This window comes from Ambystoma mexicanum, chromosome 2p (genome assembly GCF_040938575.1).
Source record: "Ambystoma mexicanum isolate Mex_15411 chromosome 2p, UKY_AmexF1_1, whole genome shotgun sequence".
In the NCBI taxonomy this organism is placed as follows: Eukaryota; Metazoa; Chordata; class Amphibia; order Caudata; family Ambystomatidae; genus Ambystoma; species Ambystoma mexicanum.
Genome location: NC_090923.1, coordinates 461,718,087 through 461,790,175, shown reverse-complemented (window position 1 = coordinate 461,790,175; position 72,089 = coordinate 461,718,087).

The window sequence follows — 72,089 nt, the reverse complement described above, 5'->3', positions numbered from 1 at the left end:
AACATATCAGTCTTTGTCCTGCCCAGGGGCAGTCCAGCACCGAAATGCTAGGCAATTCTCCTCTGAACAAGAGTACCAACAGAAACCCCAGACACATCTTTCGGTCTGGTTGGACCTCATCAGTAGGGTGGATCTGTGCCTCTCTAAGAATAGTGAGAAAGGGGTCCACGTCTGGATTCCCCTAGTAACTTAGGGTGAGACCCAAAGTTACTTAAATATGCTAATTAAAAAGAGGGGTCCGGGGAGTCCCTCTGCCAGACATTAGTCCTGGTTACAAGAGACTTACCCAGAGTCTTTAGCTCACTATCTTTCACAGAGAAGAAATATCCCAAACATATCAGTCTTTGTGCTGCCCAGGGGCAGTCCAACACTGAAATGACAGGCAATTCTCCTCTGAACAAGAGTACCAACAGAAACCCCAGACACGTGTTTCGGTCTGGTTGGACCTCATCAGTAGGGTGGATCTGTGCCTCTCTAAGAATAGTGAGCAAGGGGTCCACGTCTGGATTCCCCTAGTAACTTAGGGTGAGACCCAAAGTTACTTAAATATGCTAATTAAAAAGGGGGGTACTGGGAGTCCCTCTGCCAGACATTAGTCCTGGTTACAAGAGACTTACCCAGAGTCTTTAGCTCACTATCTTTCACAGAGAAGAAATATCCCAAACATATGAGTCTTTGTCCTGCCCAGGGGCAGCCCAACACCGAAATGCTAGGCAATTCTCCTCTGAACAAGAGTACCAACAGAAACCCCAGACACGTGTTTCGGTCTGGTTGGACCTCATCAGTAGGGTGGATCTGTGCCTCTCTAACAATAGTGAGCAAGGGGTCCACGTCTGGATTCCCCTAGTAACTTAGGGTGAGACCCAAAGTTACTTAAATATGCTAATTAAAAAGGGGGTCCTTGGAGTCCCTTTGCCAGACATTAGTCCTGGTTACAAGAGACTTACCCAGAGTCTTTAGCTCACTATCTTTCACAGAGAAGAAATATCCCAAACATATCAGTCTTTGTCCTGCCCAGGGGCAGTCCAGCACCGAAATGCTAGGCAATTCTCCTCTGAACAAGAGTACCAACAGAAACCCCAGACACGTCTTTCGGTCTGGTTGGACCTCATCAGTAGGGTGGATCTGTGCCTCTCTAAGAATAGTGAGCAAGGGGTCCACGTCTGGATTCCCCTAGTAACTTAGGGTGAGACCCAAAGTTACTTAAATATGCTAATTAAAAAGGGGGGTCCGGGAGTCCCTCTGCCAGACATTAGTCCTGGTTACAAGAGACTTACCCAGAGTCTTTAGCTCACTATCTTTCACAGAGAAGAAATATCCCAAACATATCAGTCTTTGTCCTGCCCAGGGGCAGTCCAGCACCGAAATGCTAGGCAATTCTCCTCTGAACAAGAGTACCAACAGAAACCCCAGACACGTGTTTCGGTCTGGTTGGACCTCATCAGTAGGGTGGATCTGTGCCTCTCTAAGAATAGTGAGAAAGGGGTCCACGTCTGCATTCCCCTAGTAACTTAGGGTGAGACCCAAAGTTACTTAAATATGCTAATTAAAAAGGGGGGTCCGGGGAGTCCCTCTGCCAGACATTAGTCCTGGTTACAAGAGACTTACCCAGAGTCTTTAGCTCACTATCTTTCACAGAGAAGAAATATCCCAAACATATTAGTCTTTGTCCTGCCCAGGGGCAGTCCAACACTGAAATGCTAGGCAATTCTCCTCTGAACAAGAGTACCAACAGAAACCCCAGACACGTTTTTCGGTCTGGTTGGACCTCATCAGTAGGGTGGATCTGTGCCTCTCTAAGAATAGTGAGCAAGGGGTCCACGTCTGGATTCCCCATGTAACTTAGGGTGAGACCGAAAATTACTTAAATATGCTAATTAAAAAGGGGGGTCCTTGGAGTCCCTCTGCCAGACATTAGTTCTGGTTACAAGAGACTTACCCAGAGTCTTTAGCTCACTATCTTTCACAGAGAAGAAATATCCCAAACATATCAGTCTTTGTCCTGCCCAGGGGCAGTCCAACACCGAAATGCTAGGCAATTCTCCTCTGAACAAGAGTACCAACAGAAACCCCAGACACGTGTTTCGGTCTGGTTGGACCGCATCAGTAGGGTGGATCTGTGCCTCTCTAAGAATAGTGAGCAAGGGGTCCACGTCTGGATTCCCCTAGTAACTTAGGATGAGACCCAAAGTTACTTAATTATGCTAATTAAAAAGGGGGGTCCTGGGAGTCCCTTTGCCAGACATTAGTCCTGGTTACAAGAGACTTACCCAGAGTCTTTAGCTCACTATCTTTCACAGAGAAGAAATATCCCAAACATATCAGTCTTTGTCCTGCCCAGGGGCAGTCCAGCACCGAAATGCTAGGCAATTCTCCTCTGAACAAGAGTACCAACAGAAACCCCAGACACGTCTTTCGGTCTGGTTGGACCTCATCAGTAGGGTGGATCTGTGCCTCTCTAAGAATAGTGAGCAAGGGGTCCACTTCCGGACTCCCCGAGTAACTTAGGGTGAGACCCAAAGTTACTTAAATATGCTAATTAAAAAGGGGGGACCTGGGAGTCCCTCTGCCTGACATTAGTCCTGGTTACAAGAGACTTACCCAGAGTCTTTAGCTCACTATCTTTCACAGAGAAGAAATATCCCAAACATATCAGTCTTTGTCCTGCCCAGGGGCAGTCCAGCACTGAAATGCTAGGCAATTCTCCTCTGAGCAAGAGTACCAACAGAAACCCCAGACACGTGTTTCGGTCTGGTTGGACCTCATCAGTAGGGTGGATCTGTGCCTCTCTAAGAATAGTGAGAAAGGGGTCCACGTCTGGATTCCCCTAGTAACTTAGGGTGAGACCCAAAGTTACTTAAATATGCTAATTAAAAAGAGGGGTCCGGGGAGTCCCTCTGCCAGACATTAGTCCTGGTTACAAGAGACTTACCCAGAGTCTTTAGCTCACTATCTTTCACAGAGAAGAAATATCCCAAACATATCAGTCTTTGTGCTGCCCAGGGGCAGTCCAACACTGAAATGCGAGGCAATTCTCCTCTGAACAAGAGTACCAACAGAAACCCCAGACACGTGTTTCGGTCTGGTTGGACCTCATCAGTAGGGTGGATCTGTGCCTCTCTAAGAATAGTGAGCAAGGGGTCCACGTCTGGATTCCCCTAGTAACTTAGGGTGAGACCCAAAGTTACTTAAATATGCTAATTAAAAAGGGGGGTACTGGGAGTCCCTCTGCCAGACATTAGTCCTGGTTACAAGAGACTTACCCAGAGTCACAACATAAACCCCAGACACGTGTTTCGGTCTGGTTGGACCTCATCAGTAGGGTGGATCTGTGCCTCTCTAAGAATAGTGAGCAAGGGGTCCACGTCTGGATTCCCCTAGTAACTTAGGGTGAGACCCAAAGTTACTTAAATATGCTAATTAAAAAGGGGGGTCCTGAGAGTCCCTTTGCCAGACATTAGTCCTGGTTACAAGAGACTTACCCAGAGTCTTTAGCTCACTATCTTTCACAGAGAAGACATATCCCAAACATATCAGTCTTTGTCCTGCCCAGGGGCAGTCCAGCACCGAAATGCTAGGCAATTCTCCTCTGAACAAGAGTACCAACAGAAACCCCAGACACGTGTTTTGGTCTGGTTGGACCTCATCAGTAGGGTGGATCTGTGCCTCTCTAAGAATAGTGAGCAAGGGGTCCACTTCTGGATTCCCCGAGTAACTTAGGGTGAGACCCAAAGTTACTTAAATATGCTAATTAAAAAGGGCGGTCGTTGGAGTCCCTCTGCCAGACATTAGTCCTGGTTACAAGAGACTTACCCAGAGTCTTTAGCTCACTATCTTTCACAGAGAAGAAATATCCCAAACATATCAGTCTTTGTCCTGCCCAGGGGCAGTCCAGCACCGAAATGCTAGGCAATTCTCCTCTGAACAAGAGTACCAACAGAAACCCCAGACACGTGTTTCGATCTGGTTGGACCTCATCAGTAGGGTGGATCTGTGCCTCTCTAAGAATAGTGAGCAAGGGGTCCACGTCTGGATTCCCCTAGTAACTTAGGATGAGACCCAAAGTTACTTAAATATGCTAATTAAAAAGGGGGGTACTGGGAGTCCCTCTGCCAGACATTAGTCCTGGTTACAAGAGACTTACCCAGAGTCACAACATAAACCCCAGACACGTGTTTCGGTCTGGTTGGACCTCATCAGTAGGGTGGATCTGTGCCTCTCTAAGAATAGTGAGCAAGGGGTCCACGTCTGGATTCCCCTAGTAACTTAGGGTGAGACCCAAAGTTACTTAAATATGCTAATTAAAAAGGGGGGTCCTGAGAGTCCCTTTGCCAGACATTAGTCCTGGTTACAAGAGACTTACCCAGAGTCTTTAGCTCACTATCTTTCACAGAGAAGAAATATCCCAAACATATCAGTCTTTGTCCTGCCCAGGGGCAGTCCAGCACCGAAATGCTAGGCAATTCTCCTCTGAACAAGAGTACCAACAGAAACCCCAGACACGTGTTTTGGTCTGGTTGGACCTCATCAGTAGGGTGGATCTGTGCCTCTCTAAGAATAGTGAGCAAGGGGTCCACTTCTGGATTCCCCGAGTAACTTAGGGTGAGACCCAAAGTTACTTAAATATGCTAATTAAAAAGGGGGGTCGTTGGAGTCCCTCTGCCAGACATTAGTCCTGGTTACAAGAGACTTACCCAGAGTCTTTAGCTCACTATCTTTCACAGAGAAGAAATATCCCAAACATATCAGTCTTTGTCCTGCCCAGGGGCAGTCCAGCACCGAAATGCTAGGCAATTCTCCTCTGAACAAGAGTACCAACAGAAACCCCAGACACGTGTTTCGGTCTGGTTGGACCTCATCAGTAGGGTGGATCTGTGCCTCTCTAAGAATAGTGAGCAAGGGGTCCACTTCTGGATTCCCCTAGTAACTTAGGGTAAGACCCAAAGTTACTTAAATATGCTAATTAAAAATGGGGGTCATGGGAGTCCCTCTGCCAGACATTAGTCCTGGTTACAAGAGACTTACCCAGAGTCTTTAGCTCACTATCTTTCACAGAGAAGAAATATCCCAAACATATCAGTCTTTGTCCTGCCCAGGGGCAGTCCAGCACCGAAATGCTAGGCAATTCTCCTCTGAACAAGAGTACCAACAGAAACCCCAGACATGTGTTTCAGTCTGGTTGGACCTCATCAGAAGGGTGGATCTGTGCCTCTCTAAGAATAGTGAGCAAGGGGTCCACATCGGGATTCCCCTAGTAACTTAGGATGAGACCCAAAGTTACTTAAATATGCTAATTAAAAAGGGGGGTACTGGGAGTCCCTCTGCCAGACATTAGTCCTGGTTACAAGAGACTTACCCAGAGTCTTTAGCTCACTATCTTTCACAGAGAAGAAATATCCCAAACATATCAGTCTTTGTCCTGCCCAGGGGCAGTCCAGCACCGAAATGCTAGGCAATTCTCCTCTGAACAAGAGTACCAACAGAAACCCCAGACACGTGTTTCGGTCTGGTTGGACCTCATCAGTAGGGTGGATCTGTGCCTCTCTAAGAATAGTGAGCAAGGGGTCCACGTCTGGATTCCCCTTGTAACTTAGGGTGAGACCCAAAGTTACTTAAATATGCTAATTAAAAAGGGGGGTCCGGGGTGTCCCTCTGCCAGACATTAGTCCCGGTTACAAGAGACTTACCCAGAGTCTTTAGCTCACTATCTTTCACAGAGAAGAAATATCCCAAACATATCAGTCTTTGTCCTGCCCAGGGGCAGTCCAACACTGAAATGCTAGGCAATTCTCCTCTGAACAAGAGTACCAACAGAAACCCCAGACACGTGTTTCGGTCTGGTTGGACCTCATCAGTAGGGTGGATCTGTGCCTCTCTAAGAATAGTGAGCAAGGGGTCCACGTCTGGATTCCCCTAGTAACTTAGGATGAGACCCAAAGTTACTTAAATATGCTAATTAAAAAGGGGGGTCCTGGGAGTCCCTTTGCCAGACATTAGTCCTGGTTACAAGAGACTTACCCAGAGTCTTTAGCTCACTATCTTTCACAGAGAAGAAATATCCCAAACATATCAGTCTTTGTCCTGCCCAGGGGCAGTCCAGCACCGAAATGCTAGGCAATTCTCCTCTGAACAAGAGTACCAACAGAAACCCCAGACACGTGTTTCGGTCTGGTTGGACCCCATCAGTAGGGTGGATCTGTGCCTCTCTAAGAATAGTGAGCAAGGGGTCTACTTCTGGATTCCCCTAGTAACTTAGGGTGAGACCCAAAGTTACTTAAATATGCTAATTAAAAAGGGGGGTCGTTGGAGTCCCTCTGCCAGACATTAGTCCTGGTTACAAGAGACTTACCCAGAGTCTTTAGCTCACTATCTTTCACAGAGAAGAAATATCCCAAACATAACAGTCTTTGTCCTGCCCAGGGGCAGTCCAGCACCGAAATGCTAGGCAATTCTCCTCTGAACAAGAGTACCAACAGAAACCCCAGACACGTGTTTCGGTCTGGTTGGACCTCATCAGTAGAGTGGTTCTGTGCCTCTCTAAGAATAGTGAGCAAGGGGTCCACGTCTGGATTCCCCTAGTAACTTAGGGTGAGACCCAAAGTTACTTAAATATGCTAATTAAAAAGGGGGGTCCTGGGAGTCCCTCTGCCGGACATTAGTCCTGGTTACAAGAGACTTACCCAGAGACTTTAGCTCACTAGCTTTCACAGAGAAGAAATATCCCAAACATATCAGTCTTTGTCCTGCCCAGGGGCAGTCCAACACCGAAATGCTAGGCAATTCTCCTCTGAACAAGAGTACCAACAGAAACCCCAGACACGTGTTTCGGTCTGGTTGGACCTCATCAGTAGGGTGGATCTGTGCCTCTCTAAGAATAGTGAGCAAGGGGTCCATATCTGGATTCCCCTAGTAACTTAGGGTGAGACCCAAAGTTACTTAAATATGCTAAATAAAAAGGGGGGTCCTTGGAGTCATTCTGCCAGACATTAGTCCTGGTTACAAGAGACGTATCCAGAGTCTTTAGCTCACTATCTTTCACAGAGAAGAAATATCCCAAACATATCAGTCTTTGTCCTGCCCAGGGGCAGTCCAGCACCGAAATGCTAGGCAATTCTCCTCTGAACAAGAGTACCAACAGAAACCCCAGACACGTGTTTCGGTCTGGTTGGACCTCATCAATAGGGTGGATCTGTGCCTCTCTAAGAATAGTGAGCAAGGGGTCCACGTCTGGATTCCCCTAGTAACTTAGGGTGAGACCCAAAGTTACTTAAATATGCTAATTAAAAAGGGGGGTCCTTGGAGTCCCTCTGCCAGACATTAGTCCTGGTTACAAGAGACTTACCCAGAGTCTTTAGCTCACTATCTTTCACAGAGAAGAAATATCCCAAACATATCAGTCTTTGTCCTGCCAAAGGCAGTCCAGCACCGAAATGCTAGGTAATTCTCCTCTGAACAAGAGTACTAACAGAAACCCCAGACACGTGTTTCGGTCTGGTTGAACCTCATCAGTAGGGTGGATCTGTACCTCTCTAAGAATAGTGAGAAAGGGGTCCACGTCTGGATTCCCCTAGTAACTTAGGGTGAGACCGAAAGTTACTTAAATATGCTAATTAAAAAGGGGGGTCCGGGGAGTCCCTCTGCCAGACATTAGTCCTGGTTACAAGAGACTTACCCAGAGTCTTTAGCTCACTATCTTTCACAGAGAAGAAATATCCCAAACATATCAGTCTTTGTCCTGCCCAGGGGCAGTCCAACACTGAAATGCTAGGTAATTCTCCTCTGAACAAGAGTACCAACATAAACCCCAGACACGTGTTTCGGTCTGGTTGGACCTCATCAGTAGGGTGGATCTGTGCCTCTCTAAGAATAGTGAGCAAGGGGTCCACGTCTGGATTCCCCTAGTAACTTAGGGTGAGACCGAAAGTTACTTAAATATGCTAATTAGAAAGGGGGGTCCTGAGAGTCCCTTTGCCAGACATTAGTCCTGGTTACAAGAGACTTACCCAGAGTCTTTAGCTCACTATCTTTCACAGAGAAGAAATATCCCAAACATATCAGTCTTTGTCTTGCCCAGGGGCAGCCCAACACCGAAATGCTAGGCAATTCTCCTCTGAACAAGAGTACCAACAGAAACCCTAGACACGTGTTTCGGTCTGGTTGGACCTCATCAGTAGGGTGGATCTGTGCCTCTCTAACAATAGTGAGCAAGGGGTCCAGGTCTGGATTCCCCTAGTAACTTAGGGTGAGACCCAAAGTTACTTAAATATGCTAATTAAAAAGGGGGGTCATTGGAGTCCCTCTGCCAGACATTAGTCGTGGTTACAAGAGACTTACCCAGAGTCTTTAGCTCACTATCTTTCACAGAGAAGAAATATCCCAAACATATCAGTCTTTGTCCTGCCCAGGGGCAGTCCAGCACCGAAATGCTAGGCAATTCTCCTCTGAACAAGAGTACCAACAGAAACCCCAGACACATGTTTCGGTCTGGTTGGACCTCATCAGTAGGGTGGATCTGTGCCTCTCTAAGAATAGTGAGCAAGGGGTCCACTTCTGGATTCTCCTAGTAACTTAGGGTAAGACCCAAAGTTACTTAAATATGCTAATTAAAAATGGGGGTCCTTGGAGTCCCTCTGCCAGACATTAGTCCTGGTTACAAGAGACTTACCCAGAGTCTTTAGCTCACTATCTTTCACAGAGAAGAAATATCCCAAACATATCAGTCTTTGTCCTGCCCAGGGGCAGTCCAGCACCGAAATGCTAGGCAATTCTCCTCTGAACAAGAGTACCAACAGAAACCCCAGACATGTGTTTCGGTCTGGTTGGACCTCATCAGTATGGTGGATCTGTGACTCTCTAAGAATAGTGAGCAAGGGGTCCACATCTGGATTCCCCTAGTAACTTAGGATGAGACCCAAAGTTACTTAAATATGCTAATTAAAAAGGGGGTACTGGGAGTCCCTCTGCCAGACATTAGTCCTGGTTACAAGAGACTTACCCAGAGTCTTTAGCTCACTATCTTTCACAGAGAAGAAATATCCCAAACATATCAGTCTTTGTCCTGCCCAGGGGCAGCCCAACACCGAAATGCTAGGCAATTCTCCTCTGAACAAGAGTACCAACAGAAACCCCAGACACGTGTTTCGGTCTGGTTGGACCTCATCAGTAGGGTGGATCTGTGCCTCTCTAACAATAGTGAGCAAGGGGTCCACGTCTGGATTCCCCTAGTAACTTAGGGTGAGACCCAAAGTTACTTAAATATGCTAATTAAAAAGGGGGTCCTTGGAGTCCCTTTGCCAGACATTAGTCCTGGTTACAAGAGACTTACCCAGAGTCTTTAGCTCACTATCTTTCACAGAGAAGAAATATCCCAAACATATCAGTCTTTGTCCTGCCCAGGGGCAGTCCAGCACCGAAATGCTAGGCAATTCTCCTCTGAACAAGAGTACCAACAGAAACCCCAGACACGTGATTCGGTCTGGTTGGACCTCATCAGTAGGGTGGATCTGTGCCTCTCTAAGAATAGTGAGCAAGGGGTCCATGTCTGGATTCCCCTAGTAACTTAGGGTGAGACCCAAAGTTACTTAAATATGCTAATTAAAAAGGGGGTCCTGAGAGTCCCTTTGCCAGACATTAGTCCTGGTTACAAGAGACTTACCCAGAGTCTTTAGCTCACTATCCCAAACATATCAGTCTTTGTCCTGCCCAGGGGCAGTCCAGCACCGAAATGCTAGGCAATTCTCCTCTGAACAAGAGTACCAACAGAAACCCCAGACACGTGTTTTGGTCTGGTTGGACCTCATCAGTAGGGTGGATCTGTGCCTCTCTAAGAATAGTGAGCAAGGGGTCCACTTCTGGATTCCCCGAGTAACTTAGGGTAAGACCCAAAGTTACTTAAATATGCTAATTAAAAAGGGGGTTTGTTGGAGTCCCTCTGCCAGACATTAGTCCTGGTTACAAGAGACTTACCCAGAGTATTTAGCTCACTATCTTTCACAGAGAAGAAATATCCCAAACATATCAGTCTTTGTCCTGCCCAGGGGCAGTCCAGCACCGAAATGCTAGGCAATTCTCCTCTGAACAAGAATACCAACAGAAACCCCAGACATGTGTTTCGGTCTGGTTGGACCTCATCAGTAGGGTGGATCTGTGCCTCTCTAAGAATAGTGAGCAAGGGGTCCACGTCTGGATTCCCCTAGTAACTTAGGGTGAGACCCAAAGTTACTTAAATATGCTAATTAAAAAGGGGGGTACTGGGAGTCCCTCTGCCAGACATTAGTCCTGGTTACAAGAGACTTACCCAGAGTCTTTAGCTCACTATCTTTCACAGAGAAGAAATATCCCAAACATATCAGTCTTTGTCCTGCCCAGGGGCAGTCCAACACCGAAATGCTAGGCAATTCTCCTCTGAACAAGAGTACCAACAGAAACCCCAGACACGTGTTTCGGTCTGGTTGGACCTCATCAGTAGGGTGGATCTGTGCCTCTCTAAGAATAGTGAGCAAGGGGTCCACGTCTGGATTCCCCTAGTAACTTAGGGTGAGACCGAAAGTTACTTAAATATGCTAATTAAAAAGGGGGGTCCTTGGAATCCCTCTGCCAGACATTAGTTCTGGTTACAAGAGACTTACCCAGAGTCTTTAGCTCACTATCTTTCACAGAGAAGAAATATACCAAACATATCAGTCTTTGTCCTGCCCAGGGGCAGTCCAACACTGAAATGCTAGGCAATTCTCCTCTGAACAAGAGTACCAACAGAAACCCCAGACACGTGTTTCGGTCTGGTTGGACCTCATCAGTAGGGTGGATCTGTGCCTCTCTAAGAATAGTGAGCAAGGGGTCCACGTCTGGATTCCCCTTGTAATTTAGGGTGAGACCCAAAGTTACTTAAATATGCTAATTAAAAAGGGGGTCCTTGGAGTCCCTTTGCAAGACATTAGTCCTGGTTACAAGAGACTTACCCAGAGTCTTTAGCTCACTATCTTTCACAGAGAAGAAATATCCCAAACATATCAGTCTTTGTCCTGCCCAGGGTCAGTCCAGCACCGAAATGCTAGGCAATTCTCCTCTGAACAAGAGTACCAACAGAAACCCCAGACACGTGTTTCGGTCTGGTTGGACCTCATCAGTAGGGTGGATCTGTGCCTCTCTAAGAATAGTGAGCAAGGGGTCCACGTCTGGATTCCCCTAGTAACTTAGGGTGAGACCCAAAGTTACTTAAATATGCTAATTAAAAAGGGGGGTCCGGGGAGTCCCTCTGCCAGACATTAGTCCTGGTTACAAGAGACTTACCCAGAGTCTTTAGCTCACTATCTTTCACAGAGAAGAAATATCCCAAACATATCAGTCTTTGTCCTGCCCAGGGGCAGTCCAGCACCGAAATGCTAGGCAATTCTCCTCTGAACAAGAGTACCAACAGAAACCCCAGACACGTGTTTCGGTCTGGTTGGACCTCATCAGTAGGGTGGTTCTGTGCCTCTCTAAGAATAGTGAGAAAGGGCTCCACGTCTGGATTCCCCTAGTAACTTAGGGTGAGACCCAAAGTTACTTAAATATGCTAATTAAAAAGGGGGGTCCGGGGAGTCCCTCTGCCAGACATTAGTCCTGGTTACAAGAGACTTACCCAGAGTCTTTAGCTCACTATCTTTCACAGAGAAGAAATATCCCAAACATATCAGTCTTTGTCCTGCCCAGGGCCAGTCCAACACTGAAATGCTAGGCAATTCTCCTCTGAGCAAGAGTACCAACATAAACCCCAGACACGTGTTTCGGTCTGGTTGGACCTCATCAGTAGGGTGGATCTGTGCATCTCTAAGAATAGTGAGCAAGGGGTCCACGTCTGGATTCCCCTAGTAACTTAGGGTGAGACCCAAAGTTACTTAAATATGCTAATTAAAAAGGGGGTCCTGAGAGTCCCTTTGCCAGACATTAGTCCTGGTTACAAGAGACTTACCCAGAGTCTTTAGCTCACTATCTTTCACAGAGAAGAAATATCCCAAACATATCAGTCTTTGTTCTGCCCAGGGGCAGTCCAGCACCGAAATGCTAGGCAATTCTCCTCTGAACAAGAGTACCAACAGAAACCCCAGACACGTGTTTTGGTCTGGTTGGACCTCATCAGTAGGGTGGATCTGTGCCTCTCTAAGAATAGTGAGCAAGGGGTCCACTTCTGGATTCCCCGAGTAACTTAGGGTAAGACCCAAAGTTACTTAAATATGCTAATTAAAAAGGGGGGTTGTTGGAGTCCCTCTGCCAGACATTAGTCCTGGTTACAGGAGACTTACCCAGAGTCTTTAGCTCACTATCTTTCACAGAGAAGAAATATCCCAAACATATCAGTCTTTGTCCTGCCCAGGGGCAGTCCAGCACCGAAATGCTAGGCAATTCTCCTCTTAACAAGAATACCAACAGAAACCCCAGACATGTGTTTCGGTCTGGTTGGACCTCATCAGTAGGGTGGATCTGTGCCTCTGTAAGAATAGTGAGCAAGGGGTCCACGTCTGGATTCCCCTAGTAACTTAGGGTGAGACCCAAAGTTACTTAAATATGCTAATTAAAAAGGGGGGTACTGGGAGTCCCTCTGCCAGACATTAGTCCTGGTTACAAGAGACTTACCCAGAGTCTTTAGCTCACTATCTTTCACAGAGAAGAAATATCCCAAACATATCAGTCTTTGTCCTGCCCAGGGGCAGTCCAACACCGAAATGCTAGGCAATTCTCCTCTGAACAAGAGTACCAACAGAAACCCCAGACACGTGTTTCGGTCTGGTTGGACCTCATCAGTAGGATGGATCTGTGCCTCTCTAAGAATAATGAGCAAGGGGTCCACGTCTGGATTACCCTAGTAACTTAGGGTGAGACCGAAAGTTACTTAAATATGCTAATTAAAAAGGGGGGTCCTTGGAATCCCTCTGCCAGACATTAGTTCTGGTTACAAGAGACTTACCCAGAGTCTTTAGCTCACTATCTTTCACAGAGAAGAAATATCCCAAACATATCAGTCTTTGTCCTGCCCAGGGGCAGTCCAACACTGAAATGCTAGGCAATTCTCCTCTGAACAAGAGTACCAACAGAAACCCCAGACACGTGTTTCGGTCTGGTTGGACCTCATCAGTAGGGTGGATCTGTGCCTCTCTAAGAATAGTGAGCAAGGGGTCCACGTCTGGATTCCCCTTGTAACTTAGGGTGAGACCCAAAGTTACTTAAATATGCTAATTAAAAAGGGGGGTCCTTGGAGTCCATCTGCCAGACATTAGTTCTGGTTACAAGAGACTTACCCAGAGTCTTTAGCTCACTATCTTTCACAGAGAAGAAATATCCCAAACATATCAGACTTTGTCCTGCCCAGGGGCAGTCCAGCACCGAAATGCTAGGCAATTCTCCTCTGAACAAGAGTACCGACAGAAACCCCAGACACGTGTTTCGGTCTGGTTGGACCTCATCAGTAGGGTGGATCTGTGCCTCTCTAAGAATAGTGAGCAGGGGGTCCACGTCTGGATTCCCCTTGTAACTTAGGGTGAGACCCAAAGTTACTTAAATATGCTAATTAAAAAGGGGGGTCCTTGGAGTCCCACTGCCAGACATTAGTTCTGGTTACAAGAGACTTACCCAGAGTCTTTAGCTCACTATCTTTCACAGAGAAGAAATATCCCAAACATATCAGTCTTTGTCCTGCCCAGGGGCAGTCCAGCACCGAAATGCTAGGTAATTCTCCACTGAACAAGAGTACCAACAAACACCCCAGACACATGTTTGGTCTGGTTGGACCTCATCAGTAGGGTGGATCTGTGCCTCTCTAAGAATAGTGAGCAAGGGTCCACTTCTGGATTCCCCTAGTAACTTAGGGTGAGACCCAAAGTTACTTAAATATGCTAATTAAAAAGGGGGGTCCTGAGAGTCCCTCTGCCAGACATTAGTCCTGGTTACAAGAGACTTACCCAGAGTCTTTAGCTCACTATCTTTCACAGAGAAGAAATATCCCAAACATATCAGTCTTTGTCCTGCCCAGGTGCAGTCCAGCACCGAAATGCTAGGCAATTCTCCTCTGAACAAGAGTACCAACAGAAACCTCAGACATGTGTTTCGGTCTGGTTGGCCCTCATCAGTAGGGTGGATCTGTGCCTCTCTAAGAATAGTGAGCAAGGGGTCCACGTCTGGATTCCCCTAGTAACTTAGGGTGAGACCCAAAGTTACTTAAATATGCTAATTAAAAAGGGGGGTACTGAGAGTCCCTCTGCCAGACATTAGTCCTGGTTAAAAGAGACTTACCCAGAGTCTTTAGCTCACTATCTTTCACAAAGAAGAAATATCCCAAACATATCAGTCTTTGTCCTGCCCAGGGGTAGTCCAACACCGAAATGCTAGGCAATTCTCCTCTGAACAAGAGTACCAACAGAAACCCCAGACACGTGTTTCGGTCTGGTTGGACCTCATCAGTAGGGTGGATCTGTGCCTCTCTAAGAATAGTGAGCAAGGGGTCCACGTCTGGATTTCCCTAGTAACTTAGGGTGAGACCGAAAGTTACTTAAATATGCTAATTAAAAAGGGGGGTCCTTGGAGTCCCTCTGCCAGACATTAGTTCTGGTTACAAGAGACTTACCCAGAGTCTTTAGCTCACTATCTTTCACAGAGGAGAAATATCCCAAACATATCAGTCTTTGTCCTGCCCAGAGGCAGTCCAGTACCGAAATGCTAGGCAATTCTCCTCTGAACAAGAGTACCAACAGAAACCTCAGACACATGATTCAGTCTGGTTGGACCTCATCAGTAGGGTGGATTTGTGCCTCTCTAAGAATAGTGAGCAAGGGGTCCACGTCTGGATTCCCCTAGTAACTTAGGGTGAGACCCAACGTTACTTAAATATGCTAATTAAAAAGGGGTGTCCTGGGAGTCCCTCTGCCAGACATTAGTCCTGGTTACAAGAGACTTACCCAGAGTCTTTAGCTCACTATCTTTCACAGAGAAGAAATATCCCAAACATATCAGTCTTTGTCCTGCCAAGGGCAGTCCAGCACCGAAATGCTACGTAATTCTCCTCTGAACAAGAGTACTAACAGAAACCCCAGACACGTGTTTCGGTCTGGTTGGACCTCATCAGTAGGGTGGATCTGTACCTCTCTAAGAATAGTGAGAAAGGGGTCCACGTCTGGATTCCCCTAGTAACTTAGGGTGAGACCGAAAGTTACTTAAATATGCTTATTAAAAAGGGGGGTCCGGGGAGTCCCTCTGCCAGACATTAGTCCTGGTTACAAGAGACTTACCCAGAGTCTTTAGCTCACTATCTTTCACAGAGAAGAAATATCCCAAACATATCAGTCTTTGTCCTGCCAAGGGGCAGTCCAACACTGAAATGCTAGGTAATTCTCCTCTGAACAAGAGTACCAACATAAACCCCAGACATGTGTTTCGGTCTGGTTGGACCTCATCAGTAGGGTGGATCTGTGCCTCTCTAAGAATAGTGAGCAAGGGGTCCACATCTGGATTCCCCTAGTAACTTAGGATGAGACCCAAAGTTACTTAAATATGCTAATTAAAAAGGGGGGTACTGGGAGTCCCTCCGCCAGACATTAGTCCTGGTTACAAGAGACTTACCCAGAGTCTTTAGCTCACTATCTTTCACAGAGAAGAAATATCCCAAACATATCAGTCTTTGTCCTGCCCAGGGGCAGCCCAACACCGAAATGCTAGGCAATTCTCCTCTGAACAAGAGTACCAACAGAAACCCCAGACACGTGTTTCGGTCTGGTTGGACCTCATCAGTAGGGTGGATCTGTGCCTCTCTAAGAATAGTGAGCAAGGGGTCCACGTCTGGATTCCCCTAGTAACTTAGGGTGAGACCCAAAGTTACTTAAATATGCTAATTAAAAAGGGGGTCCTGAGAGTCCCTTTGCCAGACATTAGTCCTGGTTACAAGAGACTTACCCAGAGTCTTTAGCTCACTATCTTTCACAGAGAAGAAATATCCCAAACATATCAGTCTTTGTCCTGCCCAGGGGCAGTCCAGCACCGAAATGCTAGGCAATCCTCCTCTGAACAAGAGTACCAACAGAAACCCCAGACACGTGTTTTGGTCTGGTTGGACCTCATCAGTAGGGTGGATCTGTGCCTCTCTAAGAATAGTGAGCAAGGGGTCCACGTCTGGATTCCCCTAGTAACTTAGGGTGAGACCCAAAGTTACTTAAATATGCTAATTAAAAAGGGGGGTACTGGGAGTCCCTCTGCCAGACATTAGTCCTGGTTACAAGAGACTTACCCAGAGTCTTTAGCTCACTATCTTTCACAGAGAAGAAATATCCCAAACATATCAGTCTTTGTCCTGCCCAGGGGCAGTCCAGCACCAAAATGCTAGGCAATTCTCCTCTGAACAAGAGTACCAACAGAAACCCCAGACACGTGTTTCGGTCTGGTTGGACCTCATCAGTAGGGTGGATCTGTGCCTCTCTAAGAATAGTGAGCAAGGGGTCCACGTCTGGATTCCCCTAGTAACTTAGGGTGAGACCCAAAGTTACTTAAATATGCTAATTAAAAAGGGGGTCCTGAGAGTCCCTTTGCCAGACATTAGTCCTGGTTACAAGAGACTTACCCAGAGTCTTTAGCTCACTATCTTTCACAGAGAAGAAATATCCCAAACATATCAGTCTTTGTCCTGCCCAGGGGCAGTCCAGCACCGAAATGCTAGGCAATCCTCCTCTGAACAAGAGTACCAACAGAAACCCCAGACACGTGTTTTGGTCTGGTTGGACCTCATCAGTAGGGTGGATCTGTGCCTCTCTAAGAATAGTGAGCAAGGGGTCCACGTCTGGATTCCCCTAGTAACTTAGGGTGAGACCCAAAGTTACTTAAATATGCTAATTAAAAAGGGGGGTACTGGGAGTCCCTCTGCCAGACATTAGTCCTGGTTACAAGAGACTTACCCAGAGTCTTTAGCTCACTATCTTTCACAGAGAAGAAATATCCCAAACATATCAGTCTTTGTCCTGCCCAGGGGCAGTCCAACACCGAAATGCTAGGCAATTCTCCTCTGAACAAGAGTACCAACAGAAACCCCAGACACGTGTTTCGGTCTGGTTGGACCTCATCAGTAGGGTGGATCTGTGCCTCTCTAAGAATAGTGAGCAAGGGGTCCACGTCTGGATTCCCCTAGTAACTTAGGGTGAGACCGAAAGTTACTTAAATATGCTAATTAAAAAGGGGGGTCCTTGGAATCCCTCTGCCAGACATTAGTTCTGGTTACAAGAGACTTACCCAGAGTCTTTAGCTCACTATCTTTCACAGAGAAGAAATATCCCAAACATATCAGTCTTTGTCCTGCCCAGGGGCAGTCCAACACTGAAATGCTAGGCAATTCTCCTCTGAACAAGAGTACCAACAGAAACCCCAGACACGTGTTTCGGTCTGGTTGGACCTCATCAGTAGGGTGGATCTGTGCCTCTCTAAGAATAGTGAGCAAGGGGTCCACGTCTGGATTCCCCTTGTAACTTAGGGTGAGACCCAAAGTTACTTAAATATGCTAATTAAAAAGGGGGTCCTTGGAGTCCCTTTGCCAGACATTAGTCCTGGTTACAAGAGACTTACCCAGAGTCTTTAGCTCACTATCTTTCACAGAGAAGAAATATCCCAAACATATCAGTCTTTGTCCTGCCCAGGGGCAGTCCAGCACCGAAATGCTAGGCAATTCTCCTCTGAACAAGAGTACCAACAGAAACCCCAGACACGTGTTTCGGTCTGGTTGGACCTCATCAGTAGGGTGGATCTGTGCCTCTCTAAGAATAGTGAGCAAGGGGTCCACGTCTGGATTCCCCTAGTAACTTAGGGTGAGACCCAAAGTTACTTAAATATGCTAATTAAAAAGGGGGGTCCGGGGAGTCCCTCTGCCAGACATTAGTCCTGGTTACAAGAGACTTACCCAGAGTCTTTAGCTCACTATCTTTCACAGAGAAGAAATATCCCAAACATATCAGTCTTTGTCCTGCCCAGGGGCAGTCCAGCACCAAAATGCTAGGCAATTCTCCTCTGAACAAGAGTACCAACAGAAACCCCAGACACATGTTTCGGTCTGGTTGGACCTCATCAGTAGGGTGGATCTGTGCCTCTCTAAGAATAGTGAGAAAGGGGTCCACGTCTGGATTCCCCTAGTAACTTAGGGTGAGACCCAAAGTTACTTAAATATGCTAATTAAAAAGGGGGGTCCGGGGAGTCCCTCTGCCAGACATTAGTCCTGGTTACAAGAGACTTACCCAGAGTCTTTAGCTCACTATCTTTCACAGAGAAGAAATATCCCAAACATATCAGTCTTTGTCCTGCCCAGGGGCAGTCCAACACTGAAATGCTAGGCAATTCTCCTCTGAACAAGAGTACCAACATAAACCCCAGACACGTGTTTCGGTCTGGTTGGACCTCATCAGAAGGGTGGATCTGTGCCTCTCTAAGAATAGTGAGCAAGGGGTCCACGTCTGGATTCCCCTAGTAACTTAGGGTGAGACCCAAAGTTACTTAAATATGCTAATTAAAAAGGGGGTCCTGAGAGTCCCTTTGCCAGACATTAGTCCTTGTTACAAGAGACTTACCCAGAGTCTTTAGCTCACTATCTTTCACAGAGAAGAAATATCCCAAACATATCAGTCTTTGTCCTGCCCAGGGGCAGTCCAGCACCGAAATGCTAGGCAATTCTCCTCTGAACAAGAGTACCAACAGAAACCCCAGACACGTGTTTTGGTCTGGTTGGACCTCATCAGTAGGGTGGATCTGTGCCTCTCTAAGAATAGTGAGCAAGGGGTCCACTTCTGGATTCCCCGAGTAACTTAGGGTAAGACCCAAAGTTACTTAAATATGCTAATTAAAAAGGGGGGTTGTTGGAGTCCCTCTGCCAGACATTAGTCCTGGTTACAAGATACTTACCCAGTGTCTTTAGCTCACTATATTTCACAGAGAAGAAATATCCCAAACATATCAGTCTTTGTCCTGCCCAGGGGCAGTCCAGCACCGAAATGCTAAGCAATTCTCCTCTGAACAAGAATACCAACAGAAACCCCAGACATGTGTTTCGGTCTGGTTGGACCTCATCAGTAGGGTGGATCTGTGCCTCTCTAAGAATAGTGAGCAAGGGGTCCACGTCTGGATTCCCCTAGTAACTTAGGGTGAGACCCAAAGTTACTTAAATATGCTAATTAAAAAGGGGGGTACTGGGAGTCCCTCTGCCAGACATTAGTCCTGGTTACAAGAGACTTACCCAGAGTCTTTAGCTCACTATCTTTCACAGAGAAGAAATATCCCAAACATATCAGTCTTTGTCCTGCCCAGGGGCAGTCCAACACCGAAATGCTAGGCAATTCTCCTCTGAACAAGAGTACCAACAGAAACCCCAGACACGTGTTTCGGTCTTGTTGGACCTCATCAGTAGGGTGGATCTGTGCCTCTCTAAGAATAGTGAGCAAGGGGTCCACGTCTGGATTCCCCTAGTAACTTAGGGTGAGACCGAAAGTTACTTAAATATGCTAATTAAAAAGGGGGGTCCTTGGAATCCCTCTGCCAGACATTAGTTCTGGTTACAAGAGACTTACCCAGAGTCTTTAGCTCACTATCTTTCACAGAGAAGAAATATCCCAAACATATCAGTCTTTGTCCTGCCCAGGGGCAGTCCAACACTGAAATGCTAGGCAATTCTCCTCTGAACAAGAGTACCAACATAAACCCCAGACACGTGTTTCGGTCTGGTTGGACCTCATCAGTAGGGTGGATCTGTGCCTCTCTAAGAATAGTGAGCAAGGGGTCCACGTCTGGATTCCCCTTGTAACTTAGGGTGAGACCCAAAGTTACTTAAATATGCTAATTAAAAAGGGGGGTCCTTGGAGTCCATCTGCCAGACATTAGTTCTGGTTACAAGAGACTTACCCAGAGTCTTTAGCTCACTATCTTTCACAGAGAAGAAATATCCCAAACATATCAGTCTTTGTCCTGCCCAGGGGCAGTCCAGCACCGAAATGCTAGGCAATTCTCCTCTGAACAAGAGTACCAACAGAAACCCCAGACACGTGTTTCGGTCTGGTTGGACCTCATCAGTAGGGTGGATCTGTGCCTCTCTAACAATAGTGAGCAAGGGGTCCACGTCTGGATTCCCCTAGTAACTTAGGGTGAGACCCAAAGTTACTTAAATATGCTAATTAAAAAGGGGGTCCTTGGAGTCCCTTTGCCAGACATTAGTCCTGGTTACAAGAGACTTACCCAGAGTCTTTAGCTCACTATCTTTCACAGAGAAGAAATATCCCAAACATATCAGTCTTTGTCCTGCCCAGGGGCAGTCCAGCACCGAAATGCTAGGTAATTCTCCACTGAACAAGAGTACCAACAAACACCCCAGACACATGTTTGGTCTGGTTGGACCTCATCAGTAGGGTGGATCTGTGCCTCTCTAAGAATAGTGAGCAAGGGGTCCACTTCTGGATTCCCCTAGTAACTTAGGGTGAGACCCAAAGTTACTTAAATATGCTAATTAAAAAGGGGGGTCCTGGGAGTCCCTCTGCCAGACATTAGTCCTGGTTACAAGAGACTTACCCAGAGTCTTTAGCTCACTATCTTTCACAGAGAAGAAATATCCCAAACATATCAGTCTTTGTCCTGCCCAGGTGCAGTCCAGCACCGAAATGCTAGGCAATTCTCCTCTGAACAAGAGTACCAACAGAAACCTCAGACATGTGTTTCGGTCTGGTTGGCCCTCATCAGTAGGGTGGATCTGTGCCTCTCTAAGAATAGTGAGCAAGGGGTCCACGTCTGGATTCCCCTAGTAACTTAGGGTGAGACCCAAAGTTACTTAAATATGCTAATTAAAAAGGGGGGTACTGAGAGTCCCTCTGCCAGACATTAGTCCTGGTTAAAAGAGACTTACCCAGAGTCTTTAGCTCACTATCTTTCACAAAGAAGAAATATCCCAAACATATCAGTCTTTGTCCTGCCCAGGGGTAGTCCAACACCGAAATGCTAGGCAATTCTCCTCTGAACAAGAGTACCAACAGAAACCCCAGACACGTGTTTCGGTCTGGTTGGACCTCATCAGTAGGGTGGATCTGTGCCTCTCTAAGAATAGTGAGCAAGGGGTCCACGTCTGGATTTCCCTAGTAACTTAGGGTGAGACCGAAAGTTACTTAAATATGCTAATTAAAAAGGGGGGTCCTTGGAGTCCCTCTGCCAGACATTAGTTCTGGTTACAAGAGACTTACCCAGAGTCTTTAGCTCACTATCTTTCACAGAGGAGAAATATCCCAAACATATCAGTCTTTGTCCTGCCCAGAGGCAGTCCAGTACCGAAATGCTAGGCAATTCTCCTCTGAACAAGAGTACCAACAGAAACCTCAGACACATGATTCAGTCTGGTTGGACCTCATCAGTAGGGTGGATTTGTGCCTCTCTAAGAATAGTGAGCAAGGGGTCCACGTCTGGATTCCCCTAGTAACTTAGGGTGAGACCCAACGTTACTTAAATATGCTAATTAAAAAGGGGTGTTCTGGGAGTCCCTCTGCCAGACATTAGTCCTGGTTACAAGAGACTTACCCAGAGTCTTTAGCTCACTATCTTTCACAGAGAAGAAATATCCCAAACATATCAGTCTTTGTCCTGCCAAGGGCAGTCCAGCACCGAAATGCTACGTAATTCTCCTCTGAACAAGAGTACTAACAGAAACCCCAGACACGTGTTTCGGTCTGGTTGGACCTCATCAGTAGGGTGGATCTGTACCTCTCTAAGAATAGTGAGAAAGGGGTCCACGTCTGGATTCCCCTAGTAACTTAGGGTGAGACCGAAAGTTACTTAAATATGCTTATTAAAAAGGGGGGTCCGGGGAGTCCCTCTGCCAGACATTAGTCCTGGTTACAAGAGACTTACCCAGAGTCTTTAGCTCACTATCTTTCACAGAGAAGAAATATCCCAAACATATCAGTCTTTGTCCTGCCAAGGGGCAGTCCAACACTGAAATGCTAGGTAATTCTCCTCTGAACAAGAGTACCAACATAAACCCCAGACATGTGTTTCGGTCTGGTTGGACCTCATCAGTAGGGTGGATCTGTGCCTCTCTAAGAATAGTGAGCAAGGGGTCCACATCTGGATTCCCCTAGTAACTTAGGATGAGACCCAAAGTTACTTAAATATGCTAATTAAAAAGGGGGGTACTGGGAGTCCCTCCGCCAGACATTAGTCCTGGTTACAAGAGACTTACCCAGAGTCTTTAGCTCACTATCTTTCACAGAGAAGAAATATCCCAAACATATCAGTCTTTGTCCTGCCCAGGGGCAGCCCAACACCGAAATGCTAGGCAATTCTCCTCTGAACAAGAGTACCAACAGAAACCCCAGACACGTGTTTCGGTCTGGTTGGACCTCATCAGTAGGGTGGATCTGTGCCTCTCTAAGAATAGTGAGCAAGGGGTCCACGTCTGGATTCCCCTAGTAACTTAGGGTGAGACCCAAAGTTACTTAAATATGCTAATTAAAAAGGGGGTCCTTGGAGTCCCTTTGCCAGACATTAGTCCTGGTTACAAGAGACTTACCCAGAGTCTTTAGCTCACTATCTTTCACAGAGAAGAAATATCCCAAACATATCAGTCTTTGTCCTGCCCAGGGGCAGTCCAGCACCAAAATGCTAGGCAATTCTCCTCTGAACAAGAGTACCAACAGAAACCCCAGACACGTGTTTCGGTCTGGTTGGACCTCATCAGTAGGGTGGATCTGTGCCTCTCTAAGAATAGTGAGCAAGGGGTCCACGTCTGGATTCCCCTAGTAACTTAGGGTGAGACCCAAAGTTACTTAAATATGCTAATTAAAAAGGGGGTCCTGAGAGTCCCTTTGCCAGACATTAGTCCTGGTTACAAGAGACTTACCCAGAGTCTTTAGCTCACTATCTTTCACAGAGAAGAAATATCCCAAACATATCAGTCTTTGTCCTGCCCAGGGGCAGTCCAGCACCGAAATGCTAGGCAATCCTCCTCTGAACAAGAGTACCAACAGAAACCCCAGACACGTGTTTTGGTCTGGTTGGACCTCATCAGTAGGGTGGATCTGTGCCTCTCTAAGAATAGTGAGCAAGGGGTCCACGTCTGGATTCCCCTAGTAACTTAGGGTGAGACCCAAAGTTACTTAAATATGCTAATTAAAAAGGGGGGTACTGGGAGTCCCTCTGCCAGACATTAGTCCTGGTTACAAGAGACTTACCCAGAGTCTTTAGCTCACTATCTTTCACAGAGAAGAAATATCCCAAACATATCAGTCTTTGTCCTGCCCAGGGGCAGTCCAGCACCAAAATGCTAGGCAATTCTCCTCTGAACAAGAGTACCAACAGAAACCCCAGACACGTGTTTCGGTCTGGTTGGACCTCATCAGTAGGGTGGATCTGTGCCTCTCTAAGAATAGTGAGCAAGGGGTCCACGTCTGGATTCCCCTAGTAACTTAGGGTGAGACCCAAAGTTACTTAAATATGCTAATTAAAAAGGGGGTCCTGAGAGTCCCTTTGCCAGACATTAGTCCTGGTTACAAGAGACTTACCCAGAGTCTTTAGCTCACTATCTTTCACAGAGAAGAAATATCCCAAACATATCAGTCTTTGTCCTGCCCAGGGGCAGTCCAGCACCGAAATGCTAGGCAATCCTCCTCTGAACAAGAGTACCAACAGAAACCCCAGACACGTGTTTTGGTCTGGTTGGACCTCATCAGTAGGGTGGATCTGTGCCTCTCTAAGAATAGTGAGCAAGGGGTCCACGTCTGGATTCCCCTAGTAACTTAGGGTGAGACCCAAAGTTACTTAAATATGCTAATTAAAAAGGGGGGTACTGGGAGTCCCTCTGCCAGACATTAGTCCTGGTTACAAGAGACTTACCCAGAGTCTTTAGCTCACTATCTTTCACAGAGAAGAAATATCCCAAACATATCAGTCTTTGTCCTGCCCAGGGGCAGTCCAACACCGAAATGCTAGGCAATTCTCCTCTGAACAAGAGTACCAACAGAAACCCCAGACACGTGTTTCGGTCTGGTTGGACCTCATCAGTAGGGTGGATCTGTGCCTCTCTAAGAATAGTGAGCAAGGGGTCCACGTCTGGATTCCCCTAGTAACTTAGGGTGAGACCGAAAGTTACTTAAATATGCTAATTAAAAAGGGGGGTCCTTGGAATCCCTCTGCCAGACATTAGTTCTGGTTACAAGAGACTTACCCAGAGTCTTTAGCTCACTATCTTTCACAGAGAAGAAATATCCCAAACATATCAGTCTTTGTCCTGCCCAGGGGCAGTCCAACACTGAAATGCTAGGCAATTCTCCTCTGAACAAGAGTACCAACAGAAACCCCAGACACGTGTTTCGGTCTGGTTGGACCTCATCAGTAGGGTGGATCTGTGCCTCTCTAAGAATAGTGAGCAAGGGGTCCACGTCTGGATTCCCCTTGTAACTTAGGGTGAGACCCAAAGTTACTTAAATATGCTAATTAAAAAGGGGGTCCTTGGAGTCCCTTTGCCAGACATTAGTCCTGGTTACAAGAGACTTACCCAGAGTCTTTAGCTCACTATCTTTCACAGAGAAGAAATATCCCAAACATATCAGTCTTTGTCCTGCCCAGGGGCAGTCCAGCACCGAAATGCTAGGCAATTCTCCTCTGAACAAGAGTACCAACAGAAACCCCAGACACGTGTTTCGGTCTGGTTGGACCTCATCAGTAGGGTGGATCTGTGCCTCTCTAAGAATAGTGAGCAAGGGGTCCACGTCTGGATTCCCCTAGTAACTTAGGGTGAGACCCAAAGTTACTTAAATATGCTAATTAAAAAGGGGGGTCCGGGGAGTCCCTCTGCCAGACATTAGTCCTGGTTACAAGAGACTTACCCAGAGTCTTTAGCTCACTATCTTTCACAGAGAAGAAATATCCCAAACATATCAGTCTTTGTCCTGCCCAGGGGCAGTCCAGCACCAAAATGCTAGGCAATTCTCCTCTGAACAAGAGTACCAACAGAAACCCCAGACACATGTTTCGGTCTGGTTGGACCTCATCAGTAGGGTGGATCTGTGCCACTCTAAGAATAGTGAGAAAGGGGTCCACGTCTGGATTCCCCTAGTAACTTAGGGTGAGACCCAAAGTTACTTAAATATGCTAATTAAAAAGGGGGGTCCGGGGAGTCCCTCTGCCAGACATTAGTCCTGGTTACAAGAGACTTACCCAGAGTCTTTAGCTCACTATCTTTCACAGAGAAGAAATATCCCAAACATATCAGTCTTTGTCCTGCCCAGGGGCAGTCCAACACTGAAATGCTAGGCAATTCTCCTCTGAACAAGAGTACCAACATAAACCCCAGACACGTGTTTCGGTCTGGTTGGACCTCATCAGAAGGGTGGATCTGTGCCTCTCTAAGAATAGTGAGCAAGGGGTCCACGTCTGGATTCCCCTAGTAACTTAGGGTGAGACCCAAAGTTACTTAAATATGCTAATTAAAAAGGGGGTCCTGAGAGTCCCTTTGCCAGACATTAGTCCTTGTTACAAGAGACTTACCCAGAGTCTTTAGCTCACTATCTTTCACAGAGAAGAAATATCCCAAACATATCAGTCTTTGTCCTGCCCAGGGGCAGTCCAGCACCGAAATGCTAGGCAATTCTCCTCTGAACAAGAGTACCAACAGAAACCCCAGACACGTGTTTTGGTCTGGTTGGACCTCATCAGTAGGGTGGATCTGTGCCTCTCTAAGAATAGTGAGCAAGGGGTCCACTTCTGGATTCCCCGAGTAACTTAGGGTAAGACCCAAAGTTACTTAAATATGCTAATTAAAAAGGGGGGTTGTTGGAGTCCCTCTGCCAGACATTAGTCCTGGTTACAAGATACTTACCCAGTGTCTTTAGCTCACTATATTTCACAGAGAAGAAATATCCCAAACATATCAGTCTTTGTCCTGCCCAGGGGCAGTCCAGCACCGAAATGCTAAGCAATTCTCCTCTGAACAAGAATACCAACAGAAACCCCAGACATGTGTTTCGGTCTGGTTGGACCTCATCAGTAGGGTGGATCTGTGCCTCTCTAAGAATAGTGAGCAAGGGGTCCACGTCTGGATTCCCCTAGTAACTTAGGGTGAGACCCAAAGTTACTTAAATATGCTAATTAAAAAGGGGGGTACTGGGAGTCCCTCTGCCAGACATTAGTCCTGGTTACAAGAGACTTACCCAGAGTCTTTAGCTCACTATCTTTCACAGAGAAGAAATATCCCAAACATATCAGTCTTTGTCCTGCCCAGGGGCAGTCCAACACCGAAATGCTAGGCAATTCTCCTCTGAACAAGAGTACCAACAGAAACCCCAGACACGTGTTTCGGTCTGGTTGGACCTCATCAGTAGGGTGGATCTGTGCCTCTCTAAGAATAGTGAGCAAGGGGTCCACGTCTGGATTCCCCTAGTAACTTAGGGTGAGACCGAAAGTTACTTAAATATGCTAATTAAAAAGGGGGGTCCTTGGAATCCCTCTGCCAGACATTAGTTCTGGTTACAAGAGACTTACCCAGAGTCTTTAGCTCACTATCTTTCACAGAGAAGAAATATCCCAAACATATCAGTCTTTGTCCTGCCCAGGGGCAGTCCAACACTGAAATGCTAGGCAATTCTCCTCTGAACAAGAGTACCAACATAAACCCCAGACACGTGTTTCGGTCTGGTTGGACCTCATCAGTAGGGTGGATCTGTGCCTCTCTAAGAATAGTGAGCAAGGGGTCCACGTCTGGATTCCCCTTGTAACTTAGGGTGAGACCCAAAGTTACTTAAATATGCTAATTAAAAAGGGGGGTCCTTGGAGTCCATCTGCCAGACATTAGTTCTGGTTACAAGAGACTTACCCAGAGTCTTTAGCTCACTATCTTTCACAGAGAAGAAATATCCCAAACATATCAGTCTTTGTCCTGCCCAGGGGCAGTCCAGCACCGAAATGCTAGGCAATTCTCCTCTGAACAAGAGTACCAACAGAAACCCCAGACACGTGTTTCGGTCTGGTTGGACCTCATCAGTAGGGTGGATCTGTGCCTCTCTAACAATAGTGAGCAAGGGGTCCACGTCTGGATTCCCCTAGTAACTTAGGGTGAGACCCAAAGTTACTTAAATATGCTAATTAAAAAGGGGGTCCTTGGAGTCCCTTTGCCAGACATTAGTCCTGGTTACAAGAGACTTACCCAGAGTCTTTAGCTCACTATCTTTCACAGAGAAGAAATATCCCAAACATATCAGTCTTTGTCCTGCCCAGGGGCAGTCCAGCACCGAAATGCTAGGTAATTCTCCACTGAACAAGAGTACCAACAAACACCCCAGACACATGTTTGGTCTGGTTGGACCTCATCAGTAGGGTGGATCTGTGCCTCTCTAAGAATAGTGAGCAAGGGGTCCACTTCTGGATTCCCCTAGTAACTTAGGGTGAGACCCAAAGTTACTTAAATATGCTAATTAAAAAGGGGGGTCCTGGGAGTCCCTCTGCCAGACATTAGTCCTGGTTACAAGAGACTTACCCAGAGTCTTTAGCTCACTATCTTTCACAGAGAAGAAATATCCCAAACATATCAGTCTTTGTCCTGCCCAGGTGCAGTCCAGCACCGAAATGCTAGGCAATTCTCCTCTGAACAAGAGTACCAACAGAAACCCCAGACACGTGTTTCGGTCTGGTTGGACCTCATCAGTAGGGTGGATCTGTGCCTCTCTAAGAATAGTGAGCAAGGGGTCCACGTCTGGATTCCCCTAGTAACTTAGGGTGAGACCCAAAGTTACTTAAATATGCTAATTAAAAAGGGGGGTACTGAGAGTCCCTCTGCCAGACATTAGTCCTGGTTAAAAGAGACTTACCCAGAGTCTTTAGCTCACTATCTTTCACAGAGAAGAAATATCCCAAACATATCAGTCTTTGTCCTGCCCAGGAGTAGTCCCACACCGAAATGCTAGGCAATTCTCCTCTGAACAAGAGTACCAACAGAAACCCCAGACACGTGTTTTGGTCTGGTTGGACCTCATCAGTAGGGTGGATCTGTGCCTCTCTAAGAATAGTGAGCAAGGGGTCCACTTCTGGACTCCCCGAGTAACTTAGGGTGAGACCCAAAGTTACTTAAATATGCTAATTAAAAAGAGGGGACCTGGGAGTTCCTCTGCCTGACATTAGTCCTGGTTACAAGAGACTGACCCAGAGTCTTTAGCTCACTATCTTTCACAGAGAAGAAATATCCCAAACATATCAGTCTTTGTCCTGCCCAGGGGCAGTCCAGCACCGAAATGCTACGCAATTCTCCTCTGAGCAAGAGTACCAACAGAAACCCCAGACACGTGTTTCGGTCTGGTTGGACCTCATCAGTAGGTTGGATCTGTGCCTCTCTAAGAATAGTGAGAAAGGGGTCCACGTCTGGATTCCCCTAGTAACTTAGGGTGAGACCCAAAGTTACTTAAATATGCTAATTAAAAAGGGGGGTCCGGGGAGTCCCTCTGCCAGACATTAGTCCTGGTTACAAGAGACTTACCCAGAGTCTTTAGCTCACTATCTTTCACAGAGAAGAAATATCCCAAACATATCAGTCTTTGTCCTGCCCAGGGGCAGTCCAACACTGAAATGCTAGGCAATTCTCCTCTGAACAAGAGTACCAACATAAACCCCAGACACGTGTTTCGGTCTGGTTGGACCTCATCAGTAGGGTGGATCTGTGCCTCTCTAAGAATAGTGAGCAAGGGGTCCACGTCTGGATTCCCCTAGTAACTTAGGGTGAGAGCCAAAGTTACTTAAATATGCTAATTAAAAAGGGGGTCCTGAGAGTCCCTTTGCCAGACATTAGTCCTGTTTACAAGAGACTTACCCAGAGTCTTTAGCTCACTATCTTTCACAGAGAAGAAATATCCCAAACATATCAGTCTTTGTCCTGCCCAGGGGCAGTCCAGCACCGAAATGATAGGCAATTCTCCTCTGAACATGAGTACCAACAGAAACCCCAGACACGTGTTTTGGTCTGGTTGGACCTCATCAGTAGGGTGGACCTGTGCCTCTCGAAGAATAGTGAGCAAGGGGTCCACTTCTGGATTCCCCGAGTAACTTAGGGTAAGACCCAAAGTTACTTAAATATGCTAATTAAAAAGGGGGGTTGTTGGAGTCCCTCTGCCAGACATTAGTCCTGGTTACAAGAGACTTACCCAGAGTCTTTAGCTCACTATCTTTCACAGAGAAGAAATATCCCAAACATATCAGTCTTTGTCCTGCCCAGGGGCAGTCCAGCACCGAAATGCTAGGCAATTCTCCTCTGAACAAGAATACCATCAGAAACCCCAGACATGTGTTTCGGTCTGGTTGGACCTCATCAGTAGGGTGGATCTGTGCCTCTCTAAGAATAGTGAGCAAGGGGTCCACGTCTGGATTCCCCTAGTAACTTAGGGTGAGACCCAACGTTACTTAAATATGCTAATTAAAAAGGGGTGTCCTGGGAGTCCCTCTGCCAGACATTAGTCCTGGTTACAAGAGACTTACCCAGAGTCTTTAGCTCACTATCTTTCACAGAGAAGAAATATCCCAAACATATCAGTCTTTGTCCTGCCAAGGGCAGTCCAGCACCGAAATGCTAGGTAATTCTCCTCTGAACAAGAGTACTAACAGAAACCCCAGACACGTGTTTCGGTCTGGTTGGACCTCATCAGTAGGGTGGATCTGTACCTCTCTAAGAATAGTGAGAAAGGGGTCCACGTCTGGATTCCCCTAGTAACTTAGGATGAGACCGAAAGTTACTTAAATATGCTTATTAAAAAGGGGGGTCCGGGGAGTCCCTCTGCCAGACATTAGTCCTGGTTACAAGAGACTTACCCAGAGTCTTTAGCTCACTATCTTTCACAGAGAAGAAATATCCCAAACATATCAGTCTTTGTCCTGCCAAGGGGCAGTCCAACACTGAAATGCTAGGTAATTCTCCTCTGAACAAGAGTACCAACATAAACCCCAGACATGTGTTTCGGTCTGGTTGGACCTCATTAGTAGGGTGGATCTGTGCCTCTCTAAGAATAGTGAGCAAGGGGTTCACATCTGGATTCCCCTAGTAACTTAGGATGAGACCCAAAGTTACTTAAATATGCTATTTAAAAAGGGGGGTACTGGGAGTCCCTCCGCCAGACATTAGTCCTGGTTACAAGAGACTTACCCAGAGTCTTTAGCTCACTATCTTTCACAGAGAAGAAATATCCCAAACATATCAGTCTTTGTCCTGCCCAGGGGCAGCTCAACACCGAAATGCTAGGCAATTCTCCTCTGAACAAGAGTACCAACAGAAACCCCAGACACGTGTTTCGGTCTGGTTGGACCTCATCAGTAGGGTGGATCTGTGCCTCTCTAAGAATAGTGAGCAAGGGGTCCACGTCTGGATTCCCCTAGTAACTTAGGGTGAGACCCAAAGTTACTTAAATATGCTAATTAAAAAGGGGGTCCTTGGAGTCCCTTTGCCAGACATTAGTCCTGGTTACAAGAGACTTACCCAGAGTCTTTAGCTCACTATCTTTCACAGAGAAGAAATATCCCAAACATATCAGTCTTTGTCCTGCCCAGGGGCAGTCCAGCACCAAAATGCTAGGCAATTCTCCTCTGAACAAGAGTACCAACAGAAACCCCAGACACGTGTTTCGGTCTGGTTGGACCTCATCAGTAGGGTGGATCTGTGCCTCTCTAAGAATAGTGAGCAAGGGGTCCACGTCTGGATTCCCCTAGTAACTTAGGGTGAGACCCAAAGTTACTTAAATATGCTAATTAAAAAGGGGGTCCTGAGAGTCCCTTTGCCAGACATTAGTCCTGGTTACAAGAGACTTACCCAGAGTCTTTAGCTCACTATCTTTCACAGAGAAGAAATATCCCAAACATATCAGTCTTTGTCCTGCCCAGGGGCAGTCCAGCACCGAAATGCTAGGCAATCCTCCTCTGAACAAGAGTACCAACAGAAACCCCAGACACGTGTTTTGGTCTGGTTGGACCTCATCAGTAGGGTGGATCTGTGCCTCTCTAAGAATAGTGAGCAAGGGGTCCACGTCTGGATTCCCCTAGTAACTTAGGGTGAGACCCAAAGTTACTTAAATATGCTAATTAAAAAGGGGGGTACTGGGAGTCCCTCTGCCAGACATTAGTCCTGGTTACAAGAGACTTACCCAGAGTCTTTAGCTCACTATCTTTCACAGAGAAGAAATATCCCAAACATATCAGTCTTTGTCCTGCCCAGGGGCAGTCCAACACCGAAATGCTAGGCATTTCTCATCTGAACAAGAGTACCAACAGAAACCCCAGACACGTGTTTCGGTCTGGTTGGACCTCATCAGTAGGGTGGATCTGTGCCTCTCTAAGAATAGTGAGCAAGGGGTCCACGTCTGGATTCCCCTAGTAACTTAGGGTGAGACCGAAAGTTACTTAAATATGCTAATTAAAAAGGGGGGTCCTTGGAATCCCTCTGCCAGACATTAGTTCTGGTTACAAGAGACTTACCCAGAGTCTTTAGCTCACTATCTTTCACAGAGAAGAAATATCCCAAACATATCAGTCTTTGTCCTGCCCAGGGGCAGTCCAACACTGAAATGCTAGGCAATTCTCCTCTGAACAAGAGTACCAACAGAAACCCCAGACACGTGTTTCGGTCTGGTTGGACCTCATCAGTAGGGTGGATCTGTGCCTCTCTAAGAATAGTGAGCAAGGGGTCCACGTCTGGATTCCCCTTGTAACTTAGGGTGAGACCCAAAGTTACTTAAATATGCTAATTAAAAAGGGGGTCCTTGGAGTCCCTTTGCCAGACATTAGTCCTGGTTACAAGAGACTTACCCAGAGTCTTTAGCTCACTATCTTTCACAGAGAAGAAATATCCCAAACATATCAGTCTTTGTCCTGCCCAGGGGCAGTCCAGCACCGAAATGCTAGGCAATCCTCCTCTGAACAAGAGTACCAACAGAAACCCCAGACACGTGTTTTGGTCTGGTTGGACCTCATCAGTAGGGTGGATCTGTGCCTCTCTAAGAATAGTGAGCAAGGGGTCCACGTCTGGATTCCCCTAGTAACTTAGGGTGAGACCCAAAGTTACTTAAATATGCTAATTAAAAAGGGGGGTACTGGGAGTCCCTCTGCCAGACATTAGTCCTGGTTACAAGAGACTTACCCAGAGTCTTTAGCTCACTATCTTTCACAGAGAAGAAATATCCCAAACATATCAGTCTTTGTCCTGCCCAGGGGCAGTCCAACACCGAAATGCTAGGCATTTCTCCTCTGAACAAGAGTACCAACAGAAACCCCAGACACGTGTTTCGGTCTGGTTGGACCTCATCAGTAGGGTGGATCTGTGCCTCTCTAAGAATAGTGAGCAAGGGGTCCACGTCTGGATTCCCCTAGTAACTTAGGGTGAGACCGAAAGTTACTTAAATATGCTAATTAAAAAGGGGGTCCTTGGAGTCCCTTTGCCAGACATTAGTCCTGGTTACAAGAGACTTACCCAGAGTCTTTAGCTCACTATCTTTCACAGAGAAGAAATATCCCAAACATATCAGTCTTTGTCCTGCCCAGGGGCAGTCCAGCACCGAAATGCTAGGCAATTCTCCTCTGAACAAGAGTACCAACAGAAACCCCAGACACGTGTTTCGGTCTGGTTGGACCTCATCAGTAGGGTGGATCTGTGCCTCTCTAAGAATAGTGAGCAAGGGGTCCACGTCTGGATTCCCCTAGTAACTTAGGGTGAGACCCAAAGTTACTTAAATATGCTAATTAAAAAGGGGGGTCCGGGGAGTCCCTCTGCCAGACATTAGTCCTGGTTACAAGAGACTTACCCAGAGTCTTTAGCTCACTATCTTTCACAGAGAAGAAATATCCCAAACATATCAGTCTTTGTCCTGCCCAGGGGCAGTCCAGCACCAAAATGCTAGGCAATTCTCCTCTGAACAAGAGTACCAACAGAAACCCCAGACACATGTTTCGGTCTGGTTGGACCTCATCAGTAGGGTGGATCTGTGCCTCTCTAAGAATAGTGAGAAAGGGGTCCACGTCTGGATTCCCCTAGTAACTTAGGGTGAGACCCAAAGTTACTTAAATTTGCTAATTAAAAAGGGGGGTCCGGGGAGTCCCTCTGCCAGACATTAGTCCTGGTTACAAGAGACTTACCCAGAGTCTTTAGCTCACTATCTTTCACAGAGAAGAAATATCCCAAACATATCAGTCTTTGTCCTGCCCAGGGGCAGTCCAACACTGAAATGCTAGGCAATTCTCCTCTGAACAAGAGTACCAACATAAACCCCAGACACGTGTTTCGGTCTGGTTGGACCTCATCAGAAGGGTGGATCTGTGCCTCTCTAAGAATAGTGAGCAAGGGGTCCACGTCTGGATTCCCCTAGTAACTTAGGGTGAGACCCAAAGTTACTTAAATATGCTAATTAAAAAGGGGGTCCTGAGAGTCCCTTTGCCAGACATTAGTACTGGTTACAAGAGACTTACCCAGAGTCTTTAGCTCACTATCTTTCACAGAGAAGAAATATCCCAAACATATCAGTCTTTGTCCTGCCCAGGGGCAGTCCAGCACCGAAATGCTAGGCAATTCTCCTCTGAACAAGAGTACCAACAGAAACCCCAGACACGTGTTTTGGTCTGGTTGGACCTCATCAGTAGGGTGGATCTGTGCCTCTCTAAGAATAGTGAGCAAGGGGTCCACTTCTGGATTCCCCGAGTAACTTAGGGTAAGACCCAAAGTTACTTAAATATGCTAATTAAAAAGGGGGGTTGTTGGAGTCCCTCTGCCAGACATTAGTCCTGGTTACAAGAGACTTACCCAGAGTCTTTAGCTCACTATATTTCACAGAGAAGAAATATCCCAAACATATCAGTCTTTGTCCTGCCCAGGGGCAGTCCAGCACCGAAATGCTAAGCAATTCTCCTCTGAACAAGAATACCAACAGAAACCCCAGACATGTGTTTCGGTCTGGTTGGACCTCATCAGTAGGGTGGATCTGTGCCTCTCTAAGAATAGTGAGCAAGGGGTCCACGTCTGGATTCCCCTAGTAACTTAGGGTGAGACCCAAAGTTACTTAAATATGCTAATTAAAAAGGGGGGTACTGGGAGTCCCTCTGCCAGACATTAGTCCTGGTTACAAGAGACTTACCCAGAGTCTTTAGCTCACTATCTTTCACAGAGAAGAAATATCCCAAACATATCAGTCTTTGTCCTGCCCAGGGGCAGTCCAACACCGAAATGCTAGGCAATTCTCCTCTGAACAAGAGTACCAACAGAAACCCCAGACACGTGTTTCGGTCTGGTTGGACCTCATCAGTAGGGTGGATCTGTGCCTCTCTAAGAATAGTGAGCAAGGGGTCCACGTCTGGATTCCCCTAGTAACTTAGGGTGAGACCGAAAGTTACTTAAATATGCTAATTAAAAAGGGGGGTCCTTGGAATCCCTCTGCCAGACATTAGTTCTGGTTACAAGAGACTTACCCAGAGTCTTTAGCTCACTATCTTTCACAGAGAAGAAATATCCCAAACATATCAGTCTTTGTCCTGCCCAGGGGCAGTCCAACACTGAAATGCTAGGCAATTCTCCTCTGAACAAGAGTACCAACATAAACCCCAGACACGTGTTTCGGTCTGGTTGGACCTCATCAGTAGGGTGGATCTGTGCCTCTCTAAGAATAGTGAGCAAGGGGTCCACGTCTGGATTCCCCTTGTAACTTAGGGTGAGACCCAAAGTTACTTAAATATGCTAATTAAAAAGGGGGGTCCTTGGAGTCCATCTGCCAGACATTAGTTCTGGTTACAAGAGACTTACCCAGAGTCTTTAGCTCACTATCTTTCACAGAGAAGAAATATCCCAAACATATCAGTCTTTGTCCTGCCCAGGGGCAGTCCAGCACCGAAATGCTAGGCAATTCTCCTCTGAACAAGAGTACCAACAGAAACCCCAGACACGTGTTTCGGTCTGGTTGGACCTCATCAGTAGGGTGGATCTGTGCCTCTCTAACAATAGTGAGCAAGGGGTCCACGTCTGGATTCCCCTAGTAACTTAGGGTGAGACCCAAAGTTACTTAAATATGCTAATTAAAAAGGGGGTCCTTGGAGTCCCTTTGCCAGACATTAGTCCTGGTTACAAGAGACTTACCCAGAGTCTTTAGCTCACTATCTTTCACAGAGAAGAAATATCCCAAACATATCAGTCTTTGTCCTGCCCAGGGGCAGTCCAGCACCGAAATGCTAGGTAATTCTCCACTGAACAAGAGTACCAACAAACACCCCAGACACATGTTTGGTCTGGTTGGACCTCATCAGTAGGGTGGATCTGTGCCTCTCTAAGAATAGTGAGCAAGGGGTCCACTTCTGGATTCCCCTAGTAACTTAGGGTGAGACCCAAAGTTACTTAAATATGCTAATTAAAAAGGGGGGTCCTGGGAGTCCCTCTGCCAGACATTAGTCCTGGTTACAAGAGACTTACCCAGAGTCTTTAGCTCACTATCTTTCACAGAGAAGAAATATCCCAAACATATCAGTCTTTGTCCTGCCAAGGTGCAGTCCAGCACCGAAATGCTAGGCAATTCTCCTCTGAACAAGAGTACCAACAGAAACCCCAGACACGTGTTTCGGTCTGGTTGGACCTCATCAGTAGGGTGGATCTGTGCCTCTCTAAGAATAGTGAGCAAGGGGTCCACGTCTGGATTCCCCTAGTAACTTAGGGTGAGACCCAAAGTTACTTAAATATGCTAATTAAAAAGGGGGGTACTGAGAGTCCCTCTGCCAGACATTAGTCCTGGTTAAAAGAGACTTACCCAGAGTCTTTAGCTCACTATCTTTCACAGAGAAGAAATATCCCAAACATATCAGTCTTTGTCCTGCCCAGGAGTAGTCCAACACCGAAATGCTAGGCAATTCTCCTCTGAACAAGAGTACCAACAGAAACCCCAGACACGTGTTTCGGTCTGGTTGGACCTCATCAGTAGGGTGGATCTGTGCCTCTCTAAGAATAGTGAGCAAGGGGTCCACTTCTGGACTCCCCGAGTAACTTAGGGTGAGACCCAAAGTTACTTAAATATGCTAATTAAAAAGAGGGGACCTGGGAGTTCCTCTGCCTGACATTAGTCCTGGTTACAAGAGACTGACCCAGAGTCTTTAGCTCACTATCTTTCACAGAGAAGAAATATCCCAAACATATCAGTCTTTGTCCTGCCCAGGGGCAGTCCAGCACCGAAATGCTATGCAATTCTCCTCTGAGCAAGAGTACCAACAGAAACCCCAGACACGTGTTTCGGTCTGGTTGGACCTCATCAGTAGGTTGGATCTGTGCCTCTCTAAGAATAGTGAGAAAGGGGTCCATGTCTGGATTCCCCTAGTAACTTAGGGTGAGACCCAAAGTTACTTAAATATGCTAATTAAAAAGGGGGGTCCGGGGAGTCCCTCTGCCAGACATTAGTCCTGGTTACAAGAGACTTACCCAGAGTCTTTAGCTCACTATCTTTCACAGAGAAGAAATATCCCAAACATATCAGTCTTTGTCCTGCCCAGGAGTAGTCCAACACCGAAATGCTAGGCAATTCTCCTCTGAACAAGAGTACCAACAGAAACCCCAGACACGTGTTTTGGTCTGGTTGGACCTCATCAGTAGGGTGGACCTGTGCCTCTCGAAGAATAGTGAGCAAGGGGTCCACTTCTGGATTCCCCGAGTAACTTAGGGTAAGACCCAAAGTTACTTAAATATGCTAATTAAAAAGGGGGGTTGTTGGAGTCCCTCTGCCAGACATTAGTCCTGGTTACAAGAGACTTACCCAGAGTCTTTAGCTCACTATCTTTCACAGAGAAGAAATATCCCAAACATATCAGTCTTTGTCCTGCCCAGGGGCAGTCCAGCACCGAAATGCTAGGCAATTCTCCTCTGAACAAGAATACCAACAGAAACCCCAGACATGTGTTTCAGTCTGGTTGGACCTCATCAGTAGGGTGGATCTGTGCCTCTCTAAGAATAGTGAGCAAGGGGTCCACGTCTGGATTCCCCTAGTAACTTAGGGTGAGACCCAAAGTTACTTAAATATGCTAATTAAAAAGGGGGGTACTGGGAGTCCCTCTGCCAGACATTAGTCCTGGTTACAAGAGACTTACCCAGAGTCTTTAGCTCACTATCTTTCACAGAGAAGAAATATCCCAAACATATCAGTCTTTGTCCTGCCCAGGGGCAGTCCAGCACCAAAATGCTAGGCAATTCTCCTCTGAACAAGAGTACCAACAGAAACCCCAGACACGTGTTTCGGTCTGGTTGGACCTCATCAGTAGGGTGGATCTGTGCCTCTCTAAGAATAGTGAGCAAGGGGTCCACGTCTGGATTCCCCTAGTAACTTAGGGTGAGACCGAAAGTTACTTAAATATGCTAATTAAAAAGGGGGGTCCTTGGAATCCCTCTGCCAGACATTAGTTCTGGTTACAAGAGACTTACCCAGAATCTTTAGCTCACTATCTTTCACAGAGAAGAAATATCCCAAACATATCAGTCTTTGTCCTGCCCAGGGGCAGTCCAACACTGAAATGCTAGGCAATTCTCCTCTGAACAAGAGTACCAACAGAAACCCCAGACACGTGTTTCGGTCTGGTTGGACCTCATCAGTAGGGTGGATCTGTGCCTCTCTAAGAATAGTGAGCAAGGGGTCCACGTCTGGATTCCCCTAGTAACTTAGGGTGAGACCCAAAGTTACTTAAATATGCTAATTAAAAAGGGGGGTCCTTGGAGTCCATCTGCCAGACATTAGTTCTGGGTACAACAGATTTACCCAGAGTCTTTAGCTCACTATCTTTCACAGAGAAGAAATATCCCAAACATATCAGTCTTTGTCCTGCCCAGGGGCAGTCCAGCACCGAAATGCTAGGCAATTCTCCTCTGAACAAGAGTACCAAGAGAAACCCCAGACACGTGTTTCGGTCTGGTTGGACCTCATCAGTAGGGTGGATCTGTGCCTCTCTAAGAATAGTGAGCAAGGGGTCCACGTCTGGATTCCCCTTGTAACTTAGGGTGAGACCCAAAGTTACTTAAATATGCTAATTAAAAAGGGGGGTCCTGGAGTCCCACTGCCAGACATTAGTTCTGGTTACAAGAGACTTACCCAGAGTCTTTAGCTCACTATCTTTCACAGAGAAGAAATATCCCAAACATATCAGTCTTTGTCCTGCCCAGGGGCAGTGCAGCACCGAAATGCTAGGCAATTCTCCTCTGAACAAGAGTACCAATAGAAACCCCAGACACGTGTTTCGGTCTGGTTGGACCTCATCAGTAGGGTGGATCTGTGCCTCTCTAAGAATAGTGAGCAGGGGGTCCACGTCTGGATTCCCCTTGTAACTTAGGGTGAGACCCAAAGTTACTTAAATATGCTAATTAAAAAGGGGGGTCCTTGGAGTCCCACTGCCAGACATTAGTTCTGGTTACAAGAGACTTACCCAGAGTCTTTAGCTCACTATCTTTCACAGAGAAGAAATATCCCAAACATATCAGTCTTTGTCCTGCCCAGGGGCAGTCCAGCACCGAAATGCTAGGTAATTCTCCACTGAACAAGAGTACCAACAAACACCCCAGACACATGTTTGGTCTGGTTGGACCTCATCAGTAGGGTGGATCTGTGCCTCTCTAAGAATAGTGAGCAAGGGGTCCACTTCTGGATTCCCCTAGTAACTTAGGGTGAGACCCAAAGTTACTTAAATATGCTAATTAAAAAGGGGGGTCCTGGGAGTCCCTCTGCCAGACATTAGTCCTGGTTACAAGAGACTTACCCAGAGACTTTAGCTCACTATCTTTCACAGAGAAGAAATATCCCAAACATATCAGTCTTTGTCCTGCCCAGGTGCAGTCCAGCACCGAAATGCTAGGCAATTCTCCTCTGAACAAGAGTACCAACAGAAACCTCAGACATGTGTTTCGGTCTGGTTGGCCCTCATCAGTAGGGTGGATCTGTGCCTCTCTAAGAATAGTGAGCAAGGGGTCCACGTCTGGATTCCCCTAGTAACTTAGGGTGAGACCCAAAGTTACTTAAATATGCTAATTAAAAAGGGGGGTACTGAGAGTCCCTCTGCCAGACATTAGTCCTGGTTAAAAGAGACTTACCCAGAGTCTTTAGCTCACTATCTTTCACAGAGAAGAAATATCCCAAACATATCAGTCTTTGTCCTGCCCAGGGGTAGTACAACACCGAAATGCTAGGCAATTCTCCTCTGAACAAGAGTACCAACAGAAACCCCAGACACGTGTTTCGGTCTGGTTGGACCTCATCAGTAGGGTGGATCTGTGCCTCTCTAAGAATAGTGAGCAAAGGGTCCACGTCTGGATTCCCCTAGTAACTTAGGGTGAGACCGAAAGTTACTTAAATATGCTAATTAAAAAGGGGGGTCCTTGGAGTCCCTCTGCCAGACATTAGTTCTGGTTACAAGAGACTTACCCAGAGTCTTTAGCTCACTATCTTTCACAGAGAAGAAATATCCCAAACATATCAGTCTTTGTCCTGCCCAGAGGCAGTCCAGCACCGAAATGCTAGGCAATTCTCCTCTGAACAAGAGTACCAACAGAAACCTCAGACATGTGTTTCGGTCTGGTTGGACCTCATCAGTAGGGTGGATCTGTGCCTCTCTAAGAATAGTGAGCAAGGGGTCCACGTCTGGATTCCCCTTGTAACTTAGGGTGAGACCCAAAGTTACTTAAATATGCTAATTAAAAAGGGGGGTCCTTGGAGTCCCACTGCCAGACATTAGTTCTGGTTACAAGAGACTTACCCAGAGTCTTTAGCTCACTATCTTTCACAGAGAAGAAATATCCCAAACATATCAGTCTTTGTCCTGCCCAGGGGCAGTCCAGCACCGAAATGCTAGGCAATTCTCCTCTGAACAAGAGTACCAACAGAAACCCCAGACACGTGTTCGGTCTGGTTGGACCTCATCAGTAGGGTGGATCTGTGCCTCTCTAAGAATAGTGAGCAAGGGGTCCACATCTGGATTCCCCTAGTAACTTAGGGTGAGACCCAAAGTTACTTAAATATGCTAATTAAAAAGGGGGGTCCTGGGAGTCCCTCTGCCAGACATTAGTCCTGGTTACAAGAGACTTACCCAGAGTCTTTAGCTCACTATCTTTCACAGAGAAGAAATATCCCAAACATATCAGTCTTTGTCCTGCCCAGGGGCAGTCCAGCACCGAAATGCTAGGCAATTCTCCTCTGAACAAGAGTACCAACAGAAACCTCAGACATGTGTTTCGGTCTGGTTGGACCTCATCAGTAGGGTGGATCTGTGCCTCTCTACGAATAGTGAGCAAGGGGTCCACGTCTGGATTCCCCTAGTAACTTAGGGTGAGACCCAAAGTTACTTAAATATGCTAATTAAAAAGGGGGGTACTGGGAGTCCCTCTGCCAGACATTAGTCCTGGTTACAAGAGACTTACCCAGAGTCTTTAGCTCACTATCTTTCACAGAGAAGAAATATCCCAAACATATCAGTCTTTGTCCTGCCCAGGGGCAGTGCAACACCGAAATGCTAGGCAATTCTCCTCTGAACAAGAGTACCAAGAGAAACCCCAGACACGTGTTTCGGTCTGGTTGGACCTCATCAGTAGGGTGGATCTGTGCCTCTCTAAGAATAGTGAGCAAGGGGTCCACGTCTGGATTCCCCTTGTAACTTAGGGTGAGACCCAAAGTTACTTAAATATGCTAATTAAAAAGGGGGGTCCTTGGAGTCCCACTGCCAGACATTAGTTCTGGTTACAAGAGACTTACCCAGAGTCTTTAGCTCACTATCTTTCACAGAGAAGAAATATCCCAAACATATCAGTCTTTGTCCTGCCCAGGGGCAGTCCAGCACCGAAATGCTAGGCAATTCTCCTCTGAACAAGAGTACCAACAGAAACCCCAGACACGTGTTTCGGTCTGGTTGGACCTCATCAGTAGGGTAGATCTGTGCCTCTCTAAGAATAGTGAGCAAGGGGTCCACGTCTGGATTCCCCTAGTAACTTAGGGTGAGACCCAAAGTTACTTAAATATGCTAATTAAAAAGGGGGGTCCTTGGAGTCCATCTGCCAGACATTAGTTCTGGGTACAACAGACTTACCCAGAGTCTTTAGCTCACTATCTTTCACAGAGAAGAAATATCCCAAACATATCAGTCTTTGTCCTGCCCAGGGGCAGTCCAGCACCGAAATGCTAGGCAATTCTCCTCTGAACAAGAGTACCAACAGAAACCCCAGACACGTGTTTCGGTCTGGTTGGACCTCATCAGTAGGGTGGATCTGTGCCTCTCTAAGAATAGTGAGCAAGGGGTCCACGTCTGGATTCCCCTTGTAACTTAGGGTGAGACCGAAAGTTACTTAAATATGCTAATTAAAAAGGGGGGTCCTTGGAGTCCCTCTGCCAGACATTAGTTCTGGTTACAAGAGACTTACCCAGAGTCTTTAGCTCACTATCTTTCACAGAGAAGAAATATCCCAAACATATCAGTCTTTGTCCTGCCCAGAGGCAGTCCAGCACCGAAATGCTAGGCAATTCTCCTCTGAACAAGAGTACCAACAGAAACCTCAGACACATGATTCAGTCTGGTTGGACCTCATCAGTAGGGTGGATTTGTGCCTCTCTAAGAATAGTGAGCAAGGGGTCCACGTCTGGATTCCCCTAGTAACTTAGGGTGAGACCCAACGTTACTTAAATATGCTAATTAAAAAGGCGTGTCCTAGGAGTCCCTCTGCCAGACATTAGTCCTGGTTACAAGAGACTTACCCAGAGTCTTTAGCTCACTATCTTTCACAGAGAAGAAATATCCCAAACATATCAGTCTTTGTCCTGCCAAGGGCAGTCCAGCACCGAAATGCTAGGTAATTCTCCTCTGAACAAGAGTACTAACAGAAACCCCAGACACGTGTTTCGGTCTGGTTGGACCTCATCAGTAGGGTGGATCTGTACCTCTCTAAGAATAGTGAGAAAGGGGTCCACGTCTGGATTCCCCTAGTAACTTAGGGTGAGACCGAAAGTTACTTAAATATGCTAATTAAAAAGGGGGGTCCGGGGAGTCCCTCTGCCAGACATTAGTCCTGGTTACAAGAGACTTACCCAGAGTCTTTAGCTCACTATCTTTCACAGAGAAGAAATATCCCAAACATATCAGTCTTTGTCCTGCCCAGGGGCAGTCCAACACTGAAATGCTAGGTAATTCTCCTCTGAACAAGAGTACCAACATAAACTCCAGACACGTGTTTCGGTCTGGTTGGACCTCATCAGTAGGGTGGATCTGTGCCTCTCTAAGAATAGTGAGCAAGGGGTCCACATCTGGATTCCCCTAGTAACTTAGGATGAGACCCAAAGTTACTTAAATATGCTAATTAAAAAGGGGGGTACTGGGAGTCCCTCTGCCAGACATTAGTCCTGGTTACAAGAGACTTACCCAGAGTCTTTAGCTCACTATCTTTCACAGAGAAGAAATATCCCAAACATATCAGTCTTTGTCCTGCCCAGGGGCAGCCCAACACCGAAATGCTAGGCATTTCTCCTCTGAACAAGAGTACCAACAGAAACCCCAGACACGTGTTTCGGTCTGGTTGGACCTCATCAGTAGGGTGGATCTGTGCCTCTCTAACAATAGTGAGCAAGGGGTCCAGGTCTGGATTCCCCTAGTAACCTAGGGTGAGACCCAAAGTTACTTAAATATGCTAATTAAAAAGGGGGGTCGTTGGAGTCCCTCTGCCAGACATTAGTCCTGGTTACAAGAGACTTACCCAGAGTCTTTAGCTCACTATCTTTCACAGAGAAGAAATATCCCAAACATATCAGTCTTTGTCCTGCCCAGGGGCAGTCCAGCACCGAAATGCTAGGCAATTCTCCTCTGAACAAGAGTACCAACAGAAACCCCAGACACATGTTTCGGTCTGGTTGGACCTCATCAGTAGGGTGGATCTGTGCCTCTCTAAGAATAGTGAGCAAGGGGTCCACTTCTGGATTCCCCTAGTAACTTAGGGTAAGACCCAAAGTTACTTAAATATGCTAATTAAAAATGGGGGTCCTTGGAGTCCCTCTGCCAGACATTAGTCCTGGTTACAAGAGACTTACCCAGAATCTTTAGCTCACTATCTTTCACAGAGAAGAAATATCCCAAACATATCAGTCTTTGTCCTGCCCTGGGGCAGTCCAGCACCGAAATGCTAGGCAATTCTCCTCTGAACAAGAGTACCAACAGAAACCCCAGACATGTGTTTCGGTCTGGTTGGACCTCATCAGTAGGGTGGATCTGTGCCTCTCTAAGAATAGTGAGCAAGGGGTCCACATCTGGATTCCCCTAGTAACTTAGGATGAGACCCAAAGTTACTTAAATATGCTAATTAAAAAGGGGGGTACTGGGAGTCCCTCTGCCAGACATTAGTCCTGGTTACAAGAGACTTACCCAGAGTCTTTAGCTCACTATCTTTCACAGAGAAGAAATATCCCGAACATAGCAGCCCAGGGGCAGCCCAACACCGAAATGCTAGGCAATTCTCCTCTGAACAAGAGTACCAACAGAAACCCCAGACACGTGTTTCGGTCTGGTTGGACCTCATCAGTAGGGTGGATCTGTGCCTCTCTAACAATAGTGAGCAAGGGGTCCACGTCTGGATTCCCCTAGTAACTTAGGGTGAGACCCAAAGTTACTTAAATATGCTAATTAAAAAGGGGGTCCTTGGAGTCCCTTTGCCAGACATTAGTCCTGGTTACAAGAGACTTACCCAGAGTCTTTAGCTCACTATCTTTCACAGAGAAGAAATATCCCAAACATATCAGTCTTTGTCCTGTCCAGGGGCAGTCCAGCACCGAAATGCTAAGCAATTCTTCTCTGAACAAGAGTACCAACAGAAAACCCAGACACGTGTTTCGGTCTGGTTGGACCTCATCAGTAGAGTGGATCTGTGCCTCTCTAAGAATAGTGAGCAAGGGGTCCACTTCTGGACTCCCCGAGTAACTTAGGGTGAGACCCAAAGTTACTTAAATATGCTAATTAAAAAGGGGGGACCTGGGAGTTCCTCTGCCTGACATTAGTCCTGGTTACAAGAGACTGACCCAGAGTCTTTAGCTCACTATCTTTCACAGAGAAGAAATATCCCAAACATATCAGTCTTTGTCCTGCCCAGGGGCAGTCCAGCACCGAAATGCTACGCAATTCTCCTCTGAGCAAGAGTACCAACAGAAACCCCAGACACGTGTTTCGGTCTGGTTGGACCTCATCAGTAGGTTGGATCTGTGCCTCTCTAAGAATAGTGAGTAAGGGGTCCACGTCTGGATTCCCCTAGTAACTTAGGGTGAGACCCAAAGTTACTTAAATATGCTAATTAAAAAGGGGGGTCCGGGGAGTCCCTCTGCCAGACATTAGTCCTGGTTACAAGAGACTTACCCAGAGTCTTTAGCTCACTATCTTTCACAGAGAAGAAATATCCCAAACATATCAGTCTTTGTCCTGCCCAGGGGCAGTCCAACACAGAAATGCTAGGCAATTCTCCTCTGAACAAGAGTACCAACAGAAACCCCAGACACGTGTTTCGGTCTGGTTGGACCTCATCAGTAGGGTGGATCTGTGCCTCTCTAAGAATAGTGAGCAAGGGGTCCACGTCTGGATTCCCCTAGTAACTTAGGGTGAGACCGAAAGTTACTTAAATATGCTAATTAAAAAGGGGGGTCCTTGGAATCCCTCTGCCAGACATTAGTTCTGGTTACAAGAGACTTACCCAGAATCTTTAGCTCACTATCTTTCACAGAGAAGAAATATCCCAAACATATCAGTCTTTGTCCTGCCCAGGGGCAGTCCAACACTGAAATGCTAGGCAATTCTCCTCTGAACAAGAGTACCAACAGAAACCCCAGACACGTGTTTCGGTCTGGTTGGACCTCATCAGTAGGGTGGATCTGTGCCTCTCTAAGAATAGTGAGCAAGGGGTCCACGTCTGGATTCCCCTAGTAACTTAGGGTGAGAGCCAAAGTTACTTAAATATGCTAATTAAAAAGGGGGTCCTGAGAGTCCCTTTGCCAGACATTAGTCCTGGTTACAAGAGACTTACCCAGAGTCTTTAGCTCACTATCTTTCACAGAGAAGAAATATCCCAAACATATCAGTCTTTGTCCTGCCCAGGGGCAGTCCAGCACCGAAATGCTAGGCAATTCTCCTCTGAACATGAGTACCAACAGAAACCCCAGACACGTGTTTTGGTCTGGTTGGACCTCATCAGTAGGGTGGATCTGTGCCTCTCTAAGAATAGTGAGCAAGGGGTCCACTTCTGGATTCCCCGAGTAACTTAGGGTAAGACCCAAAGTTACTTAAATATGCTAATTAAAAAGGGGGGTTGTTGGAGTCCCTCTGCCAGACATTAGTCCTGGTTACAAGAGACTTACCCAGAGTCTTTAGCTCACTATCTTTCACAGAGAAGAAATATCCCAAACATATCAGTCTTTGTCCTGCCCAGGGGCAGTCCAGCACCGAAATGCTAGGCAATTCTCCTCTGAACAAGAATACCAACAGAAACCCCAGACATGTGTTTCGGTCTGGTTGGACCTCATCAGTAGGGTGGATCTGTGCCTCTCTAAGAATAGTGAGCAAGGGGTCCACGTCTGGATTCCCCTAGTAACTTAGGGTGAGACCCAAAGTTACTTAAATATGCTAATTAAAAAGGGGGGTACTGGGAGTCCCTCTGCCAGACATTAGTCCTGGTTACAAGAGACTTACCCAGAGTCTTTAGCTCACTATCTTTCACAGAGAAGAAATATCCCAAACATATCAGTCTTTGTCCTGCCCAGGGGCAGTCCAACACAGAAATGCTAGGCAATTCTCCTCTGAACAAGAGTCCCAACAGAAACCCCAGACACGTGTTTCGGTCTGGTTGGACCTCATCAGTAGGGTGGATCTGTGCCTCTCTAAGAATAGTGAGCAAGGGGTCCACGTCTGGATTCCCCTAGTAACTTAGGGTGAGACCGAAAGTTACTTAAATATGCTAATTAAAAAGGGGGGTCCTTGGAATCCCTCTGCCAGACATTAGTTCTGGTTACAAGAGACTTACCCAGAATCTTTAGCTCACTATCTTTCACAGAGAAGAAATATCCCAAACATATCAGTCTTTGTCCTGCCCAGGGGCAGTCCAACACTGAAATGCTAGGCAATTCTCCTCTGAACAAGAGTACCAACAGAAACCCCAGACACGTGTTTCGGTCTGGTTGGACCTCATCAGTAGGGTGGATCTGTGCCTCTCTAAGAATAGTGAGCAAGGGGTCCACGTCTGGATTCCCCTAGTAACTTAGGGTGAGAGCCAAAGTTACTTAAATATGCTAATTAAAAAGGGGGTCCTGAGAGTCCCTTTGCCAGACATTAGTCCTGGTTACAAGAGACTTACCCAGAGTCTTTAGCTCACTATCTTTCACAGAGAAGAAATATCCCAAACATATCAGTCTTTGTCCTGCCCAGGGGCAGTCCAGCACCGAAATGCTAGGCAATTCTCCTCTGAACATGAGTACCAACAGAAACCCCAGACACGTGTTTTGGTCTGGTTGGACCTCATCAGTAGGGTGGATCTGTGCCTCTCTAAGAATAGTGAGCAAGGGGTCCACTTCTGGATTCCCCGAGTAACTTAGGGTAAGACCCAAAGTTACTTAAATATGCTAATTAAAAAGGGGGGTTGTTGGAGTCCCTCTGCCAGACATTAGTCCTGGTTACAAGAGACTTACCCAGAGTCTTTAGCTCACTATCTTTCACAGAGAAGAAATATCCCAAACATATCAGTCTTTGTCCTGCCCAGGGGCAGTCCAGCACCGAAATGCTAGGCAATTCTCCTCTGAACAAGAATACCAACAGAAACCCCAGACATGTGTTTCGGTCTGGTTGGACCTCATCAGTAGGGTGGATCTGTGCCTCTCTAAGAATAGTGAGCAAGGGGTCCACGTCTGGATTCCCCTAGTAACTTAGGGTGAGACCCAAAGTTACTTAAATATGCTAATTAAAAAGGGGGGTACTGGGAGTCCCTCTGCCAGACATTAGTCCTGGTTACAAGAGACTTACCCAGAGTCTTTAGCTCACTATCTTTCACAGAGAAGAAATATCCCAAACATATCAGTCTTTGTCCTGCCCAGGGGCAGTCCAACACAGAAATGCTAGGCAATTCTCCTCTGAACAAGAGTCCCAACAGAAACCCCAGACACGTGTTTCGGTCTGGTTGGACCTCATCAGTAGGGTGGATCTGTGCCTCTCTAAGAATAGTGAGCAAGGGGTCCACGTCTGGATTCCCCTAGTAACTTAGGGTGAGACCGAAAGTTACTTAAATATGCTAATTAAAAAGGGGGGTCCTTGGAATCCCTCTGCCAGACATTAGTTCTGGTTACAAGAGACTTACCCAGAATCTTTAGCTCACTATCTTTCACAGAGAAGAAATATCCCAAACATATCAGTCTTTGTCCTGCCCAGGGGCAGTCCAACACTGAAATGCTAGGCAATTCTCCTCTGAACAAGAGTACCAACAGAAACCCCAGACACGTGTTTCGGTCTGGTTGGACCTCATCAGTAGGGTGGATCTGTGCCTCTCTAAGAATAGTGAGCAAGGGGTCCACGTCTGGATTCCCCTAGTAACTTAGGGTGAGACCCAAAGTTACTTAAATATGCTAATTAAAAAGGGGGGTCCTTGGAGTCCATCTGCCAGACATTAGTTCTGGGTACAACAGATTTACCCAGAGTCTTTAGCTCACTATCTTTCACAGAGAAGAAATATCCCAAACATATCAGTCTTTGTCCTGCCCAGGGGCAGTCCAGCACCGAAATGCTAGGCAATTCTCCTCTGAACAAGAGTACCAAGAGAAACCCCAGACACGTGTTTCGGTCTGGTTGGACCTCATCAGTAGGGTGGATCTGTGCCTCTCTAAGAATAGTGAGCAAGGGGTCCACGTCTGGATTCCCCTTGTAACTTAGGGTGAGACCCAAAGTTACTTAAATATGCTAATTAAAAAGGGGGGTCCTTGGAGTCCCACTGCCAGACATTAGTTCTGGTTACAAGAGACTTACCCAGAGTCTTTAGCTCACTATCTTTCACAGAGAAGAAATATCCCAAACATATCAGTCTTTGTCCTGCCCAGGGGCAGTGCAGCACCGAAATGCTAGGCAATTCTCCTCTGAACAAGAGTACCAATAGAAACCCCAGACACGTGTTTCGGTCTGGTTGGACCTCATCAGTAGGGTGGATCTGTGCCTCTCTAAGAATAGTGAGCAGGGGGTCCACGTCTGGATTCCCCTTGTAACTTAGGGTGAGACCCAAAGTTACTTAAATATGCTAATTAAAAAGGGGGGTCCTTGGAGTCCCACTGCCAGACATTAGTTCTGGTTACAAGAGACTTACCCAGAGTCTTTAGCTCACTATCTTTCACAGAGAAGAAATATCCCAAACATATCAGTCTTTGTCCTGCCCAGGGGCAGTCCAGCACCGAAATGCTAGGTAATTCTCCACTGAACAAGAGTACCAACAAACACCCCAGACACATGTTTGGTCTGGTTGGACCTCATCAGTAGGGTGGATCTGTGCCTCTCTAAGAATAGTGAGCAAGGGGTCCACGTCTGGATTCCCCTTGTAACTTAGGGTGAGACCGAAAGTTACTTAAATATGCTAATTAAAAAGGGGGGTCCTTGGAGTCCCTCTGCCAGACATTAGTTCTGGTTACAAGAGACTTACCCAGAGTCTTTAGCTCACTATCTTTCACAGAGAAGAAATATCCCAAACATATCAGTCTTTGTCCTGCCCAGAGGCAGTCCAGCACCGAAATGCTAGGCAATTCTCCTCTGAACAAGAGTACCAACAGAAACCTCAGACACATGATTCAGTCTGGTTGGACCTCATCAGTAGGGTGGATTTGTGCCTCTCTAAGAATAGTGAGCAAGGGGTCCACGTCTGGATTCCCCTAGTAACTTAGGGTGAGACCCAACGTTACTTAAATATGCTAATTAAAAAGGCGTGTCCTAGGAGTCCCTCTGCCAGACATTAGTCCTGGTTACAAGAGACTTACCCAGAGTCTTTAGCTCACTATCTTTCACAGAGAAGAAATATCCCAAACATATCAGTCTTTGTCCTGCCAAGGGCAGTCCAGCACCGAAATGCTAGGTAATTCTCCTCTGAACAAGAGTACTAACAGAAACCCCAGACACGTGTTTCGGTCTGGTTGGACCTCATCAGTAGGGTGGATCTGTACCTCTCTAAGAATAGTGAGAAAGGGGTCCACGTCTGGATTCCCCTAGTAACTTAGGGTGAGACCGAAAGTTACTTAAATATGCTAATTAAAAAGGGGGGTCCGGGGAGTCCCTCTGCCAGACATTAGTCCTGGTTACAAGAGACTTACCCAGAGTCTTTAGCTCACTATCTTTCACAGAGAAGAAATATCCCAAACATATCAGTCTTTGTCCTGCCCAGGGGCAGTCCAACACTGAAATGCTAGGTAATTCTCCTCTGAACAAGAGTACCAACATAAACTCCAGACACGTGTTTCGGTCTGGTTGGACCTCATCAGTAGGGTGGATCTGTGCCTCTCTAAGAATAGTGAGCAAGGGGTCCACATCTGGATTCCCCTAGTAACTTAGGATGAGACCCAAAGTTACTTAAATATGCTAATTAAAAAGGGGGGTACTGGGAGTCCCTCTGCCAGACATTAGTCCTGGTTACAAGAGACTTACCCAGAGTCTTTAGCTCACTATCTTTCACAGAGAAGAAATATCCCAAACATATCAGTCTTTGTCCTGCCCAGGGGCAGCCCAACACCGAAATGCTAGGCATTTCTCCTCTGAACAAGAGTACCAACAGAAACCCCAGACACGTGTTTCGGTCTGGTTGGACCTCATCAGTAGGGTGGATCTGTGCCTCTCTAACAATAGTGAGCAAGGGGTCCAGGTCTGGATTCCCCTAGTAACCTAGGGTGAGACCCAAAGTTACTTAAATATGCTAATTAAAAAGGGGGGTCGTTGGAGTCCCTCTGCCAGACATTAGTCCTGGTTACAAGAGACTTACCCAGAGTCTTTAGCTCACTATCTTTCACAGAGAAGAAATATCCCAAACATATCAGTCTTTGTCCTGCCCAGGGGCAGTCCAGCACCGAAATGCTAGGCAATTCTCCTCTGAACAAGAGTACCAACAGAAACCCCAGACACATGTTTCGGTCTGGTTGGACCTCATCAGTAGGGTGGATCTGTGCCTCTCTAAGAATAGTGAGCAAGGGGTCCACTTCTGGATTCCCCTAGTAACTTAGGGTAAGACCCAAAGTTACTTAAATATGCTAATTAAAAATGGGGGTCCTTGGAGTCCCTCTGCCAGACATTAGTCCTGGTTACAAGAGACTTACCCAGAATCTTTAGCTCACTATCTTTCACAGAGAAGAAATATCCCAAACATATCAGTCTTTGTCCTGCCCTGGGGCAGTCCAGCACCGAAATGCTAGGCAATTCTCCTCTGAACAAGAGTACCAACAGAAACCCCAGACATGTGTTTCGGTCTGGTTGGACCTCATCAGTAGGGTGGATCTGTGCCTCTCTAAGAATAGTGAGCAAGGGGTCCACATCTGGATTCCCCTAGTAACTTAGGATGAGACCCAAAGTTACTTAAATATGCTAATTAAAAAGGGGGGTACTGGGAGTCCCTCTGCCAGACATTAGTCCTGGTTACAAGAGACTTACCCAGAGTCTTTAGCTCACTATCTTTCACAGAGAAGAAATATCCCGAACATAGCAGCCCGGGGGCAGCCCAACACCGAAATGCTAGGCAATTCTCCTCTGAACAAGAGTACCAACAGAAACCCCAGACACGTGTTTCGGTCTGGTTGGACCTCATCAGTAGGGTGGATCTGTGCCTCTCTAACAATAGTGAGCAAGGGGTCCACGTCTGGATTCCCCTAGTAACTTAGGGTGAGACCCAAAGTTACTTAAATATGCTAATTAAAAAGGGGGTCCTTGGAGTCCCTTTGCCAGACATTAGTCCTGGTTACAAGAGACTTACCCAGAGTCTTTAGCTCACTATCTTTCACAGAGAAGAAATATCCCAAACATATCAGTCTTTGTCCTGTCCAGGGGCAGTCCAGCACCGAAATGCTAAGCAATTCTTCTCTGAACAAGAGTACCAACAGAAAACCCAGACACGTGTTTCGGTCTGGTTGGACCTCATCAGTAGAGTGGATCTGTGCCTCTCTAAGAATAGTGAGCAAGGGGTCCACTTCTGGACTCCCCGAGTAACTTAGGGTGAGACCCAAAGTTACTTAAATATGCTAATTAAAAAGGGGGGACCTGGGAGTTCCTCTGCCTGACATTAGTCCTGGTTACAAGAGACTGACCCAGAGTCTTTAGCTCACTATCTTTCACAGAGAAGAAATATCCCAAACATATCAGTCTTTGTCCTGCCCAGGGGCAGTCCAGCACCGAAATGCTACGCAATTCTCCTCTGAGCAAGAGTACCAACAGAAACCCCAGACACGTGTTTCGGTCTGGTTGGACCTCATCAGTAGGTTGGATCTGTGCCTCTCTAAGAATAGTGAGTAAGGGGTCCACGTCTGGATTCCCCTAGTAACTTAGGGTGAGACCCAAAGTTACTTAAATATGCTAATTAAAAAGGGGGGTCCGGGGAGTCCCTCTGCCAGACATTAGTCCTGGTTACAAGAGACTTACCCAGAGTCTTTAGCTCACTATCTTTCACAGAGAAGAAATATCCCAAACATATCAGTCTTTGTCCTGCCCAGGGGCAGTCCAACACAGAAATGCTAGGCAATTCTCCTCTGAACAAGAGTACCAACAGAAACCCCAGACACGTGTTTCGGTCTGGTTGGACCTCATCAGTAGGGTGGATCTGTGCCTCTCTAAGAATAGTGAGCAAGGGGTCCACGTCTGGATTCCCCTAGTAACTTAGGGTGAGACCGAAAGTTACTTAAATATGCTAATTAAAAAGGGGGGTCCTTGGAATCCCTCTGCCAGACATTAGTTCTGGTTACAAGAGACTTACCCAGAATCTTTAGCTCACTATCTTTCACAGAGAAGAAATATCCCAAACATATCAGTCTTTGTCCTGCCCAGGGGCAGTCCAACACTGAAATGCTAGGCAATTCTCCTCTGAACAAGAGTACCAACAGAAACCCCAGACACGTGTTTCGGTCTGGTTGGACCTCATCAGTAGGGTGGATCTGTGCCTCTCTAAGAATAGTGAGCAAGGGGTCCACGTCTGGATTCCCCTAGTAACTTAGGGTGAGAGCCAAAGTTACTTAAATATGCTAATTAAAAAGGGGGTCCTGAGAGTCCCTTTGCCAGACATTAGTCCTGGTTACAAGAGACTTACCCAGAGTCTTTAGCTCACTATCTTTCACAGAGAAGAAATATCCCAAACATATCAGTCTTTGTCCTGCCCAGGGGCAGTCCAGCACCGAAATGCTAGGCAATTCTCCTCTGAACATGAGTACCAACAGAAACCCCAGACATGTGTTTTGGTCTGGTTGGACCTCATCAGTAGGGTGGATCTGTGCCTCTCTAAGAATAGTGAGCAAGGGGTCCACTTCTGGATTCCCCGAGTAACTTAGGGTAAGACCCAAAGTTACTTAAATATGCTAATTAAAAAGGGGGGTTGTTGGAGTCCCTCTGCCAGACATTAGTCCTGGTTACAAGAGACTTACCCAGAGTCTTTAGCTCACTATCTTTCACAGAGAAGAAATATCCCAAACATATCAGTCTTTGTCCTGCCCAGGGGCAGTCCAGCACCGAAATGCTAGGCAATTCTCCTCTGAACAAGAATACCAACAGAAACCCCAGACATGTGTTTCGGTCTGGTTGGACCTCATCAGTAGGGTGGATCTGTGCCTCTCTAAGAATAGTGAGCAAGGGGTCCACGTCTGGATTCCCCTAGTAACTTAGGGTGAGACCCAAAGTTACTTAAATATGCTAATTAAAAAGGGGGGTCCTTGGAATCCCTCTGCCAGACATTAGTTCTGGTTACAAGAGACTTACCCAGAATCTTTAGCTCACTATCTTTCACAGAGAAGAAATATCCCAAACATATCAGTCTTTGTCCTGCCCAGGGGCAGTCCAACACTGAAATGCTAGGCAATTCTCCTCTGAACAAGAGTACCAACAGAAACCCCAGACACGTGTTTCGGTCTGGTTGGACCTCATCAGTAGGGTGGATCTGTGCCTCTCTAAGAATAGTGAGCAAGGGGTCCACGTCTGGATTCCCCTAGTAACTTAGGGTGAGACCCAAAGTTACTTAAATATGCTAATTAAAAAGGGGGGTCCTTGGAGTCCATCTGCCAGACATTAGTTCTGGGTACAACAGATTTACCCAGAGTCTTTAGCTCACTATCTTTCACAGAGAAGAAATATCCCAAACATATCAGTCTTTGTCCTGCCCAGGGGCAGTCCAGCACCGAAATGCTAGGCAATTCTCCTCTGAACAAGAGTACCAAGAGAAACCCCAGACACGTGTTTCGGTCTGGTTGGACCTCATCAGTAGGGTGGATCTGTGCCTCTCTAAGAATAGTGAGCAAGGGGTCCACGTCTGGATTCCCCTTGTAACTTAGGGTGAGACCCAAAGTTACTTAAATATGCTAATTAAAAAGGGGGGTCCTTGGAGTCCCACTGCCAGACATTAGTTCTGGTTACAAGAGACTTACCCAGAGTCTTTAGCTCACTATCTTTCACAGAGAAGAAATATCCCAAACATATCAGTCTTTGTCCTGCCCAGGGGCAGTGCAGCACCGAAATGCTAGGCAATTCTCCTCTGAACAAGAGTACTAATAGAAACCCCAGACACGTGTTTCGGTCTGGTTGGACCTCATCAGTAGGGTGGATCTGTGCCTCTCTAAGAATAGTGAGCTGGGGGTCCACGTCTGGATTCCCCTTGTAACTTAGGGTGAGACCCAAAGTTACTTAAATATGCTAATTAAAAAGGGGGGTCCTTGGAGTCCCACTGCCAGACATTAGTTCTGGTTACAAGAGACTTACCCAGAGTCTTTAGCTCACTATCTTTCACAGAGAAGAAATATCCCAAACATATCAGTCTTTGTCCTGCCCAGGGGCAGTCCAGCACCGAAATGCTAGGTAATTCTCCACTGAACAAGAGTACCAACAAACACCCCAGACACATGTTTGGTCTGGTTGGACCTCATCAGTAGGGTGGATCTGTGCCTCTCTAAGAATAGTGAGCAAGGGGTCCACTTCTGGATTCCCCTAGTAACTTAGGGTGAGACCCAAAGTTACTTAAATATGCTAATTAAAAAGGGGGGTCCTGGGAGTCCCTCTGCCAGACATTAGTCCTGGTTACAAGAGACTTACCCAGAGACTTTAGCTCACTATCTTTCACAGAGAAGAAATATCCCAAACATATCAGTCTTTGTCCTGCCCAGGTGCAGTCCAGCACCGAAATGCTAGGCAATTCTCCTCTGAACAAGAGTACCAACAGAAACCTCAGACATGTGTTTCGGTCTGGTTGGCCCTCATCAGTAGGGTGGATCTGTGCCTCTCTAAGAATAGTGAGCAAGGGGTCCACGTCTGGATTCCCCTAGTAACTTAGGGTGAGACCCAAAGTTACTTAAATATGCTAATTAAAAAGGGGGGTACTGAGAGTCCCTCTGCCAGACATTAGTCCTGGTTAAAAGAGACTTACCCAGAGTCTTTAGCTCACTATCTTTCACAGAGAAGAAATATCCCAAACATATCAGTCTTTGTCCTGCCCAGGGGTAGTACAACACCGAAATGCTAGGCAATTCTCCTCTGAACAAGAGTACCAACAGAAACCCCAGACACGTGTTTCGGTCTGGTTGGACCTCATCAGTAGGGTGGATCTGTGCCTCTCTAAGAATAGTGAGCAAGGGGTCCACGTCTGGATTCCCCTAGTAACTTAGGGTGAGACCGAAAGTTACTTAAATATGCTAATTAAAAAGGGGGGTCCTTGGAGTCCCTCTGCCAGACATTAGTTCTGGTTACAAGAGACTTACCCAGAGTCTTTAGCTCACTATCTTTCACAGAGAAGAAATATCCCAAACATATCAGTCTTTGTCCTGCCCAGGGGCAGTCCAGCACCGAAATGCTAGGTAATTCTCCACTGAACAAGAGTACCAACAGACACCCCAGACACATGTTTGGTCTGGTTGGACCTCATCAGTAGGGTGGATCTGTGCCTCTCTACGAATAGTGAGCAAGGGGTCCACGTCTGGATTCCCCATGTAACTTAGGGTGAGACCCAAAGTTACTTAAATATGCTAATTAAAAAGGGGGGTACTGGGAGTCCCTCTGCCAGACATTAGTCCTGGTTACAAGAGACTTACCCAGAGTCTTTAGCTCACTATCTTTCACAGAGAAGAAATATCCCAAACATATCAGTCTTTGTCCTGCCCAGGGGCAGTCCAACACCGAAATGCTAGGCAATTCTCCTCTGAACAAGAGTACCAAGAGAAACCCCAGACACGTGTTTCGGTCTGGTTGGACCTCATCAGTAGGGTGGATCTGTGCCTCTCTAAGAATAGTGAGCAAGGGGTCCACGTCTGGATTCCCCTTGTAACTTAGGGTGAGACCCAAAGTTACTTAAATATGCTAATTAAAAAGGGGGGTCCTTGGAGTCCCACTGCCAGACATTAGTTCTGGTTACAAGAGACTTACCCAGAGTCTTTAGCTCACTATCTTTCACAGAGAAGAAATATCCCAAACATATCAGTCTTTGTCCTGCCCAGGGGCAGTCCAGTACCGAAATGCTAGGCAATTCTCCTCTGAACAAGAGTACCAACATAAACCCCAGACACGTGTTTCGGTCTGGTTGGACCTCATCAGTAGGGTGGATCTGTGCCTCTCTAAGAATAGTGAGCAAGGGGTCCACGTCTGGATTCCCCTAGTAACTTAGGGTGAGACCCAAAGTTACTTAAATATGCTAATTAAAAAGGGGGGTCCTTGGAGTCCATCTGCCAGACATTAGTTCTGGGTACAACAGACTTACCCAGAGTCTTTAGCTCACTATCTTTCACAGAGAAGAAATATCCCAAACATATCAGTCTTTGTTCTGCCCAAGGGCAGTCCAGCACCTAAATGCTAGGCAATTCTCCTCTGAACAAGAGTACCAAGAGAAACCCCAGACACGTGTTTCGGTCTGGTTGGACCTCATCAGTAGGGTGGATCTGTGCCTCTCTAAGAATAGTGAGCAAGGGGTCCACGTCTGGATTCCCCTTGTAACTTAGGGTGAGACCCAAAGTTACTTAAATATGCTAATTAAAAAGGGGGGTCCTTGGAGTCCCACTGCCAGACATTAGTTCTGGTTACAAGAGACTTACCCAGAGTCTTTAGCTCACTATCTTTCACAGAGAAGAAATATCCCAAACATATCAGTCTTTGTCCTGCCCAGGGGCAGTCCAGCACCGAAATGCTAGGCAATTCTCCTCTGAACAAGAGTACCAATAGAAACCCCAGACACGTGTTTCGGTCTGGTTGGACCTCATCAGTAGGGTGGATCTGTGCCTCTCTAAGAATAGTGAGCAGGGGGTCCACGTCTGGATTCCCCTTGTAACTTAGGGTGAGACCCAAAGTTACTTAAATATGCTAATTAAAAAGGGGGGTCCTTGGAGTCCCACTGCCAGACATTAGTTCTGGTTACAAGAGACTTACCCAGAGTCTTTAGCTCACTATCTTTCACAGAGAAGAAATATCCCAAACATATCAGTCTTTGTCCTGCCCAGGGGCAGTCCAGCACCGAAATGCTAGGTAATTCTCCACTGAACAAGAGTACCAACAAACACCCCAGACACATGTTTGGTCTGGTTGGACCTCATCAGTAGGGTGGATCTGTGCCTCTCTAAGAATAGTGAGCAAGGGGTCCACTTCTGGATTCCCCTAGTAACTTAGGGTGAGACCCAAAGTTACTTAAATATGCTAATTAAAAAGGGGGGTCCTGGGAGTCCCTCTGCCAGACATTAGTCCTGGTTACAAGAGACTTACCCAGAGACTTTAGCTCACTATCTTTCACAGAGAAGAAATATCCCAAACATATCAGTCTTTGTCCTGCCCAGGTGCAGTCCAGCACCGAAATGCTAGGCAATTCTCCTCTGAACAAGAGTACCAACAGAAACCTCAGACATGTGTTTCGGTCTGGTTGGCCCTCATCAGTAGGGTGGATCTGTGCCTCTCTAAGAATAGTGAGCAAGGGGTCCACGTCTGGATTCCCCTAGTAACTTAGGGTGAGACCCAAAGTTACTTAAATATGCTAATTAAAAAGGGGGGTACTGAGAGTCCCTCTGCCAGACATTAGTCCTGGTTAAAAGAGACTTACCCAGAGTCTTTAGCTCACTATCTTTCACAGAGAAGAAATATCCCAAACATATCAGTCTTTGTCCTGCCCAGGGGTAGTACAACACCGAAATGCTAGGCAATTCTCCTCTGAACAAGAGTACCAACAGAAACCCCAGACACGTGTTTCGGTCTGGTTGGACCTCATCAGTAGGGTGGATCTGTGCCTCTCTAAGAATAGTGAGCAAGGGGTCCACGTCTGGATTCCCCTAGTAACTTAGGGTGAGACCGAAAGTTACTTAAATATGCTAATTAAAAAGGGGGGTCCTTGGAGTCCCTCTGCCAGACATTAGTTCTGGTTACAAGAGACTTACCCAGAGTCTTTAGCTCACTATCTTTCACAGAGAAGAAATATCCCAAACATATCAGTCTTTGTCCTGCCCAGGGGCAGTCCAGCACCGAAATGCTAGGTAATTCTCCACTGAACAAGAGTACCAACAGACACCCCAGACACATGTTTGGTCTGGTTGGACCTCATCAGTAGGGTGGATCTGTGCCTCTCTACGAATAGTGAGCAAGGGGTCCACGTCTGGATTCCCCATGTAACTTAGGGTGAGACCCAAAGTTACTTAAATATGCTAATTAAAAAGGGGGGTACTGGGAGTCCCTCTGCCAGACATTAGTCCTGGTTACAAGAGACTTACCCAGAGTCTTTAGCTCACTATCTTTCACAGAGAAGAAATATCCCAAACATATCAGTCTTTGTCCTGCCCAGGGGCAGTCCAACACCGAAATGCTAGGCAATTCTCCTCTGAACAAGAGTACCAAGAGAAACCCCAGACACGTGTTTCGGTCTGGTTGGACCTCATCAGTAGGGTGGATCTGTGCCTCTCTAAGAATAGTGAGCAAGGGGTCCACGTCTGGATTCCCCTTGTAACTTAGGGTGAGACCCAAAGTTACTTAAATATGCTAATTAAAAAGGGGGGTCCTTGGAGTCCCACTGCCAGACATTAGTTCTGGTTACAAGAGACTTACCCAGAGTCTTTAGCTCACTATCTTTCACAGAGAAGAAATATCCCAAACATATCAGTCTTTGTCCTGCCCAGGGGCAGTCCAGTACCGAAATGCTAGGCAATTCTCCTCTGAACAAGAGTACCAACATAAACCCCAGACACGTGTTTCGGTCTGGTTGGACCTCATCAGTAGGGTGGATCTGTGCCTCTCTAAGAATAGTGAGCAAGGGGTCCACGTCTGGATTCCCCTAGTAACTTAGGGTGAGACCCAAAGTTACTTAAATATGCTAATTAAAAAGGGGGGTCCTTGGAGTCCATCTGCCAGACATTAGTTCTGGGTACAACAGACTTACCCAGAGTCTTTAGCTCACTATCTTTCACAGAGAAGAAATATCCCAAACATATCAGTCTTTGTTCTGCCCAAGGGCAGTCCAGCACCGAAATGCTAGGCAATTCTCCTCTGAACAAGAGTACCAAGAGAAACCCCAGACACGTGTTTCGGTCTGGTTGGACCTCATCAGTAGGGTGGATCTGTGCCTCTCTAAGAATAGTGAGCAAGGGGTCCACGTCTGGATTCCCCTTGTAACTTAGGGTGAGACCCAAAGTTACTTAAATATGCTAATTAAAAAGGGGGGTCCTTGGAGTCCCACTGCCAGACATTAGTTCTGGTTACAAGAGACTTACCCAGAGTCTTTAGCTCACTATCTTTCACAGAGAAGAAATATCCCAAACATATCAGTCTTTGTCCTGCCCAGGGGCAGTCCAGCACCGAAATGCTAGGCAATTCTCCTCTGAACAAGAGTACCAATAGAAACCCCAGACACGTGTTTCGGTCTGGTTGGACCTCATCAGTAGGGTGGATCTGTGCCTCTCTAAGAATAGTGAGCAGGGGGTCCACGTCTGGATTCCCCTTGTAACTTAGGGTGAGACCCAAAGTTACTTAAATATGCTAATTAAAAAGGGGGGTCCTTGGAGTCCCACTGCCAGACATTAGTTCTGGTTACAAGAGACTTACCCAGAGTCTTTAGCTCACTATCTTTCACAGAGAAGAAATATCCCAAACATATCAGTCTTTGTCCTGCCCAGGGGCAGTCCAGCACCGAAATGCTAGGTAATTCTCCACTGAACAAGAGTACCAACAAACACCCCAGACACATGTTTGGTCTGGTTGGACCTCATCAGTAGGGTGGATCTGTGCCTCTCTAAGAATAGTGAGCAAGGGGTCCACTTCTGGATTCCCCTAGTAACTTAGGGTGAGACCCAAAGTTACTTAAATATGCTAATTAAAAAGGGGGGTCCTGGGAGTCCCTCTGCCAGACATTAGTCCTGGTTACAAGAGACTTACCCAGAGACTTTAGCTCACTATCTTTCACAGAGAAGAAATATCCCAAACATATCAGTCTTTGTCCTGCCCTGGTGCAGTCTAGCACCGAAATGCTAGGCAATTCTCCTCTGAACAAGAGTACCAACAGAAACCTCAGACATGTGTTTCGGTCTGGTTGGCCCTCATCAGTAGGGTGGATCTGTGCCTCTCTAAGAATAGTGAGCAAGGGGTCCACGTCTGGATTCCCCTAGTAACTTAGGGTGAGACCCAAAGTTAATTAAATATGCTAATTAAAAAGGGGGGTACTGAGAGTCCCTCTGCCAGACATTAGTCCTGGTTAAAAGAGACTTACCCAGAGTCTTTAGCTCACTATCTTTCACAGAGAAGAAATATCCCAAACATATCAGTCTTTGTCCTGCCCAGGGGTAGTACAACACCGAAATGCTAGGCAATTCTCCTCTGAACAAGAGTACCAACAGAAACCCCAGACACGTGTTTCGGTCTGGTTGGACCTCATCAGTAGGGTGGATCTGTGCCTCTCTAAGAATAGTGAGCAAGGGGTCCACGTCTGGATTCCCCTAGTAACTTAGGGTGAGACCGAAAGTTACTTAAATATGCTAATTAAAAAGGGGGGTCCTTGGAGTCCCTCTGCCAGACATTAGTTCTGGTTACAAGAGACTTACCCAGAGTCTTTAGCTCACTATCTTTCACAGAGAAGAAATATCCCAAACATATCAGTCTTTGTCCTGCCCAGGGGCAGTCCAGCACCGAAATGCTAGGTAATTCTCCACTGAACAAGAGTACCAACAGACACCCCAGACACATGTTTGGTCTGGTTGGACCTCATCAGTAGGGTGGATCTGTGCCTCTCTACGAATAGTGAGCAAGGGGTCCACGTCTGGATTCCCCTAGTAACTTAGGGTGAGACCCAAAGTTACTTAAATATGCTAATTAAAAAGGGGGGTACTGGGAGTCCCTCTGCCAGACATTAGTCCTGGTTACAAGAGACTTACCCAGAGTCTTTAGCTCACTATCTTTCACAGAGAAGAAATATCCCAAACATATCAGTCTTTGTCCTGCCCAGGGGCAGTCCAACACCGAAATGCTAGGCAATTCTCCTCTGAACAAGAGTACCAAGAGAAACCCCAGACACGTGTTTCGGTCTGGTTGGACCTCATCAGTAGGGTGGATCTGTGCCTCTCTAAGAATAGTGAGCAAGGGGTCCACGTCTGGATTCCCCTTGTAACTTAGGGTGAGACCCAAAGTTACTTAAATATGCTAATTAAAAAGGGGGGTCCTTGGAGTCCCACTGCCAGACATTAGTTCTGGTTACAAGAGACTTACCCAGAGTCTTTAGCTCACTATCTTTCACAGAGAAGAAATATCCCAAACATATCAGTCTTTGTCCTGCCCAGGGGCAGTCCAGCACCGAAATGCTAGGCAATTCTCCTCTGAACAAGAGTACCAACAGAAACCCCAGACACGTGTTTCGGTCTGGTTGGACCTCATCAGTAGGGTGGATCTGTGCCTCTCTAAGAATAGTGAGCAAGGGGTCCACGTCTGGATTCCCCTAGTAACTTAGGGTGAGACCCAAAGTTACTTAAATATGCTAATTAAAAAGGGGGGTCCTTGGAGTCCATCTGCCAGACATTAGTTCTGGGTACAACAGACTTACCCAGAGTCTTTAGCTCACTATCTTTCACAGAGAAGAAATATCCCAAACATATCAGTCTTTGTTCTGCCCAAGGGCAGTCCAGCACCGAAATGCTAGGCAATTCTCCTCTGAACAAGAGTACCAAGAGAAACCCCAGACACGTGTTTCGGTCTGGTTGGACCTCATCAGTAGGGTGGATCTGTGCCTCTCTAAGAATAGTGAGCAAGGGGTCCACGTCTGGATTCCCCTTGTAACTTAGGGTGAGACCCAAAGTTACTTAAATATGCTAATTAAAAAGGGGGGTCCTTGGAGTCCCACTGCCAGACATTAGTTCTGGTTACAAGAGACTTACCCAGAGTCTTTAGCTCACTATATTTCACAGAGAAGAAATATCCCAAACATATCAGTCTTTGTCCTGCCCAGGGGCAGTCCAGCACCGAAATGCTAGGCAATTCTCCTCTGAACAAGAGTACCAATAGAAACCCCAGACACGTGTTTCGGTCTGGTTGGACCTCATCAGTAGGGTGGATCTGTGCCTCTCTAAGAATAGTGAGCAGGGGGTCCACGTCTGGATTCCCCTTGTAACTTAGGGTGAGACCCAAAGTTACTTAAATATGCTAATTAAAAAGGGGGGTCCTTGGAGTCCCACTGCCAGACATTAGTTCTGGTTACAAGAGACTTACCCAGAGTCTTTAGCTCACTATCTTTCACAGAGAAGAAATATCCCAAACATATCAGTCTTTGTCCTGCCCAGGGGCAGTCCAGCACCGAAATGCTAGGTAATTCTCCACTGAACAAGAGTACCAACAAACACCCCAGACACATGTTTGGTCTGGTTGGACCTCATCAGTAGGGTGGATCTGTGCCTCTCTAAGAATAGTGAGCAAGGGGTCCACTTCTGGATTCCCCTAGTAACTTAGGGTGAGACCCAAAGTTACTTAAATATGCTAATTAAAAAGGGGGGTCCTGGGAGTCCCTCTGCCAGACATTAGTCCTGGTTACAAGAGACTTACCCAGAGACTTTAGCTCACTATCTTTCACAGAGAAGAAATATCCCAAACATATCAGTCTTTGTCCTGCCCAGGTGCAGTCCAGCACCGAAATGCTAGGCAATTCTCCTCTGAACAAGAGTACCAACAGAAACCTCAGACATGTGTTTCGGTCTGGTTGGCCCTCATCAGTAGGGTGGATCTGTGCCTCTCTAAGAATAGTGAGCAAGGGGTCCACGTCTGGATTCCCCTAGTAACTTAGGGTGAGACCCAAAGTTACTTAAATATGCTAATTAAAAAGGGGTGTACTGAGGGTCCCTCTGCCAGACATTAGTCCTGGTTAAAAGAGACTTACCCAGAGTCTTTAGCTCACTATCTTTCACAGAGAAGAAATATCCCAAACATATCAGTCTTTGTCCTGCCCAGGGGTAGTCCAACACCGAAATGCTAGGCAATTCTCCTCTGAACAAGAGTACCAACAGAAACCCCAGACACGTGTTTCGGTCTGGTTGGACCTCATCAGTAGGGTGGATCTGTGCCTCTCTAAGAATAGTGAGCAAGGGGCCCACGTCTGGATTCCCCTAGTAACTTAGGGTGAGACCGAAAGTTACTTAAATATGCTAATTATAAAGGGGGGTCCTTGGAGTCCCTCTGCCAGACATTAGTTCTGGTTACAAGAGACTTACCCAGAGTCTTTAGCTCACTATCTTTCACAGAGAAGAAATATCCCAAACATATCAGTCTTTGTCCTGCCCAGAGGCAGTCCAGCACCGAAATGCTAGGCAATTCTCCTCTGAAGAGTACCAACAGAAACCTCAGACATGTTTTTCGGTCTGGTTGGACCTCATCAGTAGGGTGGATCTGTGCCTATCTAAGAATAGTGAGCAAGGGGTCCACGTCTGGATTCCCCTTGTAACTTAGGGTGAGACCCAAAGTTACTTAAATATGCTAATTAAAAAGGGGGGTCCTTGGAGTCCCACTGCCAGACATTAGTTCTGGTTACAAGAGACTTACCCAGAGTCTTTAGCTCACTATCTTTCACAGAGAAGAAATATCCCAAACATATCAGTCTTTGTCCTGCCCAGGGGCAGTCCAGCACCGAAATGCTAGGCAATTCTCCTCTGAACAAGAGTACCAACAGAAACCCCAGACACGTGTTTCGGTCTGGTTGGACCTCATCAGTAGGGTGGATCTGTGCCTCTCTAAGAATAGTGAGCAAGGGGTCCACGTCTGGATTCCCCTTGTAACTTAGGGTGAGACCCAAAGTTACTTAAATATGCTAATTAAAAAGGGGGGTCCTTGTAGTCCCACTGCCAGACATTAGTTCTGGTTACAAGAGACTTACCCAGAGTCTTTAGCTCACTATCTTTCACAGAGAAGAAATATCCCAAACATATCAGTCTTCGTCCTGCCCAGGGGCAGTCCAGCACCGAAATGCTAGGCAATTTCCTCTGAACAAGAGTACCAATAGAAACCCCAGACACGTGTTTCGGTCTGGTTGGACCTCATCAGTAGGGTGGATCTGTGCCTCTCTAAGAATAGTGAGCAGGGGGTCCACGTCTGGATTCCCCTTGTAACTTAGGGTGAGACCCAAAGTTACTTAAATATGCTAATTAAAAAGGGGGGTCCTTGGAGTCCCACTGCCAGACATTAGTTCTGGTTACAAGAGACTTACCCAAAGTCTTTAGCTCACTATCTTTCACAGAGAAGAAATATCCCAAACATATCAGTCTTTGTCCTGCCCAGGGGCAGTCCAGCACCGAAATGCTAGGTAATTCTCCACTGAACAAGAGTACCAACAAACACCCCAGACACATGTTTGGTCTGGTTGGACCTCATCAGTAGGGTGGATCTGTGCCTCTCTAAGAATAGTGAGCAAGGGGTCCACTTCTGGATTCCCCTAGTAACTTAGGGTGAGACCCAAAGTTACTTAAATATGCTAATTAAAAAGGGGGGTCCTGGGAGTCCCTCTGCCAGACATTAGTCCTGGTTACAAGAGACTTACCCAGAGACTTTAGCTCACTATCTTTCACAGAGAAGAAATATCCCAAACATATCAGTCTTTGTCCTGCCCAGGTGCAGTCCAGCACCGAAATGCTAGGCAATTCTCCTCTGAACAAGAGTACCAACAGAAACCTCAGACATGTGTTTCGGTCTGGTTGGCCCTCATCAGTAGGGTGGATCTGTGCCTCTCTAAGAATAGTGAGCAAGGGGTCCACGTCTGGATTCCCCTAGTAACTTAGGGTGAGACCCAAAGTTACTTAAATATGCTAATTAAAAAGGGGGGTACTGAGAGTCCCTCTGCCAGACATTAGTCCTGGTTAAAAGAGACTTACCCAGAGTCTTTAGCTCACTATCTTTCACAGAGAAGAAATATCCCAAACATATCAGTCTTTGTCCTGCCCAGGGGTAGTCCAACACCGAAATGCTAGGCAATTCTCCTCTGAACAAGAGTACCAACAGAAACCCCAGACACGTGTTTCGGTCTGGTTGGACCTCATCAGTAGGGTGGATCTGTGCCTCTCTAAGAATAGTGAGCAAGGGGTCCACGTCTGGATTCCCCTAGTAACTTAGGGTGTGACCGAAAGTTACTTAAATATGCTAATTAAAAAGGGGGGTCCTTGGAGTCCCTCTGCCAGACATTAGTTCTGGTTACAAGAGACTTACCCAGAGTCTTTAGCTCACTATCTTTCACAGAGAAGAAATATCCCAAACATATCAGTCTTTGTCCTGCCCAGAGGCAGTCCAGCACCGAAATGCTAGGCAATTCTCCTCTGAACAAGAGTACCAACAGAAACCTCAGACATGTGTTTCGGTCTGGTTGGACCTCATCAGTAGGGTGGATCTGTGCCTCTCTAAGAATAGTGAGCAAGGGGTCCACGTCTGGATTCCCCTTGTAACTTAGGGTGAGACCCAAAGTTACTTAAATATGCTAATTAAAAAGGGGGGTCCTTGGAGTCCTTCTGCCAGACATTAGTTCTGGTTACAAGAGACTTACCCAGAGTCTTTAGCTCACTATCTTTCACAGAGAAGAAATATCCCAAACATATCAGTCTTTGTCCTGCCCAGGGGCAGTCCAGCACCGAAATGCTAGGCAATTCTCCTCTGAACAAGAGTACCAACAGAAACCCCAGACACGTGTTTCGGTCTGGTTGGACCTCATCAGTAGGGTGGATCTGTGCCTCTCTAAGAATAGTGAGCAAGGGGTCCACGTCTGGATTCCCCTTGTAACTTAGGGTGAGACCCAAAGTTACTTAAATATGCTAATTAAAAAGGGGGGTCCTTGGAGTCCCACTGCCAGACATTAGTTCTGGTTACAAGAGACTTACCCAGAGTCTTTAGCTCACTGTCTTTCACAGAGAAGAAATATCCCAAACATATCAGTCTTTGTCCTGCCCAGGGGCAGTCCAGCACCGAAATGCTAGGTAATTCTCCACTGAACAAGAGTACCAACAGACACCCCAGACACATGTTTGGTCTGGTTGGACCTCATCAGTAGGGTGGATCTGTGCCTCTCGAAGAATAGTGAGCAAGGGGTCCACGTCTGGATTCCCCTAGTAACTTAGGGTGAGACCCAAAGTTACTTAAATATGCTAATTAAAAAGGGGGGTCCTGGGAGTCCCTCTGCCAGACATTAGTCCTGGTTACAAGAGACTTACCCAGAGTCTTTAGCTCACTATCTTTCACAGAGAAGAAATATCCCAAACATATCAGTCTTTGTCCTGCCCAGGGGCAGTCCAGCACCGAAATGCTAGGCAATTCTCCTCTGAACAAGAGTACCAACAGAAACCTCATACATGTGTTTCGGTCTGGTTGGACCTCATCAGTAGGGTGGATCTGTGCCTCTCTACGAATAGTGAGCAAGGGGTCCACGTCTGGATTCCCCTAGTAACTTAGGGTGAGATCCAAAGTTACTTAAATATGCTAATTAAAAAGGGGGGTACTGGGAGTCCCTCTGCCAGACATTAGTCCTGGTTACAAGAGACTTACCCAGAGTCTTTAGCTCACTATCTTTCACAGAGAAGAAATATCCCAAACATATCAGTCTTTGTCCTGCCCAGGGGCAGTCCAACACCGAAATGCTAGGCAATTCTCCTCTGAACAAGAGTACCAAGAGAAACCCCAGACACGTGTTTCGGTCTGGTTGGACCTCATCAGTAGGGTGGATCTGTGCCTCTCTAAGAATAGTGAGCAAGGGGTCCACGTCTGGATTCCCCTTGTAACTTAGGGTGAGACCCAAAGTTACTTAAATATGCTAATTAAAAAGGGGGGTCCTTGGAGTCCCACTGCCAGACATTAGTTCTGGTTACAAGAGACTTACCCAGAGTCTTTAGCTCACTATCTTTCACAGAGAAGAAATATCCCAAACATATCAGTCTTTGTCCTGCCCAGGGGCAGTCCAGCACCGAAATGCTAGGCAATTCTCCTCTGAACAAGAGTACCAACAGAAACCCCAGACACGTGTTTCGGTCTGGTTGGACCTCATCAGTAGGGTGGATCTGTGCCTCTCTAAGAATAGTGAGCAAGGGGTCCACGTCTGGATTCCCCTTGTAACTTAGGGTGAGACCCAAAGTTACTTAAATATGCTAATTAAAAAGGGGGGTCCTTGGAGTCTCACTGCCAGACATTAGTTCTGGTTACAAGAGACTTACCCTGAGTCTTTAGCTCACTATCTTTCACATAGAAGAAATATCCCAAACATATCAGTCTTTGTCCTGCCCAGGGGCAGTCCAGCACCGAAATGCTAGGTAATTCTCCACTGAACAAGAGTACCAACAGACACCCCAGACACATGTTTGGTCTGGTTGGACCTCATCAGTAGGGTGGATCTGTGCCTCTCTAAGAATAGTGAGCAAGGGGTCCACGTCTGGATTCCCCTAGTAACTTAGGGTGAGACCCAAAGTTACTTAAATATGCTAATTAAAAGGGGGGTACTGTGAGTCCCTCTGCCAGACATTAGTCCTGGTTACAAGAGACTTACCCAGAGTCTTTAGCTCACTATCTTTCACAGAGAAGAAATATCCCAAACATATCAGTCTTTGTCCTGCCCAGGGGCAGTCCAACACCGAAATGCTAGGCAATTCTCCTCTGAACAAGAGTACCAACAGAAACCCCAGACACGTGTTTCGGTCTGGTTGGACCTCATCAGTAGGGTGGATCTGTGCCTCTCTAAGAATAGTGAGCAAGGGGTCCACGTCTGGATTCCCCTAGTAACTTAGGGTGAGACCGAAAGTTACTTAAATATGCTAATTAAAAAGGAGGTCCTTGGAGTCCCTCTGCCAGACATTAGTTCTGGTTACAAGAGACTTACCCAGAGTCTTTAGCTCACTATCTTTCACAGAGAAGAAATATCCCAAACATATCAGTCTTTGTCCTGCCCAGGGGCAGTCCAACACCGAAATGCTAGGCAATTCTCCTCTGAACAAGAGTACCAACAGAAACCCCAGACACGTGTTTCAGTCTGGTTGGACCTCATCAGTAGCGTGGATCTGTGCCTTTCTAAGAATAGTGAGCAAGGGGTCCCCGTCTGGATTCCCCTTGTAACTTAGGGTGAGACCCAAAATTACTTAAATATGCTAATTAAAAAGGGGGGTCCTTGGAGTCCCACTGCCAGACATTAGTTCTGGTTACAAGAGACTTACCCAGAGTCTTTAGCTCACTATCTTTCACAGAGAAGAAATATCCCAAACATATCAGTCTTTGTCCTGCCCAGGGGCAGTCCAGCACCGAAATGCTAGGTAATTCTCGACTGAACAAGAGTACCAACTGACACCCCAGACACATGTTTCGGTCTGGTTGGACCTCATCAGTAGGGTGGATCTGTTCCTCTCTAAGAATAGTGAGCAAGGGGTCCACGTCTGGATTCCCCTAGTAACTTAGGGTGAGACCGAAAGTTACTTAAATATGCTAATTAAAAAGGGGGGTCCTGGGAGTCCCTCTGCCAGGCATTAGTCCTGGTTACAAGAGACTTACCCAGAGTCTTTAGCTCACTATCTTTCACAGAGAAGAAATATCCCAAACATATAAGTCTTTGTCCTGCCCAGGGGCAGTCCAACACTGAAATGCTAGGTAATTCCCCACTGAACAAGAGTACCAACAGACACCCCAGACACATGTTTCGGTCTGGTTGGACCTCATCAGTAGGGTGGATCTGTGCCTCTCTAAGAATAGTGAGCAAGGGGTCCACGTCTGGATTCCCCTAGTAACTTAGGGTGAGACCCAAAGTTACTTAAATATGCTAATTAAAAAGGAGGGTCCTTGGAGTCCCTCTGCCAGATATTAGTTCTGGTTACAAGAGACTTATCCAGAGTCTTTAGCTCACTATCTTTCACAGAGAAGAAATATCCCAAACATATCAGTCTTTGTCCTGCCCAGGGGCAGTCCAGCACCGAAATGCTAGGTAATTCTCCTCTGAACAAGAGTACCAACAGACACCCCAGACACGTATTTCGGTCTGGTTGGACCTCATCAGTAGGGTGGATCTGTGCCTCTCTAAGAATAGTGAGCAAGGGGTCCACGTCTGGATTCCCCTAGTAACTTAGGGTGAGACCGAAAGTTACTTAAATATGCTAATTAAAAAGGGGGGTCCTTGGAGTCCCTCTGCCAGACATTAGTTCTGGTTACAAGAGACTTACCCAGAGTCTTTAGCTCACTATCTTTCACAGAGAAGAAATATCCCAAACATATCAGTCTTTGTCCTGCCCAGGGGCAGTCCAGCACCGAAATGCTAGGTAATTCTCCACTGAACAAGAGTACCAACAGACACCCCAGACACATGTTTGGTCTGGTTGGACCTCATCAGTAGGGTGGATCTGTGCCTCTCTAAGAATAGTGAGCAAGGGGTCCACGTCTGGATTCCCCTAGTAACTTAGGGTGAGACCGAAAGTTACTTAAATATGCTAATTAAAAAGGGGGGTCCTTGGAGTCACACTGCCAGACATTAGTTCTGGTTACAAGAGACTTACCCAGAGTCTTTAGCTCACTATCTTTCACAGAGAAGAAATATCCCAAACATATCAGTCTTTGTCCTGCCCAGGGGTAGTACAACACCGAAATGCTAGGCAATTCTCCTCTGAACAAGAGTACCAACAGAAACCCCAGACACGTGTTTCGGTCTGATTGGACCTCATCAGTAGGGTGGATCTGTGCCTCTCTAAGAATAGTGAGCAAGGGGTCCACGTCTGGATTCCCCTAGTAACTTAGGGTGAGACCGAAAGTTACTTAAATATGCTAATTAAAAAGGGGGGTCCTTGGAGTCCCTCTGCCAGACATTAGTTCTGGTTACAAGAGACTTACCCAGAGTCTTTAGCTCACTATCTTTCACAGAGAAGAAATATCCCAAACATATCAGTCTTTGTCCTGCCCAGAGGCAGTCCAGCACCGAAATGCTAGGCAATTCTCCTCTGAACAAGAGTACCAACAGAAACCTCAGACATGTGTTTCGGTCTGGTTGGACCTCATCAGTGGGGTGGATCTGTGCCTCTCTAAGAATAGTGAGCAAGGGGTCCACGTCTGGATTCCCCTTGTAACTTAGGGTGAGACCCAAAGTTACTTAAATATGCTAATTAAAAAGGGGGGTCCTTGGAGTCCCACTGCCAGACATTAGTTCTGGTTACAAGAGACTTACCCAGAGTCTTTAGCTCACTATCTTTCACAGAGAAGAAATATCCCAAACATATCAGTCTTTGTCCTGCCCAGGGGCAGTCCAGCACCGAAATGCTAGGCAATTCTCCTCTGAACAAGAGTACCAACAGAAACCCCAGACACGTGTTTCGGTCTGGTTGGACCTCATCAGTAGGGTGGATCTGTGCCTCTCTAAGAATAGTGAGCAAGGGGTCCACGTCTGGATTCCCCTTGTAACTTAGGGTGAGACCCAAAGTTACTTAAATATGCTAATTAAAAAGGGGGGTTCTTGGAGTCCCACTGCCAGACATTAGTTCTGGTTACAAGAGACTTACCCAGAGTCTTTAGCTCACTATCTTTCACAGAGAAGAAATATCCCAAACATATCAGTCTTTGTCCTGCCCAGGGGCAGTCCAGCACCGAAATGCTAGGTAATTCTCCACTGAACAAGAGTACCAACAGACACCCCAGACACATGTTTGGTCTGGTTGGACCTCATCAGTAGGGTGGATCTGTGCCTCTCTACGAATAGTGAGCAAGGGGTCCACGTCTGGATTCCCCTAGTAACTTAGGGTGAGACCCAAAGTTACTTAAATATGCTAATTAAAAAGGGGGGTACTGGGAGTCCCTCTGCCAGACATTAGTCCTGGTTACAAGAGACTTACCCAGAGTCTTTAGCTCACTATCTTTCACAGAGAAGAAATATCCCAAACATATCAGTCTTTGTCCTGCCCAGGGGCAGTCCAACACCTAAATGCTAGGCAATTCTCCTCTGAACAAGAGTACCAAGAGAAACCCCAGACACGTGTTTCGGTCTGGTTGGACCTCATCAGTAGGGTGGATCTGTGCCTCTCTAAGAATAGTGAGCAAGGGGTCCACGTCTGGATTCCCCTTGTAACTTAGGGTGAGACCCAAAGTTACTTAAATATGCTAATTAAAAAGGGGGGTCCTTGGAGTCCCACTGCCAGACATTAGTTCTGGTTACAAGAGACTTACCCAGAGTCTTTAGCTCACTATCTTTCACAGAGAAGAAATATCCCAAACATATCAGTCTTTGTCCTGCCCAGGGGCAGTCCAGCACCGAAATGCTAGGCAATTCTCCTCTGAACAAGAGTACCAACAGAAACCCCAGACACGTGTTTCGGTCTGGTTGGACCTCATCAGTAGGGTGGATCTGTGCCTCTCTAAGAATAGTGAGCAAGGGGTCCACGTCTGGATTCCCCTAGTAACTTAGGGTGAGACCCAAAGTTACTTAAATATGCTAATTAAAAAGGGGGGTCCTTGGAGTCCATCTGCCAGACATTAGTTCTGGGTACAACAGACTTACCCAGAGTCTTTAGCTCACTATCTTTCACAGAGAAGAAATATCCCAAACATATCAGTCTTTGTCCTGCCCAGGGGCAGTCCAGCACCGAAATGCTAGGCAATTCTCCTCTGAACAAGAGTACCAAGAGAAACCCCAGACACGTGTTTCGGTCTGGTTGGACCTCATCAGTAGGGTGGATCTGTGCCTCTCTAAGAATAGTGAGCAAGGGGTCCACGTCTGGATTCCCCTTGTAACTTAGGGTGAGACCCAAAGTTACTTAAATATGCTAATTAAAAAGGGGGGTCCTTGGAGTCCCACTGCCAGACATTAGTTCTGGTTACAAGAGACTTACCCAGAGTCTTTAGCTCACTATCTTTCACAGAGAAGAAATATCCCAAACATATCAGTCTTTGTCCTGCCCAGGGGCAGTCCAGCACCGAAATGCTAGGCAATTCTCCTCTGAACAAGAGTACCAATAGAAACCCCAGACACGTGTTTCGGTCTGGTTGGACCTCATCAGTAGGGTGGATCTGTGCCTCTCTAAGAATAGTGAGCAGGGGGTCCACGTCTGGATTCCCCTTGTAACTTAGGGTGAGACCCAAAGTTACTTAAATATGCTAATTAAAAAGGGGGGTCCTTGGAGTCCCACTGCCGACATTAGTTCTGGTTACAAGAGACTTACCCAGAGTCTTTAGCTCACTATCTTTCACAGAGAAGAAATATCCCAAACATATCAGTCTTTGTCCTGCCCAGGGGCAGTCCAGCACCGAAATGCTAGGTAATTCTCCACTGAACAAGAGTACCAACAAACACCCCAGACACATGTTTGGTCTGGTTGGACCTCATCAGTAGTGTGGAACTGTGCCTCTCTAAGAATAGTGAGCAAGGGGTCCACTTCTGGATTCCCCTAGTAACTTAGGGTGAGACCCAAAGTTACTTAAATATGCTAATTAAAAAGGGGGGTCCTGGGAGTCCCTCTGCCAGACAT